The sequence below is a fragment of the Sinohyriopsis cumingii genome, chromosome 2 (genome assembly GCF_028554795.1).
Source record: "Sinohyriopsis cumingii isolate HCF-2022 chromosome 2, ASM2855479v2, whole genome shotgun sequence".
NCBI classification, from domain to species: Eukaryota; Metazoa; Mollusca; class Bivalvia; order Unionida; family Unionidae; genus Sinohyriopsis; species Sinohyriopsis cumingii.
This window is the reverse complement of record NC_142962.1, coordinates 10,951,442-11,023,530: the sequence shown is the minus strand read 5'-3', so window position 1 is coordinate 11,023,530 and position 72,089 is coordinate 10,951,442. Positions and strand designations below refer to the sequence as shown.

The following is a 72,089-nucleotide window of genomic DNA, read 5'->3' as shown; positions in this document are numbered from 1 at the left end:
CAGTGTACTCAGTAAGTATCCTGGTCATGTTGAAATCTACGGCCAGGGAGCTTAATTGGGTTTCTCATTACAAGGATTTGTGTCGTACAGCATTGTGTGACCCAAACTCAGTATTATGAAATAGCTAAGGACGAAAATGAACCACCCTCAGGTAATGCTGTCCGCGGTAAACAAAACCCGAGTACAGTTTCGTTCATATATAATGCGTTGACATTAGTGACTCATTTTTGTGACAACCTTATATGTCAACGACTGCAAATAATTTCTTGTACGGATCATCTAATTTTATAGAGAATGTTAATATTTGTTTATCTGACCTAATCGAAACGTATATTAAAGACACCACACGCTTTACATGGTGAATATTCAAAGTTTGATAGAAAAAGACATGGTGTTCTTAATGTTTAGTCACTGTATCCACGTAAATTTCTTATCTCTTGTTTGAGAAGCGCTTATACTACGTTGTGAGAACTTGTAGTCCGACCTCATGTTTCGTTAATATTTATGGTAATAAGATGCATTTAGACTAAACTATGGTTTCCAATTGTACCTATTGTTCAAAAACAACGTTTTTTATTCTGCTTCTTTATATGTCTGAAATAATTTTAAAGCAGTATGTTAAGATTGTTGCGGATAAAATTAATTTGTTTTACAGCTATACCGTTTATTCGTGAACATAAAAACTCTAAGCAAATTTAACTCGAGCATACTTTGCATTTTGATTTAGTAAATTCAAGTAGAAAATTTACAAACTGCTGTTACCATTCACACTGTCAAGTTTAGCTGACTTTGCCAAAATCTCATGTCACAAAGTGTTCTGTATCAGACAACAGTGACATCACTTTCACTTTCGAAAGTGCAATTATCAAGTGGTCAATGATTTAAAAGTTAAGCTTCAGCGTATTAAATTTAGATACCTGTTTAATGTCCGATTGTACGGCAGAGCATGTGCGTGGATAACCCGAAGAGTCAAACTTTGTAGCACAAATCTAAGGTGTCTTTAGTTTTCATCTTTGAATCTGAAGTTCATTATATAAGTTTAAAAGATAAATGTGAAGTTAGCTCTCCTTGTTCAGATACGTTGAACTTTATTTTAGATATCTTAAATTTAGGAGTTCCACCTGTATTAGATTTCCAGTCACCAAATAGGTTAAGCCATTTCTCGGATCTATGTTCTTCAGTGTTTGATTGAACCGTAGTCGTATCTGTGACGAGTGTTACGCAATTAAGTGTGATGAGTTTTTCTGAATCCATCAATTAGCTCAGATACAATGTCAACCCTTTTTCTATTTTAAATCTGAGTGCAGTACTGGGACAGTTCGATATGTGTATGTTAACCTTATCACTACGGATTATGTTTTGCCTAACAAAGTTCAAAAGTATACAATATTTTCTTTAACCATCAAATCTTAAACTTTACGTCGCAAAAGACTTTTTCCTCATTAATCTGCTTCTTTCTGGTCCTTGAAGGTTTTCATAAAGGAATCGGGTATTTCATCTCTTTTATTCAATCGTTACATCCACGAATACTTTGAATATAATGATATCACTGTCAAAAATGTATTTATATCCTTTATTTTATTTTTCACATGTTGCATGTCATCTAATGTCCGCACGCCACTAGTTATACATGTGACTAACATTGCCTATCTTCCGTTATGTTCCGCTTACTTGTGTAATTTTGTAGACAGATCGTTCAGTAAACCTTTCTATTTTCAATTTAGTGGTTTCTATTTTCTTCTTGTGGCGTTTAATTTGTTCCCACAGTTTATTTATATTTGTGTAGGCAACGGAACTTTCATAATTGTAGTCAAGATATCTTTAATACGGTTACATTAATTATTTACATGAAAATACATTTTTAATGGAATATCTTTTGCTTTATAAATTGTAAAGGTCTTACAAATAGTCAACAGGACGACAGTCTGTATACAAGAGATTATTTCATTTTTTGCAAGTAGAAACGTTTTCTTTTTCAATCCTTTCAAAGATATAAATTATTTTAGATCCGTGCATTTTGACATTGCTGTGGTTGGCTTTGTTATACTTCAGATACAGACTCAGCAGAACGGTTTTAAATCTTCTCAAACTCATCTCTGTTTTCGTCCAATCATTGTAGATTAACCTTATAAAATTTATCCAATGTTAAAGATATACTCTACAACATGTAGTCCAATACAATTTTTATATTTGCCAACATGACTACCTAGCTCATTCCCTCTTCACAATGTCACTATTTTAAATATTTGGCTCTTAAAGCTGTTGACAATTCTTTCAATGCAATCATGATTGAATGTGATTGGTAAAAGTACATTTTTACGTTAAACGTTGGAGTATATATTTCCTATGTTTTAGATCAACATATTGACACTTTTCTTCCCTAGGTTGTTGTTTCTCAGCACAACTCAATTTTATTACACTTTCTTCCCTAGGTTGTTGTTTCTCAGCACAGCTCAATTTTATTACACTTTCTTCCCTAGATTGTTGTTTCTCAGCAGAACTCAATTTTATTACACTTTCTACCCGTTCAAAATTTGTACACAATGCAAATAATATCGTGCTGGTCATTGTTGCTTTGATGTTGAAGTTATGACAAATGTATGTCGTCCCTAAACAAACTGTCCCATACAATACTATGCAGCTGTATGGTGGAACACTGTCATGTTATTGTTTTGTGTTCGATAATTGACTTCAGAATCTGATTTGCATAATCATTGTTTTATTTGTAAAGTAGTACCTTCAAGACTAAAGTAGTGAATGTAGTGACCGAATTTCAGTTAGAATTTACGTGTAGCTTCGTCCACCCACAAAAGCGTGTACTAGATAAAATTTCACTTTCGTTCATATTTGTCATTTTATTCGTTATTTTATCCCAAGACATTCGAACCAACGCATTAGATCTTTTCAAACAGTATTCCTAATATCGCTTCAAGTGTGCATTCTAGTAAGGCCTTACTAATACTAAAGTTATAGACAATTTCAAATGGGTAATAATTTAATCTAAAATTCCTAAAACGAGTTGCAATGTCCAGTGTTTGTGAGTCTTGTCATTGTTCAACGAGTTTCATAAATTTAATATTAAATCTTTATCTTTTTGAGAATCTTTTTATCTCAGTATTTTATTTTAATGGAAATAGTTCAGACCGAAAGAAGAATAAGAATTTTCTTTCATATTGGTTCAGGCGCTGCACCTTTCATTCGTTGCGCATAAAATATAGTCCCAGACGCTAGTTGAAATAATAATGCGCAGTTCTATAACCAGTACCATTTCAATTTTTTCAAATTATAATTGAAATAACAACTGTATTTCCAAATCAATGGACCATTTTAAACAGTCAGTGTCATCAGACAACATGGAAATTCCTGTTTCTACCTAAAGTGTCAACTCCATTACTAAGCATTCCAATTGTTGGATATTAATGTGAGGGGACGATTACTGGCTGAAATGTTTTTAGTTGTGACGGGATATTTACATTATTTGATTTGGAGCGGTAGAGTAGACATAAACAAATTTTATCACAAGAAACATTAACCCGTTGTAGCATTTATACCATGTAAAACTATGTCGTTGGATAAATTCTGTCAGTTGGAAGACTGACATATGTCCACGTTCTTTTCTAAACAGTTGAATTTGATTACTTACAGGTTAGCATTTAACCACGCTGGATATAGGGTAGGGTCTATGTTACAGGACCTACCCCCCCCCCCGCTCTCTATCCATTGAGCGATGGCTTTAGTTTTATTTATATCGAGACTGTGAATAAAACTGACCATATTCCGAATGACTTAACCGTCTCTTTCAATGTTCCTTGGGCAATCGATTCAAAACAATTCCACCAAAATGTTGATAGTGATAGAACATAAATTAAATAAACAGAAAGTTCCGGGAGGAAGCGTAATGAAAATTCCCACGGTCGCCATCAATCGGTAAAGAGAATACTGCGCAAGAATTTCCTTAGCGTGACCTATAAGAATCAAAAGGTGAAATGTTAACATGTCATATCAAAATTATTAAACTGCACACACTACATATAAAGTGTACCAACTATGTAATAAATTATTGCTCGAACGATCATGATGATTTTGAATCATTATGAACGAGAAGTTCAAGATATGGCAATAAAATACAGATTGTAAACGAAACTGGGAGGTCTGCATCTGTAGAACATTTATCCTTCTTAATACAGTTTTGAACATCGCTCCTACTGTAACAAATTGAACATAATACCGTTTCGAACAACACCCCTACTGTTATTATTTGAACCTAATACCGTTTTGAACACCGCCCCTGTAACAAATCAAACCTAATACCGTTTTGAACACCGCCCCCGTAACAAATCAAACCTAATACCGTTTTGAACACCGCCCCTGTAACAAATCAAACCTAATACCGTTTTGAACACCGCCCCTGTAACAAATCAAACCTAATACCGTTTTGAACACCGCCCCCGTAACAAATCAAACCTAATACCGTTTTGAACACCGCCCCTGTAACAAATCAAACCTAATACCGTTTTGATCACCACCTCTGCTGTTACAATGTGAATATAATACCGTTCTGAACACCAACCTTACTGTTACTTTTTTAATCTGATTCCGCTTTGAACTGTAACAATTTGACCCTCTTGACTAATTCCCCAAGGGCGAGGGCTACTGTTCGCTGCATATAGGTAGTTTGTGTTTTCATGATAATGGTACATTTACATGTACAAATTCCAATTGGTTTTATCAAGTGTTGAACAATACCAAGGTTATAAAGCTACAAAACCAAGGGCAACTGGAGGATACGAAAACCAATCGTACTGACTGACCACTGAGTGTCGGCTGCGGTGTTGTGTTCCTAGGAAGGTCACTTTACTTAACTTGCCTTATCACTAAATAAACTTCAATTGTTACTGTCTTGGAATTATGCAGGGAATAATCTCTGCTATATATCTGTACCACATAAAAATGATCCCTGATTTGAACAGTGATATGATCGTGTCTATTAACCTCATTTCACAGAAACTTCTGGTCAATGACGATTTAATTTAAGTGGGGCAATTATATTCCTGATTAGTGTCTGATACAAATTTATTATTTTTAGGAAACTAATATCCTTACCGATTTTCTTTCCTTTTGGAATAGTGGTCATTGTCTTGGTATATTTGTCATTTGTAAAAGTAAAGTAAAATTCATGAACTTATTGCATTGAAAACAAAATGTATATCTATGCAGGAAAAATATAATGATTTATCTTTTAGAACTATAAAATTCCGAAGATCCATTGCTAATATCATTTTTATACGTCTGATGATCCGTGTTTTAAGAATGTTAATATGCTTGATGATTAGTTTATTAAGATTCTTAATAATCCATTGATCCGTCTTAGTATTTGTAATATACTTGATGATAAGTTGTTAATATGTCTGACAATCCGTTTTTCAATACTGTTATTATGCCAATTATCCGTTTTTCAATACTGTTATTATGCCAATTATCCGTTTTTTAAGACTGAATATGCATGATGATTCATTTATAAGATTGTTAATATGCCTGATAATCCGATTTAAGACTACTAATATGCCTGATTATCCATTGTGAGGACTGTTAATAGGTCCGTGTTTAATATTTTTAATATACCTCGTAATCTGATGTATAAGACTGATGTATCCCTGATAATCCGTTTCGCAAGACATTATATCCCTGATAATCCGTTTTGCAAGACATTATATCCCTGATAATCCGTTTTGCAAGACATTATATCCCTGATAATCCGTTTTGCAAGACATTATATCCCTGATAATCCGTTTTGCAAGACATTATATCCCTGATAATCCGTTTCGCAAGACATTATATCCCTGATAATCCGTTTTGCAAGACATTATATCCCTGATAATCCGTTTTGCAAGACATTATTTGCCTGGTGATTCGTGTTTTAAGACTATTATTATACTTGATGATCCGTTAAAGTTATTATTATGCCGATGATCCAAATTTTAAGACTGTTAATATGCCTTACAATCCTTTTTGTAATATTTGTATTATATCTTATGATCCGTTTTAGTGAAGATGGTGAGCAAATTGAACTTTACATACATTATGATGAAGGTTATTTACAAATTGTATTGGAATTAATTATTGGTATTTCGATACGAGATTTTCAAACAGAAATAAAGGAAATAATGAATTGTAAATGCAGTGCCCCAGATAAAATATTTAATGAAATTTTCGTGTCTGTCGCAAGGATGTATTAGAACCATATGTACGCTTTATTTTTAATATTATTTTGGATACTGATTGTTTCCTTGACATTTGGTCTGGGGGAATAGTGACACCAAATTCACATAAAAAAGTTTTTGTATACATGACATAGAAAATTATTGAGGTATTATCCTTCTGAGTGCCACAAGTAAATAGTATTTTAAATAATATGCTCGTTAATAGGACAGAGTATCATAAAGTAATCGTCCGTGTCCATACTAGTTTAGGTAAAAGGAATAGGTTGACGTTTGTAGTATTTTTATGTTACATGGATTAATAACTCATTAGACTAACTCGGGCAACAAATGTTTTTATGCTTTGTTGGCTTATACTAAAACGTTTTATTTAACTGAATGGGATATTTAAGGTATAAATTAACTAAATTAGAAATAAGAGGTAACATGTTTAATGTTGTACATTCAGTGAATGAAAATGTCAAAAGCAGATGACAATTTATTACTTTTTGACTTTATACGCAGACGATCTAGATATATATTCTGAGTGAAAACATGTGTGAAGTGTCGAATTTTGAATTGGAGTGAACATTAAAGTTGAATGCACTAAGCATTACATTTTTATCGCATTTAAGCCAGAGAAGTCTTTGTGAAGGGTCACTTCGAAATTTTCTTCTTTCATCTCCCGTCTTGTCAGTGTACACTTCAAAGGGGCAGCATTCCAACTCAGTGAAATTGGCCGGGTATCTTAACACGGTCCTTAGAAAGTAAGGAATTGAGCTACCAACCCTAACCGCTTTGTAGGAAACTATGTCCACTTATAATTTTTTTTTCAAAGGGAAATTGTTACGCACAGTCGTTTACAGATTCCGAGCTGTCTAAACCTGATGAAAGGAATTGTTTCTTTGGGAAAAATTAGGGAACGCTGCCTACGATTGGGCAGAATAAATTAAGGCTTACACTATAGAAGCAATCAGACTTTAAAGTGACGACCTTCGTCGAAATTCTTTAGTCTGAAATTTCCTGAAAGAGGAAGTGTAGTCTCCACTCCGGAGGAGGCCTAAAGAGAACACTGTTTTCCTCGTTAAACAAGAAAGGGACCAGGTGTCCGTCTTGTAAAAGGAAAGACAGGTTTTAGTGCTAGGACAACAATAAGGAACAGCTTTCTGGGAGAGAGACGGGACAGTCTGAAGAATGAAGTTCGAGGAAAAGAAGGACGAGGTCAGAATAAAAGGACCAGGAAGTCCATGAAGGGGCAAAGCATAGAGCTTAGGAAGGATGACCTAGGAGGACGTTGATATACGATCAAAGGAAAGGAAGGTGGTGCAAATCAATGGTGGACATTGCGCTCTTTTCAGCTCTCGTTATAATGATGAAACAAATCCAAATTGGACACTCCTGTTAAATTCTATTGATATGATCTAACTTGAATTGGAATTGCCGTTATTAATTTGTTCTGATTATTTTTTTTTATTTTCTTGTCGAAGGGGGCTCGTATTTCTTTATTTCTTCCCAGTATTCTCGCTCAGTTTTCTGTTGAAATTCTATTCTTCTTTCACTCCCGCCAGTCTATAATATCGAGGGAGGTCAGCCAAATCCAATTAACGACCCCTCTTACTAAGAGGGCGACGTTACAACATGGTCTTCAAAAGGGATTAAAGGCTCTTTGTACACGTTGCGTCTAATGGCGCTTTAAAGTTTAAAAAAAGAAAACAAATGTTTGTAGATTTTTTCATAAGAAAGGAAGAATAGCAGATAATAATTTATTTTTGTATTAAGGTTTAGATTATGTTCAAATTCTTAAAATATCTAAACTGCATGAAATCAGCTGAAGTTAGAAATTTGGGACGTGGTATATAAAGGACACTACTTAAACGCATTAATACGACAAATACTATTTAAACTATCCCAGTTTAATTCTTCCATTAGTGTTTGTTTGTTCTTATATTAGCTGTTACTTTCTGTTCCATTACATTTTAATTTTTATATAAAACATTCGTTCTTACCTGCCATATTCCGTATTAGATATTCTCATTACACTACTTAATTTGCATTTTGAATATTGATTTTTTTACGGATCATTTCTTGTGTCTTCTCTCGAAACAGTCTGTATTTATAGATCTCTTGTACTGAGGGGCTTCAATTTTAATCATATACTCGATAAATGTCAGTTTGAAGGACATCGACTACTGAGAGAGAACAATGATCCTGAGAGCAAAACAAAAACAAGCACCCAAAAAATGCACAGAAACAAAAAGGAAAGAAATTACATGAAAGTAACAAAAAAACTTGTAAACAATGTATACAATAGTTTCGTTATGGTATCTACCTAAATGGTATGTGCCTAAATGGTGTGTACCTAAATGGTATGTACCTAAACGGTATGTGCCTAAATGGTATGTACCTAAATGGTATGTGTCTAAATGGTATGTACCTAAATGGTATGTGCCTAAATGGTATGTACCTAAATGGTATGTGCCTAAATGGTATGTACCTGAATGGTATGTGTTGTGGCGGACGAACATCTGGCTAAATGTGCAAGAACAAATTCTTCTAAAATGATATGCGTAGAAAACACGTCTCGACGACGATTCAACAATCCATGAAATGCCAGCACTTTGGTGATCCCTGCTGTTCCATAATGCATACTTGAAGAAACCATCTGTTAACTAATTGTTGTTTAATTATATAGTTTAGGCTTAGAACAGAATTTTGGCTTGAATAATCGCAGATACTATCTCCAGAGCCTAGAATGGTAGAGATCTAATAGAGCCACGCCAGATTCTGGTTCAACGAGACTAGATTTGCCGGAGCACACTGGGACGGCAGATCTGGGTCTGTGTTGTTTGTGATTGGGGTAACAGAAAGACAGTATTGATTATAATGTATACAGTAGTTTGAATTATACAAGAAAAACATTGACTATGCATTGATATTGAACGAGCAATCTAACTGCGAAGATGCACATTAGTGCAAGCTGATTGCGCGCCAGTGTAATGCAAATAACTAGGATGGGCTTTTCGATTCAATGAGGCAGACGCTGCTTTGATCAAATCACAGTGTCTTTCTTTATATCAATCAAAATGTGAATTTTGAACTATGAGATTGCCGAAATGACATTCTTTGGCCTGAATGATAACAATAAAAGACACAATTAGATTGTCCTTGGGTACAGACTGACAAGATACGACAAGGAGGGTCGATTAGTACCAACCAGTTCCAAAGACGATCAGAAATTTTGATTTACTGGAAACAGTAAGTGAATTTATGAATTGTGACGATTAAAAATTTGAGCGAATAGTTTGCACTTAAATATTACCTATTTCATGCTAATACAATCGAATGTCAAGGGTTGAAATTTCAAACAAAAATGATTGTGCGTAAAATTGGTATCCTGAGACAATTTGTTCTATATGTGTTAATATCACATATATTATGGTATAATTTAAAAACGAAATAAACTTAGGTTACAGTTCTATATCATAAATTGGTTTTGAAACTTGTGTTGATACATTAGTCTTTTGCATTTGGTTTGTTTTTAATTATTTTTATCGTATATGGTTGAGTCTCAATATCGTTTGTTTCTATAGCTGAAATAAGTCTTTGTCAGAACATCCACTTAGCAAGCTGTTTCACATATTAGAAAAGAAATAGGACACTTCTAGAAAATAACAGTTTTATTGAAACTAAAGGTTATTGATCGTCACGGAATAGGTGAAACGTTTCTAATTAAATTGAAATGTAGATGACACAGACACGATAAATAAATAAAAACCACATAAAACCATATATTTAAAAAAACAGACTTATTATGATTCTTTTGGATAGTCTTTCACGCGTTCAAGCAATTTTTAATGAAAATCAGATAGGTAAGATTAGATGAATACATATATATATATATATATATATATATATATATATATATATATATATATATATATATATATATATATATATATATATATATATATATATATATATAAGATAAGCTACGACAGTTTGTAATCGACGATAATCGATTATTGAAAATGAAAAGTGTTTATTGAACATCTAAATGTGGACTATTGTCGTAGTGGTTGGCAACGATACGAATCAAGTTCTTGTGATCCGATGGTTTCAGAAGTTTATTCAAAGGAAATACATACCAAACATCAAACAACCAAAGTTAAAGTCATAAAAGCGTTCAAATGCTTAAATGCGTTCATTGTTTAAAGGCAACATCAAGTGACATTTACAATAATGACATTTGTATATTTATTTAATTACATGAAATGCCAAAAGACAAAATATGCACAAAACTGTATACAAAAACCATGCCAGTGGTATATCTAAATACACAGACAACATAGCACAACAGTAACTGAAAAACGGGGCATTTATCACTTTACATGTACAAATTTTGATTGTGAGTAAACAAGCAAAATATACACATCAACTTTTAATAACCACCGTGCCCGGAGTTTTAAGAAGCATTATTATATATTGACTATACATCATCAAATCAGCCAACAATAAAAATACCTTTGTGTTCTTTATCGTGGCGCTCTAAAGATATTATTAATTTCTGAAAGAGTGGCGGGTGTACGGTAAAGTTGTTTACACTGACAGGATGGACAGTGGAGAGAATGTTGGTATACCTCTATTCTACTTTCATGCACTGTGGCTGAAATTTATTTTGATGTTGTACTTGTGGAAATACATGATCTAGTCACACAGCTAACTAAAATGACTGTTCCGTTGTGCTCAACAATTCATCCTGAACTAAAGTACACTACCTTTAGCAGATATTCAATTAAGGAAACGAATTTTGCCAGACTAGACAATAACAGCTCTGAAAGTGTAATGAATGAATTACCAAATAGATAAAATGAAACAAATTATCGGCTGCTTTTTTACGATATACCTCTGAAATCCAAGAAGTGAAAATGACTAAGCGCAGTTAATAGTGCTTTTGTAAAGATACACATCTGAAGTAAAGCCAAACTGTATATTCTAGAACCCATATTGCACGAATCAATCACACACAAATCTAAAAAGAAATTAAACGCCTTTTTATATATAAAAAATACCTGATACACATCGTTGTTTTTAAATAGCCGGTATAACCAGTGCGCAAAACCGGTGAAATTCTTAATCTTTAAAAACCTAACCCTACACAAACTAAGAAACGTTAGAGCGCCAATTTAAATATGCACAGTCATTCCGATATATGGGGTTTTTTTTGTATACGAACTTGAAATAAGTCCATATATAAACATGCACTCCCATATATGGGGTTCTTTTTTGTATACGCACTTGAAATAACTTTAAATATGCACATGCATTACCATATATGGAGTTCTATTTCAGAATACGAGCTTGAAATATCGTTATATGCGCACATGCATTCTCATCTATGGAGTTCCATTTTGGTGTAGAAACTTGAAATATCTGTATATATGCACATATATCCCATATATTGAGTTCGATTCTAGCGTACAAACCTGAAGAGAAAAAACTATTTATATTTACATGCCATCTCATATATAAAGTTGTATCGTACTATAAGAAATTGATTGAAACTCGATGTATAGACAAGCAGTCCCATATATGAAGTCATATTCCAATATATAGTATTATATTAAAATTTACAGAATTGTAAGGAAGTCTCTTAAAATATTTGAAAAGGAGTGCTGGAAAATCTATATATAGGCTTAATCGTATATACGATTGATCTTGCTGTATCATAGTAGGCCTATCAATAGAACTGCAATTTCTTATATCAAATAAATATTTTAATATGTTCATAAATATCCCAATAAGATGACCTTAAAGTAAGTTTTATTCAATTACATATATTGAGATAAAACTCCATATATTGTATCGCATATCCATATATAGAGTTTCATGCAACATCTATATGAAGATACAAATCCATATAGTTTATTGCATGTCCATATATAGTCTTAATCCATTTATATATTAAAACAGAATTCGGTATAAGGAATATATGACTCCATCATGGTGTTTTTCATGTTCTGATATATATCTGTATCGGGTGCTTAACTTTTATTCACGATAGCAGAGTGTAAAGATCATTAACTTTTGTCCATGACTGTTGATTCTACTTAAAATAATGATCATTTGTAAACAAAATGTTTACTTGGGTTTGAATTCATGACCATGGGTTTTTCCATTGTAACTTCTATGGTCTGCATGATTTTTTGGCCGGTTGTTTGCTACAGTTTAAGAAAACAGACCTGATCTTGATCACGAAATTAAATAACATGGCGTAAGTCCTGGCCACTGTGTTGTGTCACACGTCAGGTGACAGACTGTATATAAAGAAGAGCAAGTAAACAATTATTCATTCCTATTTTAATATCAGTCTCTGTCGAATCACTTTTACTTGTATTCATATGTAATTTCAAAAGAATTGTTTATATCAAGTATTTATTGGAATTACAACGCGCTCATTGTCATTTTGGACTAAAATACTATTTTGGTATTATTTGAATTCATTCAAAGACATTCTGGATTATGTCCTAGTGATACATCAAGACATTTGGTATAGCAGCCTATTCAAAACTATTGAGAAATCGGCACATTCAACACTTTATACTTTGGGACTTTTGTCAGAACTTTTAGGATTATTTGCGATTTACTTCACAACACTGTAAGTACCTCCTGAAGTTTCATTTTACATCTTAGAGAATTAAATTACTTGTTGAGTTTTTTTACATTCTTGGTTTTGTTACTTTGTTACTTTGTTACTTTGTTTATGACCATAGAGTTGTAACAAAGTAAAATACGGTTGAAATACTTTGTTTATGACCATAGAGTTGTAACAAAGTAAAATACGGTTCAAATGAACGCGATTACTACATAAATTCAGCAAGACATTGCTGGGTCTATTCATAGAATCTAACATTTAGTAAATGTTCATAAATTAGAAATTAATGCCTGACTATGTAGTGCCTGTTTTACTTACAAAGAACCTATCTCTGATTCTTTAGAAATGGGATTTTGTTAACTTATGTTAGGCAAGCTGCATCAGATGGAGTCGAGGGCATTTGTCTGCATAGCAGTTAACACATAAAGTTGCCAGAATAGAAGCTATTTGCCACATACAATACTAATAAGACGCAAAATGAGATTGTCTCTGACAGTTAATTAACAAAGAGACACTAGGATGTGCAAATTAATGTCATTCAGGCGGAATATTTTCAAATAATGATGTGCATGCAACAATAGATGGATTCTAATGACAACAAAGAAATTCTTATTAAATTCTAAAGACAAAAGATTAATGATGAATAGGTTCTCAAAGAATTTAAAAAATATAACACAGAAAAATAAATAGAAATATAATATTGAAATTTGTGAATATGTACATTCTTTGGAGAAATTTTATTTAATGGGGAAAAACTGTGATAAAAAAGGACCATGCAAAATTCATTAAATTCACCCAACATCGCGAAATTCAATCATCTGAAGACAGATCATTTGTGACCTTAAAAGCATGCCATACCATTGACGTTTACCTTTTCTTCTTAATGAAAAGCAAACGATATTATTACGCATTAATTTAATCTCAGGTGTTTGTTAGATGAAATACCTGTCCAATATCACTCTTGCATTAACCGCAAATTAGCTTAGCAACAGCTGCAAAGAGACATAGATGGATTCTGAGGGGAGAGAAAATAGGTTTACCACTCTTGTTACTTTTATGTTCACGGACTGGCAAAATTATTCTCTCATGAAGTATAGAGACAGTAAATGTCAAGCATAGAGCAAACTGGAAACAACAACACATTTTCACAATTATCCATTTTTTGCTTGTCCCCACACAGGTATTCTAATCATCCAAAAGTCAAAGAAACATGAAATAAATTACATGTCATTTTGAATACCATCATTGATATTGCTAATTTCAAGCGAAATTGTCAATATCTGGCTACAACGAAGTTCTGTTGTGTTATTTAATACATATTGTAATATTATTATTTTTTTAAAAAAACGTATAGACCGCTGTTCAACCCTTATCGATATAGCCTTCACAATTGTAATACAAATATTAACATCAAAATCTTACGTATTAGAATAAAAAAGACAACGTCAAAAACAAACGGATAGCATAGAAACCGCCAGCTAAATAACTGGCTGAAGAAGTTCTCTAATGCATCCCTTGAAGCAATGTTATGACAATTCAATAATCTGTAAGAATCGGTCATATTTATGCTTTGTAGAAACAAAGGATTGATAATAGTAGGAATACACAACGGTTTTTAATGGTTATTGTTTAATTCCTTAAATTCATCAGCGATAATATTATCAATTCTAGATTTAAATGGTAGGTCGAACCAAACAACATTTTTATATGGAAGTTAATTAATTATTCTGTTTACTCAAAGAATTTGAGGCAGATGATAATAATAGATTGATCAGTGCGTTGGAATAAGACATTTTGAGCATGCAAGAGTTTCTTAGTGCAGTTTACTGACCTGAAGAATTTACATAGGCAATGAATTTACGCGGTAAAAGAAGACAAAGAAATCGATGAGAACGGACGTTGAATTATCAACTAAAATACCCCACATCATCACATTGGTATAATCTTTACCAGAAGAAAAAAAAACATGCCTGCCGTATTTAATGTCTTTTATTTCTAGAATTGTATCAGTTTCTGTGTGTTAATTATCAAATAGAATATGAGAAATGTACTGCGGTATATTTGACTATATCTTTGCTTATGCTTGTGACCATGTCATGCCTGCAGTCATATGTTCAAATATCAGAAAGCTGATATCTGATATCGAAACAAGAGCCGTGTATCAAATATCACTTACCAAAGATGAAATTAAATAAATATAGAAGCCGTAATATAAGTGTAGATGACATAAACATTTCTTTACATTAACCTCTAAATATTTCCATATCAATTCGTTAATCCTGAAGTAATGGCTTACTCGAGTCGACCTTTTGTGTCTCATTTGATATTACGATGACATTTTCGTTATAGATGTTTTACAAAGCATTGAGGTCTTTATAATTATCTGGCTTATATATTCGTATACCACTGAAGCAAAGCGTCCTAGAGCCATCTTTTATTTCATCATCAGTTACCTAGGAAAAGATGTTAGTTATAGAAGGGCTATACAACATTTCATTTTGGTAATTGTACGAATAATTAATTATCATGCTAATCAAGGCAATACAAACACAGTGTTGAGATGGAGCCAAGGATCAAACTCAGGATTTGATAAACACAAACTAGATAAATCGCAAAAAATGTAAATTTTTAACTTTGAAAGATATTTTGAAATTAAAAAGCCAATTTTTGTACTTGACATAGATTAATTATATAAACCAATAACACTGCATTAATACAAGCAATGACCCTCAGTATAATTATTTCCAAATATTTTTTTTTCATTCTGCATTCATTTTAAGCGCACAGTTGGTTAATGTAATGACAATCATGTTTTGGATATAATTGCTCTACTTGATAGTCATACCACAAACAATCCAGTCTTAAAACCTAACATTCAAACTCGTCATATAGAACAGTATGTAGAATTACTTTTCATGTATGTAGAATTACTTTTCATATACCTTCCCGAACTAAACAGAACGGCCGACGATCAGCTTCACTTACAACCAGTTCGTCATAGCGTCAAAACTCAAGACAGAGAACAAAACGTTCGTCTAGTCAGAGCGTAATGAAATGAAAGAAACATCGTAACACGACATCCTTAACCTACCGGAGATGTCTTTGAAACTCAACGATTTATTGCACTTAAAGACTTCCTACGATCAAAGTTGATTCTTACCTTTGACATCAAAATGTGAACGAAACAAAATTGCATTGGGAATGTTCTTTCCGATAGGCGCTTTATCATATAAGTAGCCCGTCATCAAAAACACGTACGATTTCCAAGAACAAATTATTTCCTGTATTGCGGTTTTCCCAGCCGTAAATATATATATATATATATATATATATATATATATATATATATATATATATATATATATATATATATATATATATGTAAAGTTTGCTTTTCTATCCTAAATCGATAAGCACTTTACGTCATGATGAAAAAAATGAGTGACTTAACTAATTTAATTACCAGAATGACCAGGTTTTGTAGCAGGTGCGTTCTGATACATGTAATTACAAACTCAACCTAACTCTTTATCTAATGCATCTAGAACTGGTCACTGAATGTATCATGTCCGGGTCTTATACTGATCACTAAATGTACCATGTCCGGGTCTTACACTGATCGCTAAATGTACCATGTTCGGATCTTACACTGATCACTAAATGTACCATGTCCGAGTCTTACACTGATCACTAAATGTACCATATCTGGGCCTTACACTGATCACTAAATGTACCATGTCCGGGTCTTACACTGATCACTAAATGGGTCTTACAATGATCACTAAATGCACCATATCTGGGTCTTACACTGATCACTAAATGTACCATGTCTGGGTCTAACACTGATCACTAAATATACCATGTCTGGGTCAAACACTGATCACTAAATATACCATGTCTGGGTCTTACACTGATCACTAAATGTACCATGTCCGGGTCTTACACTGATCACTAAATGTACCATGTCTGGGTCTAACACTGATCACTAAATGTACTATGTCTGGGTCTTACACTGATCACTAAATGTACCATGTCTGGGTCTAACACTGATCACTAAATGTACCATGTCTGGGTTTTACACTGATCACTAAATGTACCATGTCTGGGTCTAACACTGATCACTAAATGTACCATGTCCGGGTCTTACACTGATAACTAAATGTACCATGTCTGGGTTTTACACTGATCACTAAATGTACCATGTCCGGGTCTTACACTGATCACTAAATGTACCATGTCTGGGTCTAACACTGATCACTAAATGTACCATGTCCGGGTCTTACACTGATCACTAAATGTACCATGTCTGGGTCTAACACTGATCACTAAATGTACCATGTCTGGGTCTAACACTGATCACTAAATGTACCATGTCCGGGTCTTACACTGATCACTAAATGTACCATGTCTGGGTCTAACACTGATCACTAAATGTACCATGTCCGGGTCTTACACTGATCACTAAATGTACCATGTCTGGGTTTTACACTGATCACTAAATGTACCATGTCCGGGTCTTACACTGATCAATAAATGTACCATATGTAGTTTAAATGAAGGCTGACGGTCCATTTTGCATGAATTATTTCTAACAAATTAACCATCAGTTTTGAAAAGGCATATGAGTAAACTTTCAGATGAATCGGTCTGAACCATTCAATGACTAAGATTTATTGAAACGCATAGCAATATCACAACACATACTGTCTGATTTGTTTACACCCCTGGATTCTCCACCCCCGCTGTCCTACCCCACCGCCAAAAAAATGTTGTCTTTTTTCAATACAAAATGGTGTTGGATGGTGTAGGAGAAAAGCGATAAATAAAGAAATAAATAATTAAATAAATAATTCCTTGTAGGAACATTGCACTAAAAATACGCATCTTATAAACAAGATCAATATCACACAACTTTGCCATAGTGTTAAATACATTATCTTAACAAAATCATTAAGTTAAGCACAACTGATGTTCATCTGATGTGAATATTTGACTCTATCCTAATTTATTATAATTAATTAGTAAAGCTAGCAAGTACACACATACTTAGCATTACCAAATACACAGATTTTGTCTCTAATGTTATCGACGTGTTCCTAGCGTAGCAAGTAACAGATAGCTATGGCATGAAAAAGGTATGATTAAACAGCGCGTGTTTTGAGATTTGAGCGTTATTGCATTTTCAGATTTCAATTTGTATATCAACAACGATACTACAATCTGAATTGAAAATGTTCTTGACATCACTCATTCATACGAAGATGAACATTATCAGCGCATACAACACAAATGTTATTACAAGTCAATGAAGAGTACAGTCTTTACAAGATATATGTTCTCCTTAAAATGAAGTGTCTCTGGTATCATCGTTTTTAGAGCTGCGCGGCGAAGGGCTTATATAAGTATCACTGTACAATAAAGGCTGCTCTACATTTTCGTCCAAGCTACTGAGGGATGGACTTCTAGTCAGACTGGATCTTCCCTTTGTTGTAATACTGCTACACAAACAACTAGATTCATAGCCACATAAAACAGAGACATTTTGGTCTGTCGTGGATAGCGAGTCACTTGTTTCGTTTTCGAAGTTCGCATCGGCTAAATAACTGTTATTTCCGGTATACTTCCCAATTAATGAATACTGTGAGCATGGGAATTGTTTGTCTGTGGTAGCATTTAATGATTGGAGTTCCTTACAATGGATTGCCTCAAAACTGTCTCTTTTTTCAATTTCATCTTTACGTTCGAACACCTTTGGCGAATCTATATTGTTTGACATATCACTTACTACCGTTATATCTGTGTAACCGCTGCTGAAACTAGTACTTGTATCGATACTGACTTGCTGTTTTGGAGCTCGTGTGTGTGACTCTACATCTCTTTTGTTATACAGTACCATGTACTCACTAACGCTCCGAATATACCTCGGGCTACTGCCATGTTTAGCACATTTATCAACATCGTCTCGAGCATACTCATTCGCCTGAACATTCTCAGCGTCAGAAGAATGGCTAGTTTCGGGAACGATGCTCAGCTTTCTGTCCAAGGATTGGTGGGAAGGGATCTTTGGGGTGCTTTGGGGTGTGATCCTCGGTGTACTATTCAATGAAGCCTTTGAACTATGTGAACTTCCTGTATAATTTGATGGATTACCATTTCCGTTTGCCTGGCACATGTGAGTAAGAGCTAGATCCTTAGTCCGTGAGTGGGAAAAAGATCTCGTTGTATAGTAAGTCCCTCTGTAGAGGTTTGCCTTTTCAGTACATATTCCATATTTACCTAGCAGTATAAAGACATCTTTCCTGAACTGTTTAGTAAGAATGGCATATAAAAATGGATTAGCGCATGAGTTGAAGGGATAAAAGAAGACCAAAAGAATTTTTGAGTTTGTAATGTCAATCAATGGAGCCCCAGCGGATGCGGTCAATCCAAAAAATGCAATTGGGGCCCAACAGACAAAATTGGTCAGTACTAATAAAGCCATTCGTTTTGCAATTGTTGTATCATTGTTACGAGCTATCGTATCACTCCCTTTCACTCGAAGAAACATGCTTATGTAGCAACCACATATTGCCAGAAAAGCGCAACCATTGAGCAGAAGAAGCGATATAACGTACCCAGCGTCTACGGCATTGTCCACTTTCATGGGTAAGCAGATGCTAACATTTCCGTAGCCACTTATTCCCATGAGCGGTAGTGTCGCTAGAACCACTGTAAAAACATATCCAGCTGCCATGATCCCCATGCTTTGTCTAAACCGAAGTCTTTTATTCAGGTCAATGGCATGACTGATAGCATACCATCGCTCCAATGTAATGATTGTCAACGTAAATATGGAGAGTTCACTGGAGAAGACGGTCAAGAATCCAGCAGCCTGGCACCCACCCTCGTTTTGCCACGATACAGCATACGTGAAATATTCTCCAAGTGTGTGCAAGTCGATAGCGGCAAGCATCAAAAGATATACCCCCATTAAAAAGTCAGCGAACGCTAGATTGCACATTAGAAATTTTGGTACAGAAAGCTTACCTCTGCCTGTCAGCAAAACCACTAAAACTGTTAGGTTTCCGAGAACAGTTGTCAAGACGACTACCCATACTACAACACGAAGCCACTCATATCCCATAACGTCTTCGCACGGATTAAATGCATCAGGTTCTGGGGTACATATGACTTTCCTGTAATACTCGGCCTTTGGGAGCTTACCACAAAAGACAGAAATTACATCTGACGTATTTTCGATTTCTTGCTGATGCCAAATGTTAAATGCTTTCCCAAAAAAGTCCCCATCCGGGGTCTTCTTCTTAACCGCTATTCCTCCTGATGTTTCATTTTCCAGTAATGCTTGAAAGATTTTTATTTTATTCTTTTCTAAAAAATTCTCTGGAAAGTTAAAAGCGGCTCTCCTTATGATTTTGTTGATGCTAAAATGAAAGTGTTCAGGTCCATTACGTGTAGGAGTAGATACCGATATTGGAGAAATGGTCGTAGCACAATCTGTATCGATGGCTTCTTGAAACTGTTTGTAGACTTTCCACTCGTGTGGATCTTGTTTCTCTGGGTTTTTGAAAGCACAGCAATGGTGTGGGTAATGCAGCTCAGCTCGAGTGATCCTGTTAAACCGAAGGACAGACGGAAATTGCTTTAGAGAACGTGTTCGTTGGAGAAACAACTCTTTCAGCTCTGACAGACCTTCGGTGGGGAGTTTTGTAATACTCGTCTGGGACAAGTCTCTGACAAATAAAATACACACTGTACTAACAAATTAGTAATCTTAAAAATGATATCTAAAGAAAAACATAAATTGGGAGTCATATTTAAATATGACACAACAACTAAAACAATATCAAATACAACTATATGAAGCACAACGTCACGCTCATTTAAGACAATCATTGATTTCAGTGACAAGTCAACAAAGAACAATTTGTGGCTGACCCGAAAAAGTTCCAATATTAGAGAAAGATATAAATGGATCAAGGAAAACGCTAAAAAGAGGTCATAGCGTTCTCGACAGGCTGTGAATTGTTTAAAGTTAAACCGCCTTCCTGAGAAGAATTAAAATGAAATCCATTGTGAGCGTGCATTAGAGCTGTTCGTACATGTGTATTCAATGCGTAATGTTCTAACAACATTTTCCAGTCCTCACACATAAGCATGAGAAGGTTCTGTATTTTTCGTTATTTTAAGTATGAAACGGTATAAAAGCAGCATCCACAGCATAAGCTTAGATTGTCGTACGTATTTTCTCATATTCTCCTCAGGCAGTACATTGTAATACGTAATATATTTGTAGGACGTGAAATAGGAAGCAAAATAGTATACTATTTTTACTTACAACATCTTCAAGCTTTTGATATCCGTATCTTTTTCAACAATTCTGGAAAAAATGTCATCATTGAGAACTGACAGCTCTGGATTGTTATTAATAAATCTGCAAATATACAATGGAATTTCTTAACGTTACCCAAAACAGAATTTGCCACACTACTTCTTGTTTAATACCAGATAATTATACGCAATGTTATTAAAGGTGAATAGTGAATTTATCATATCAATTATACATTTTCTCACAAAAGAAGCTTAATATTGCTACGATTCCAATTAGTACCATATTTATTGATGTCCCTAAGAAAACCAGTAGATCAGGACACTGGTTAGGATAATATTCCTCTGTTTTTCTTGTCACTTCATGTGGCTTCACGGCCATCACATTCCAGAAACAATATCCTGTATGCTCAATAAGACAGGATGTAAAAATAATCAGACGGTTTCAGTTATAATCTTTCGTTTGCTACCTGATGAGATCGGTGTCATTCTAGGAAGCGTCTGTCTCATTACAATATAGCTTTGAAAAACACTCTAAACAAGACGTGAAGAGTCGATGTAGCTTTTTCCGTTGTATAAACGCTAATTAATCTTTTTCGCATGTGTTTTTTTTAATAATTATTTTGCTCTGTTATACAATTGGGTGAATACTCCATATTTAAATTCTTTATTTAATTGTTATTTTAATGATTTGATGTCATCGTGTAGATTTTTACAAATACCTTGCAAATACGTTTTAAAGAAAGATATAAACAATTAATTTTTTTATTAATTATATCATCCTGGATATTATTATTATTATTATTATTATTATTATTATTATTATTATTATTAAGACAAGTAGTAGTAGTAGTGCCTAAAGTGGAAATAAAAGGTGAATATGGAAAAAACGAGTGGTTGTGTTTCGCAAATAACTCTCAACTGTTTTAGATCTTGTTGATCCCGTTATTAGGGATTCTTTTTTTATTCAATACTAATATCTCACGTGAAGTGAAGCTTTTGCATTATAAATGTGCTGCCATTATCTTTCATTAGTATCTGACCTTTCTACTTAATATACCATTGAAATGATAAAATAATAATCGGCGATATGGCGCCAGACAATTTTCTTTGCTCCTTAAGGTTGCTTGATGCCAGCAAAGAAATCTATTTTTCTTCGTCTTGTAGGCTGGCGAATTTCATTATAGATTAAACCAGACAAATGCAAGCCACGAAAATGACCACGAAATCTGACAGGGTAGTCAGAGAATCTTGAGTGTTAAGCAGACATAAGCAAGCCACGAAAATGACAACCAAATTTGACAAGGTAGTCAGTATCTTACGTGCTAACCAGGGTAGTGCAAGCCACGAAAAGGGCAACCAAATTCTACAGGATAGTCAGAGTGTCTTAAGTGTTAACCAGACAAATGCACGCCACGAAAAGGACAACCAAATTCGACATATTAGTCAGAGAGTCTTAAGTGTTAACCAGACAAATGCAAGCCACGAAAAGGACAACCAAATTCTACAGGATAGTCAGAGAGTCTTAAGTGTTAACCAGACAAATGCAAGCCACGAAAAGGACAACCAAATTCGACATATTAGTCAAGAGTCGTATGTATTAACCAGACAATTGTAAGCCACGAAAAGGACAACCAAATTCGACATAGTAGTCAAGAGTAGTATGTGTTTACTTCTAACAAAAGATACAGTGAAATATTGGAACGTTAACGTCATGCTCTATGACTGCCTGTAAACACCTCGGGATCTTAGCATTGTGGATCCCATAATACATGCCATGATGCATCAGTCTGTTTCTTTGTGGCTCTGTTGGTGGAATAAGAACTTAATGGCAACTAAAATACGACAATAATTTATGAAAATATTTCATAGATTTTTCAGATAGATTTTCTCGAAATAATTCAGCCATTATATATAATTTAAAAAAATGCGACATTTAGGCAACTCCGAGAAGATACCAAACATATAACTATATTATTTCTTAGTTACTTATTTACTTTTACACCCACCGACTTGACCAGAACAGATGACTTTTGTGATCATCAAGCGGTATTGCGTGTAAGCGATGTATACAAGATTTCTGACTCTTCCGTGTATTGTAAAAATGTACTTTTCTGACACCACTCCCTTCTCTGAGGTAAACAATACAGCCATTACAGATCAAAATAATTAACAAAGTTAAAGTTTGGGAAGAAATCAATTCGTATCCATCAATTTAAAAAAAATCTTGATAAAACCACTTTAAGTTTAGTATCGTATCGATGATTATAATTCATGATGTGGTATTGTAACTGATGATGATGATGGTGATGACATAGACGAACATGAATACATGTGGAAATCGTTAATTTACTACAGCGACACAGTATCAACAAAATAAATACAATTCAAATTCAATTTAACTTACAAATTAGTGATGTCAGCGTTTTTGAAAACAGTATCACCAAGACTCTTTATATCGTTGTTATTCAGACGCCTGAAAAAGATCATATTTCAGCCGATCTTATTATATGTTGTTCAGATAAATGTTCTCAATCACGTAAAAAGGTATCAACATATAAATAACGAATAACATATGAATCTAAAATTTAATGCAGCTAGGCACAGAACAGCACAATACATTTTACTGTATGACCTGTATTCCCATAGGCAAGATCTACAATTCCGGGCGGTATATGCTTTTACACTCTTTGCTGATTACAAACTGACACGGCGTATATCAAGTCTTGATCGTATCACAGAAGTATATACAAATGAAGATTAAATAGGTCTACCAGTGTTAAAGAGTGTGTACAGGATTATACACTTCACTTTCATAAAATATCCGACAATTTATCAAGTTACACAATACTTAAAAAGAAAACAATACAATACAGTCCGCACGTGTTTATTTGTATATTGTCTACTTCTTACAAACCGAACTAATAGTTTACAGAATTAGTTAGAAAGAAATATTTATTTAAAAAAGTACAACACAATGTGAATGCATTACGTTAAAATCATCAAAGGAGACTGTTCCTAATAACTTAATTTAAAAATGAATATATCGGGATATGTTATCAAACGAATGTTGGATTGCGGTTAGGCGAACTATTTAAATGAGTTCTAGGAGAAAGGTTAGAAATGGTATGGTCCCACCCGCCCGATTTAACGAATTATTTCAGAGAAAATACAACATTGATCAGTTTTATATTGTATCTTGTATCTTTCTATTTCTTTTTTGTGTGAATGTTTTCTTTCCCCGTTGGTGGTAGTCTCTTTCTTCTGGTTTGCCAATATCATGAAATTACACATTTATAAATTGTTTCGAATTAATTTGTGTTTATATGAATTGAACGATTGCTTGGTGCTCGCTTTCAGATCTGAGAGCTTGCCAAGTTTAGTTAACAGTAGGATAAGACCTGATTACACTTCGAAACAGTCATGTTATTACATCGTACCCTATATCGCCAAACAAGTAACAGCTTTACTTGTTATATTGTATGGTTTTATAAGTCATCTTTATATCTTTTGGAAGAGGCGATCTTGCAATCCTTTGTGCAATTCTTCATGTTTACATTGTTTTAACTTTATTTTTAATTGGTGCCGTACAGCCACTATCGTGGTGATGGGCCGTTAAACGTTACATACATAAACACATACATGCATGGATGCACCAAAAATGTACATCAGACTGGGTGTAGTATATATATTTAAACCTACTCCTGAAAACACTAGCCCAACTGTACCCAGACTGTGCACAATATGTGTATTTAAACATAATCCTGAAACACTAGCCAAGGTGTACATCGGGTTGTGTATAGTATATGTATTTAAACCTAATCTTGAAACTAGCCAAGGTGTACATCGGGTTGTGTACAGTATATGTATTTAAACCTAATCCTGAAAACACAAGCCAAGATGTACATCGGATTGTTTACAGTATGCGTATTTAGTAGTTATGTCTTGTAATTATGATATAAAATTAACAAGGAACGTAAGACATTTTCAGTTAATGGTTGGTCATCTTTGATGTAGTCTCTATATTTTCCTTTTATATCCTCGTGCTGGAAATTGTGTATGTTCCTGGAAAATTTCCTTAATGATGAGCCTAATCGAATGTGATGTAGCAACTTTTGCATCATTATCTGTAGAAAACGTTCCTAGAGCATTACCATGCAACAGTGCAATACGTTAAATGAACCATGTCTTACATGTTTGCATTTTTATTGGTGTTCTGGCATGTCATTGCGTGTCATAGATGTCAAGCGTTCCTTATAAATCGGCGTGCAACAACCAATTATCGAATAATGTTTTCTCCACATTGCTTATAAAACAAAGTACTAACAGTCACCCATATTTGATTTCTACGTTACTTGAAATATCATTATATTTTGATGCAACAAGATCATTCGTATTCGAGTAAAGTTAGAAAGATTTAAGCTATTGAAGAACACATTTTCAAGAACAACTAAAGAAGAAAAACTTAGAATCCAATTTACTTTAAAGACGGCAACAGTAATCTTTATTCAACACTTACAATGTTGCGATCTTCGAATTACAGAATGCACACGACTGTATTTCCTTGATGTGGTTGTCATTCAATTCTCTGAAAAGACAGATAGAAAGGTTACTATGACAAATATTTTATATTAATACCAAGATCAAATTTTATGTCTGATTGTTCAAAATCTCATATGCAGTTTCACACTTGATTATTACTGCAATAATTTCTTGTATGGTGTAGGAAGTCTTGATAAATGGATTGGACTAATCAATTGCAGCGCAAAATTTGTGTATTCCATGTTATAACACAGTGGTTTATATAGAATTTATTTTTTTTTTTTGCATTAAATTTAAACAAAATAATTTTATCATTCAGCACAGCAAATAATAATTTGCTCTCAGGGATAAAATTCAAATTGGGAACAACAAAACCAAAAATGTATCAAGTATTGTTTGAGAAATTAGAAGCTCTAAACTCATATAAATTTACCAATAAATGCGACAATGTATATATAAATTACATGTTAATCTAACGCTTCATATTCGTAGAGTGAATACGAATCTAATTAGCAGCAACAAATATAAATATGGCCGCGATTTGTTTCCAACATCGACACACATCTGATTTGTAACATTCTTCGTAGACCCTTTTCACTTTGATTATAGTCTCTAATGCATGAGAAACTAATGACATTTGTTTGACTAAACATCAACCTGATCTTGATATCATAACAGTGACTGAAAATATTTGATTTGTTGTATCTGACTCAGTGGAAATCCAGATGATCATTTTTGGTGACTTCTTACGTTTAACTGTAATTCTTTACTTAGGGCTGATCTATGATAAAGCCTACTCTGGAATTTAATGGTTTATACGTCATTGTTTCCTAACATCCCATATGTCTTTCAAACCTCTTATCAGTTTGCCCGTAATTGGTTTGTAAATCATTATTGACAGAGATTAACATTAATGGCATCCTTCGTGGTCATCTTTAAAGGCAATCTTGTTAATTGTCTCTTCTGTTTAACTTTGCTGCACATAACAATGTTACTCTGACTTACACTGTAACGGCTTGGAGGTCACTGAACGCATTTGACTCTATGGTATCCACAACGTTATCATACAGGCGTCTGAAGAATATAACGAAAATTGACACAAAGGATATTAAAGTTTAGAAATTGTACAGGACAACACGTGTGACTTTCGTTCATCAACAGTCGTTAAATAATAAAGAACAACTTTATTTCTTCGTATGATAAATGAATCTGTTTATGATCAATATGTGTGCTTATGATATAACTTATAAATTGAATCATTCTGCAAATTATATGAGGTAAATATTATTCTTTTACGTCAGACATTCTCTAACATTTTCAACATACGCACCGATAGTGTCTTGTTATGAGTTCCGACTGTTTAAAACCTTACTGAGCAAATAATTATAACTTTAGAATTTTAATAATTGTTCACAATATAGCTCAAATATTTTCTTAAACAAAATGAAATATATTTGATATGAAATATGTTCTGAGTAAATGTTTAAATAACAAAGCACAACAATGTTGACAAAACTCAAAATTTCATACTGGTGTAGGCCTACATTGTAAGAAGTAAAAAATAAGCGAGCTCAAGTTTTGAATAATGTTATTGTCACGAATCTTTTAATTAGTTTTAACATGCATGGTAAAGGAATTAATATTTTAAATAAGTAATAGGACAAATTAATATATGCAAAAATCATGCATTTCGTATGATTTCAAATTTTGTTTTGAAAATTCTCAGTAAATTTAGAAGTGAACGAAGTTTTCAATAAAGATGCAATAAAGCAAAAATATAACTGAGTAAAGGATCAAATATCTAATGAAGAGAATATATTATTTTGGCCATAATATTATATAATGTGAGATTTCTTGACCACTTGATATAGCTTATAATTTTTATTTAAATATTTATACAATCGTACTACACAGCTTCCGTGCTTCCCGCCCCTCCCGTTGCATCGTTCCGCAATATGCATCTGAGGTTCCACTCCGCAGTTTCATATTTTGCACAGGGAAGAATTACGAAAAATTGAACAAAAAGGATCGAACGTTTATTAAGGTAGACGCCAGGAAAGCTTATCTTGGTGTGAATCAGTTCTGCTTAAACATTCATTATGTACCAGATATTGCAGATATGTAGCTAAGTAGGGGTTCGAATAAACACTATGCACTCATGTCAAATGGACAGTTTTGAAAAACAGCAATGTGTAACAAATATTTTAAAAGAAATTAAAGCAATTTAGATGGTCAGATAGTCTTCAAATCAGGTACTCGTAATTTGCATATGAGTAGAAGCCACAAAAAAACCTCGTTTGTTAGAATAAGAACAGAGCAAAAATACCGAAATCTGGTTATTTTGGAAGACTTTTTGCAAGTTCACAAGCTGGATTAGAATGGGTGAGGAACAATTCTGACTGAGATATAATATAACAGCATGATGTAGACACGTACATTTTTATTTTGATTGTAAGAAATGAAAAAGGTCCCATTCTTGCAAAGTTTTCAAACATTTATGCAGAGGACTCCACGTGTGAGGAAGTGAAATTTTGTAAAAACTGCGGAGCATTACCTTAAGCACCTAAGGCCAATGAAAACTAATTTTTGTTTATAACCTTACGTCGCCGTGTTTTCTATGGTTTTGTTAGTTAGGGTAAATAAAATAAAATTAATTGCCAAAAATAACACTATTTGCTAAGAAAACAAAATTGTAACAAGGATTTATTTGTCAATCCACTCCAACAACCCACCAAGCCCTCGTATTATCATTGTGTGTGGCTGCCAGAATGCCGCATATTGCTCTTTCGTTTCTCTTCACAGAAATGTTACAATCACTTACATATCATTATATCAAGTGTTCCAATTACTATCATAATACAAGTGGTCCATAAACCGATATGTTTTGTAAACCATGAAAAAGTGATCTGGAAACTCCTTCATGTAGCATCTAAAGTAAACTCAAAGTGTCGCAACTTAAATTAATCACATATAATATTATTAAACTACCTAACTACAATCGTTCATAGAAATAAAAGAGCAATAAACAAACTTATTAAACAGATGCAAATGTTTCATTTGTTAATATTTATCTTCTTGTTCTGCTTATTGAATTACATGTCGTAGTGTCTTTTTTACACTGCCTCATGCTAGTCGGTTCTTTTTTTTATTTCTTTGCTAAATGATATGTTTGCCTTTTCTGCAATGTGTTGTTTAACTGCTCTGATTATTTTTATTTGTTGGTTGGTTAGCACAGATCCTTCTCAAGGTGTTCCACGTCCTCCACCAAGTTTAACAGTACATCATCTAAGCCTTGGCATCCGCGCTATCAGAACCTGGTCAGTATTATATAATCTCACTCATTTATTTTACTTGAAAGAATACAATAATGTCCTCGTTTCAAGAGAACAATATACATTACTTGATTTTCATCTCACTGCTTTCTGTCTCTTCATGTAATCTAACTATGTTTGATTAATAATTGGATTTAAGATCTCGGATTTATAACTTATTAAACAAATACCACAGTGTTTACGCATCCAACATGATACAATATTTGTGAACACCAGAGAATGCAGTTAGTTTAAAATGTTCCATGAAATCTGAAACACAACATTAATAGTTGTCTTCAGATATATTCTATCTGTTGAACGACAAGTGGAAAATGTATATCTATGAAATAAATATTGCATTAAACCCTTCAATCCTACCTATATAGTCTGTGGAGTACACGTCTTTGTTCCATTATTTAAACTGTAGATTTTAAGCTGATTCATTGTCTCTGTAAATATTTTGTCACTTAAAGTCTTCACTAATGTTTCCATATAGTTTCTACAAATCAATTCCATGTGTTGTTTGGAATCATGACTACCTCTTGATCAAGACGTTGTCTAATTATATTGATAAATGAGTGTCTGACATCACCAGACATGTTATGAATGAGAAGTTTAATGAATTTTGGATATCTGAAATTTAAATTGCATTCAGTTTAAGAAGGATCTATGTACTTACCATTTAAGCTATCGATATCACTAACTTTGCGAACTCAAGCTTCTTTGCCATGCACGTTGTTGTTTTAATTATCATTTTATCATATATATGGCATGTATTTATTGAGTTAAAGTGTTCTCATCTTCACCAGTAAATACCACAAGTTTTTGCAATGTGTTTTAATTCTTCCTACACTAGTTTTGCAATCTAACCAAACGCATGATAGAATACCTCTGTGCATTTTTGTATTTTCTAAAACAACCTGCTTTTTTTATTGTTCGCTGCCATGTGATAAATACAAAATTCAGATGGAAAGAGCTAATTTCTGTGTGTCCATCTTTATTGAGGGTTTTTTCGTCCATAACATTTCTTTTGTTCTTTAAAGATTTCACCGTTTTGGTTAAAAAATCACAAATCACAATCACTAACAAAAGAAACCATTAATTGATGTTGATTGTTGTTGTCTTTTACAACTGAACTGTTTTCTCGCAAAATGTATATCGTGTTACCTACGTTATGGCATAATACTTTGTGTTCGGTTAATTCTTGTTTGAATTGAAATCTCAAAAGCATTTTTCACAAAATTATTGATGTGCGTTGCGATTCTATTATCTGACTAGAAATCATTCTCGAACGATCTGTTAATTTCAACACGAGAGAGATTTTGAATAGCATGGTTTATCGTGATTTCAGTATTTGCACAGTAAAAACTCATGTCAGGGCAAGTTTAATTAAAATGGCTTTAACAATAGTTACATTGGGACACCAATAAAATGATTATATCAATATTCTGATCTGAAATCGAGGAAATAACCAATCGATAATTCCCATGTATGAAAATAAAATTTAGATTTAAAAGTAAATGTTCACCTGAAACAAATGTGCCCAACGAAAGGTAATAGAAATGTAAAACTTCAAAATATGTGCACTTAAAAAGCGATTTTTTTTAATCAACGTGAAACTTTTGTTTGGAAAATTGATTTACTTACAGAGAGTCGACTTTGATTCCCGCTAATGCACGTGATGTTATTCTTGTGATCTTGTTGCTGTGTAAATCTCTGAAAATAAATCGATACAAAGATCAGAGAAATATACATTTATATGATTAAAAATAGATCGTCATCCATCAGCATAACGACTTGAGCTGTAGCAGTTTAGTTATGATCCTTTGGTATTAATTGCATGTTATTTAGTTATGATCCTTTGGTATTAATTGTATGTTATTTAGTTATGATCCTCTGGTATTAATTGTATGTTATTTAGTTATGATCCTTTGGTATTAATTGCATGTTATTTAGTTATGATCCTTTGGTATTAATTGTATGTTATTTAGTTATGATCCTCTGGTATTAATTGTATGTTATTTAGTTATGCCCCTGTGCAGAATAGTGCTGACAGTGGTAACTTGAAGGGATATTATTAGAGACATTTTAAAATAGCGTTTTTGATTATCTTGGTAAACGATTGACAAAATTGGAAAGGAATTAGATCTGGTGTTTTCCTTTGCCAATTCCTGTCTAACTAGCTGTGTAATTTTGTATTCCTTCGTTCATTTTTAATTCCTGGTATTATTATTATTATTAGTAGTAGTAGTAGTAGTAGTAGTAGTAGTAGTAGTTGTTGTTGTTGTTGTTGTTTAAAACATTCATCTCTAATACATTTATAACCATATCTGGTTGACCTCTGTATTCATTATACATTCCTTTTTAGTACGTAAATCTTTTTAATACAAAGAGAAACGGATTTCATGGAATATTTGTGTAAGTAAATGAGTCTGGGTCTCAAATTAAGTATTACGTAAGTTTTTTCTGCAACAATGACAGGAGGTAACAATCAATTTAATTACATCACCTACGCTGTTCAATAAATTTCACCATGTAAATTAACAAACCCATTTTATCTATATCTAATGAATAAACTATGTGAAGGGAAATATATGTAAAATATTTTGCCAAATCCACTTGGTGGTTTTAAAGATATAGTCAGGTGATAAATGCTAAACATAACGGTAGTTAGTCTGGGCTACGAAAGTCGCCATGATGTATATATTTTGTGGCGTCAATAAGTTACATCTGGTATGTAACTGATGAACTGGTCTACCGATTTGCTGTCAGTCAGTTTTGGAACTGTTTTAATTTATAATTACAAAGTACAACTACGTAAATGAAGATAAAGTTAGATTATGGAGATAGACGAGGAACCAGCCTATAACTATGTTAGTTATTTACAACCTACTTCAATAACATACCACACTCCAGTACACAACGATTTCTTATAAACCATTCGTTATGTAATCTCGAAGTTTCATCAAGACAATCCGAAATACTGATAAAACGTGTACTTTTTAATCTGAAAGCAGATTATATCCAAATTAAATCCAAACTTTCCGATAACCATCTAAATTTCAATTGGCTTTAAGGAGGCTGTCATCTTGTGGCATAACTGGACTAAATAACGTTATAAGCATGGACAATTACTGCTTTCAGAGATGAAGAGCTTACAACGATAGCGACATACAATGTATCGATAAAGATTCCGCCATACAAATATTAAATACATCGAAAAGAATGAAAGTATACGGTGAAGTGGCGTGCATTCGCATCTAGATCAGTGAAGACAATGTTGACATACCTCTTCTGCTACCTTCATGGACTATGACTAAAATATCTTTATATTTGGTATTAGGGAAATATCGCTCTGATTAAAACGGACAGGTGAATGTGCTCGAGGAATGAATATGGACTAGTCCAAAGAATACTAACGTAGTAAAATAAGAATAATGAAGTTTGTCTGAAAAGGCAATGCTAACTACTGGAGGAGCAATACATACAATATAAAATATTTAACAACAAAAGCTTTTTTTATATTGATCTTTGGAGTCCATGAAGTTAAAAAATAACCAAGCAGAGTTATCAGCCATGTGAGAAATGAACATTTGAATCAAAGGCTCGGCTGTATACTATATAGTCCGAATTACAACCATCAATCTGACACCAGAATGAAGGGAATTGAAAGTTACATTGTTAATAAATAAGACAAACCAGGATAGCGAGTGAGGAACACTTGGAAAATGATAATTCTTTAAAAGGCAAAACCTTTCAAAAGTTGAAAAATCTAGAGCGTAACCAATGTCGTCTATTACAACAGTGAAATAAACAAATAGTCCGTTACTAAGGTGCTGAAAGCAAAACGTCGGTAAATAGCTAGTTTATATTTTTAAAAATCAGTTGGTCACAACTAGTTGATTTTCCTTAAATGCATTTTGTCGTCCCTTTAGTTGTGATAACAACAGTACCAGCACAAACTATGAGATAATCGTCCACCATCGATTCAGAAAACTGTGTTCAGACTTACATATCCGTCATCATCCCATTGAAGTCCTTATTAACGGTGTGGAAGGATGTCAGATTGGGAACGGAAACCAGGCCGCCGCGAAAAATATGTCTGCAAACATTAAAATGAAATTAAACTCTAGTATAAAAAAGCAGTGTAGAATTTTTCAAGTTTGTTTATTTTTTGTTCTTTTCTTTGCGGGGAGGGGGTTCACGACATATATAATTATTGCTTGATTTATAAAGCAACCCGATGCTGACACAAAAGTATTTTAGCTCCCATATCTTAACGTTACTTTTGCTGTCCAATGACGATTGATTGATTGATTGGTTTGACTGATTGATTGGTTGTTTGTTAACTGAATCACTCTTGAATGAAGACATTTAATGAATTGTACATTTTCTTATAAATAAATATAATTTCATTATATCATACGTTAAATAAGAGATATTAAAAAAGTGGTAAATATACAACTAAAAAAGACTGCAATATCTTGCACTTGTAATAATGGATATTATATCCATATTTGGGATACTAGTGTTTTCAAGCTGAAAGTATATGGAGATTCCGTGTCAAGCCTTGATAAAGTGGTTTTCTTGATAACACGCGGTGTCAGAAAGACAAGTGTTTGTTTTCAGAAAACCTAGTGAAGAAGTATAAATATAATTTTAAATTTTTAATAAATACCAGGATTTAAAGTAAGACATTTAAATATTTTATTTGGAAGATTAAATAATAGTATTAATAAACTAGTGTGACATAAATCTCTCACCTTCCTTCCAAACATATGGACAATTTCGACAACTGCTGTTGTTGAAGTCAATGATAATGTGATGTAATTATTTATTTGTAAAATCTCCTTCTTAATTAGAACTGTAATAATTCATATGGTGACTCGTCCTCTTAATACCAACCAGATGGTTTCATTTGAAAAGAACGTTGTTCTATGACCATTTGACATAGTCATGATTATTGTTAGTGACAGGAGGATTTTTTTTATGACTATTATAAATGATGGCTGCATTCAAGAACAAATAATAAAGATTGTGCGCAAAAAGATAATTTTCTCGAAAACAACATAATGCGACAGACTGTTTTAATCAAATGAGTTGCCGAAGAACATGTTTGTGACATTCACTTTATATTCCTTATGGAAGCGTGCCAAAATCAATATGTAGTAACTATGTGGACATTCATGGTCCGTCTAGAAGCATTAGGTTCTTTCAGTATTAATTTGTTGAGATCAACTTCAAATTTTCGTGATAATATCTGCGCTGAAGCATAGATAAATTACATCTACTTCTATCATGAGAAACGTAAATGCATTCTTACAAGACTACTTTATCGATCTTAATGTAAACCATCGGTTCTGACAATGTGTAGGTTTTATTTGTATTTGTTAGAAAAATAAGATGATTGCAGAATCTGCAAATGGTTACTTACAGCGTGTACAACTTTTCAAACTTTCCAAGAACACCTGTATCGATTGTTCTTAATCTTTCACATCCTATAATTCCCCTGAAATAGATCAATCATATTAAATAATATAGCTACATTCGTATGATTAGAAGAATAACGTTATATTGTTTTGGTATAAATCTGATCTTCTGTGCGGAAGAGTTTTATATAACACGTCTACTCGTCTTTCGTGAACAATACCATTTTCAGTTCAAACCTGAAAGTCACTTTCTTATATTAAAACACAACATTACAAATTTACCTTCGCACTCTTGCAGATATATTGTTATTGTTCATATATGTTCGTGAGGCCGTGCGGCAGGTGCATTCCGTGCATCCATATGCACGTCAGGCTCTCAGTTCACCTTGTAATGTGAACTCCTTCTACATTGACTGGGAGGGTAATCCTACTTGGTATTACGTTTCATGAGGATGAGTATATGACAAAGAACGTTTCTAATCCCGGGCATGGGTTTGGCTGGAGAAGTGGGGATTGAAAACAAACATGACCTGATGTTTGAGATCACTTCCATCTCTTCCTTTTTACTGTTACCCTCCTTCGCTTTATTTTTCAGAGTGTACATGAAAGCAAAAGGGGTGGGGTGGATTTCTGATACAATAAAGGTCTCCTCAGCCAACATATTGCCACTGTTGCATGACCTCTTGACGGTCATCGCCTTTCTGCCTCCTACAGTTTGAATTTGACGTGGTTTTTTTTAGCGTTCATCCTAGTATTTCTCAATGTGCGATTTTCCTCCATAACAAACGAATGACTGAACATGGTTACAAATCACAATGTTATAGGAATTATGAATATTCGATTAGACTTGGAAACAAATGTATTCATTGTTTTGGGGAATGCAGCATTCAGATTGATTCAAGGTTCGCCACTTATGTTCACAAGAATGTACTTTTGTGGTGCTTGTAATACATATACTATGATAAAAGATAGCCATGTTCTTTCTTTCCTTTCCAAGGCAAAATTTATATGAAAAGGTTAAAAGTCAATTACAATCACACGTCGATAACATTTTCGATTAAACATCATTTCCATTGGCTATTTTATCCTGTTTTAATGTAAATCTAGTTATTTGATGGAAGTGAAAATGAACATAGAAAAGGCAAGACAATATTGTTATACTATGAAATGTTCGATACAATTCCATGTTTGTTTGTTTTTTTTGTGTGTGTTTTTTTAAACTTCCCTCTTACCGTCGCGCCCATTTTAGTGGGAAACGAAACATAGCAATCAACTTTCCTGATAATTTCTCATTAAGTTTGGCATGGATCATTACGAAGCTAAGAAATTCACTCCACTATAAGCTCGTTGTCCCATATGACCTTGACATTAAGTTTGGCATGGATCATTACGAAGCTAAGAAATTCACTCCACTATAAGCTCGTTGTCCCATATGACCTTGACATTAAGTTTGGCTTGGATCATTATGAAGCTAAGACAATTCACTCCACTAAAAGCTCGTTGTCCCATATGACCTTGATATTCAGATCAAAGTGAATGAAATGTTCGTTAAGGTTTTGATTATGACTATCTGATTTGCTTATTATTCTGAAACCCATTCATGGATTTTCTGCATGCTTTTTTTTATTCACTAAGAATTCAGAGAACCCATTCTGCTAAATATTCACTCAGTTACTCATAGTAATACGTTTTAGCTTTGATTCTGATCTGGAGGCCATGGCCTTCCTGCTTGTTGCAATATATCCCACATCGGAATTTTCAGATAACGTTGAGATATGCTGATTAAAATAAGACTGCTCCTACTGAAAGCAAACAAAAATGCCCCCAGCCACCATCCAAGACTTTTTTTAAAAAAAAGGTGCGTTCAGGGGCACTTGAAGATAACAAGATTCGCTTGTCAAGAAGACACGGTTGTTAGGTACCGATACCAGAGAGAAGATCATCGTAAATAGGTCAAATAACAACGTTGTGGATTATTTAGGGCATTAGTCCATGTCTCTAGTAATTGTTACATGATATGGAATTTGAAGAATAATTACAAATCAAACGTTTAGTGGACTTCACGATTCTGCGCATATAGTTGTAAGTCGGCTTATTTTTTTGTTTTTGTTTTAAATAGGACTTAGAAGTTAGAATAATTCAGTTATATTAGTTGTTCGAATACTATTTATGAGACATTTTACATAATCGTTCGGCCGATTTATTTTGATGTTTTCTTATTGCACTTTGTCAGGAAGTTGCTTTATCATGAAAGTAATTTAAAATGGCAAGGAATCTTTAATAAACGGATTTTAAGGAAATCCCAGTCTTTCCAGTTCCGGTGTGTCACACCATAGAAAGTAATATCATCTACCTATCACTTTCCATAATGTGACGCACCGGAAATGGATAGGCTGCGATTTCCTCAAATTCCGTTTTTGCACAGAAGTGAAATAAATCACTAATGATAAAACTTGACAGTTTTGAAGAAAGCTTTCGACATAGTCCAAATTTATTATGCAATCTCGTTTTTGTGAATAAAGTGTTTATTTATGTGCCGTACAAGAAATACTTTATGTGTGAGAATGATAAATAGAACCTCATTGTCATCGAAAGTTAAATCTTAAATTCTTTAATGCTTCCAAATCCTGAACTATATTGCCTTCAATCTGGAAAACATGTTTCGGCAGCCGGCAATCCCTTCAAAGTTATTTGTGTTTCATACATTTCTTTTATCACTGAAAAATGTTATGGATTTTGAGATAAAATAAACTTAAAACTACTATCTGAAACGAATGCATCAGTGGCATTGAAATATTATCTGAAACGAATGCATGAGTGGTATTGATACCAGACATTATTTTGGGTTGCGATCGTCCAGATGCTGAATACAGTATATTTTTAGTGTATACTTTATCATTATTATCGTATAACATCATAAAGAAATACAGCATATCTTCAGTGTATACTTTATCATTATTATTGTATAACATCATAAAGAAATACAGTATATTTTCAGTGTATATTTTATCATTATTATTGTATAACATCATAAAGAAATACAGCATATTTTCAGTGTATACTTTATCATTATTATTGTATAACATCATAAAGAAATACAGCATATATTTTCAGTGTATACTTTATCATTATTATTGTATAACATCATAAAGAAATACAGTATATTTTCAGTGTATATATTATCATTATTATTGTATAACATCATAAAGAAATACAGTATATTTTCAGTGTATACTTTATCATTATTATTGTATAACATCATAAAGAAATACAGCATATATTTTCAGTGTATACTTTATCGTTATTATTGTATAACATCATAAAGAAATACTTCTGACTATCGCTTTTGCCATTTTTAAATAAAACTGTTTGACATTAACATTAACGTTATATAAAATTCATGCCATGTTCTCATTCTCGCGTTGTATTAGTAAGTCTCGCCTCGAGGATTTAGCTCTAATTTATTTAATGGAAAGAAGTCCTGCTCGGATTGAACCATCCGTAGATTAATCTTACATCCTATATTAGCAAACATCAAAACGTGATTCCCCGTGGGTAGGAATTTTACTGATTATCTTCTCCAAATCAATGTCAGATGATTTTGCTAAACTTTTCTAATCTAACGGATGCTTGTAAATCTGTAATGTTTATAAACCTGTTATCTGAGACCCGTGAGATATATACGAGCCGTAATAACTATCTTTTAAGAAGTGATTTTCTTTGTTATTGATATTTATGTCTGGAAAATTTTACGGATCAACATTACAGATTAAAGTGGAAGCTTGGATAGTGCTTGTTTTGTTTTCTTCTTCTCGCGTCAAAGAAATAAATGGAAGAATGTAGTTTTTTCATTCCTTTCTTACGAGAATTATAATTAATTCAGAACCCCCAAAAGATGAGTTTGTAATGTTAATCGTTCTTGTCTGTATTATACCAATACACAAAATGACCTCTTGAAGAACTATTTGGTCCTTCGAATTTGCTTGGAACTAATTTCTGTCTTTTAAATCTAGCTGTGATTCTTTCTTGGCATTCGAAACTTACAACACTTTTGAACAATACACATACAATTGCTTATGCAGTAAATTGTAGGACAACATGTGCTTGACGTGTGAATTTATAAGACTTTTAACAATCAGCAGGCCAATTATTGTTACGTTTATAACCGAATCGTCGTTCTGAAACGTTTAAACTAGAATTATATCGACACATTTCGACTCTATGGAATTTTCTACAATGTTAGGTCAACCCTATTGTTTGCACAATATTGTTCAATTTAGGCTTGATTTAGTTATTGGATATCGTTATTTTATTTATTTATATATAGTACAGCGGACCTAAGGGATTGAACACAAAACAGAACTGTTTGTGAAGATCACTCTCTATGTTGACAATATACATAAAATGCAAGGTTTTAACGTTCATTTGTGTCAACTTAATGCAAGAAAAAGAGAGACAAATGAAGCAAACAACGCTGTAATATTTACGTATACTATTGAAATATGAACATTTTATATTTTGAACAATTTAGATTTTGCACGGATATCATGACTTCTGTAAACAAAATGAAGATAGACAACTCTTGGTCTATAAGGTTCATTAAAAGGCATCATCAGTCGACGCCATGTGTTTCTCTTGAAATTTGGCTAGTTACTTCCAAATCACCTCTGAAAAGGTTTCCAGTTAACGGTATCTTGGTCATTTAAAGGCTGAACAAGATGACTTGTGTAAATTCCTTAATAAATCGTCATGAGGTCATTTTGTATATTGGCATTGCATAAAGATAGCTATTACTGATCGGGAAGACTCGTGTGAATTGACTATTTTTACTGCGACGATGATCAAAAATTACTTCCTAGCGTTAAATATTCCAATTTAAATCATTCATGCTGGCAAATGTCTGCATTAGGGAGGGACAAAGGACTCCACACGCTCATAGTGTGCCCTTGAATCACTGGGAGTGATACCAGCCTTTGCTATGGTCTAGATTTTTAAATGAATAGTGAAAAGGAAAAATTTAATCATAACACTCCGTAAAATTAATTAGTATAAGCAATATTTACATTTTTCATCAGACAACGAAGCAGGATCAATGAAATTCTGTTGCAGAACCGATTTTCTTTTTCCCCAAGTTGAGCCTTCAGCTTCGGAACGCATTTAGGTCACTTCTTGTTTCATTGGTAATTTTATTTTCTGACTCGCATTTACTTCCCTAAACTACTGATGTCTTGAGTAGGAACATAACTCAACCGTTTCAGAATAGAGCTGAAAAATGTGTGTGTGTGTGCATTTGTGAGTGTGTTGGTAAAAGAATACTCGGTTGATGACTTAAAATAATAACTGGAAGAAGACAATGAGGCGAGGCAGCTAAACTATAAGAATTATAAATATTTGTACAAATCAAAAAACAAAAAATCGATCGATCTTTACACACACACATATATATTCCAGTATGGAAAATTTGACAAAGGTATACATCAAACTTAAAAAGCGCGTGGAATCTTAATATAAACGCCAATGCGTTCAATTAAAATATTTACATTCATTGCAATTTCTTGGAATGATTCACGTTGTGAAGTCATTTTGTTTATAAAATTAATCTCTTAGGAACCAAAAGTATTTATTAAGGTAAACACAGATTCGAATTCAGTCTGAAGACGGAATAAACACAGATTCGAATTCAGTCTGAAGACGGAATAAAGCCAAACTGACGACATATTTTATGTTTGTGTTTCTTATTTTGAATATTTTTGTAAACATCGGAAACAACTTTCTAATAATTTTAAAGTGTACTGCTTTATCTTTTTATCTCGGAACCAAAGTTACGGAGCATCCAGAAATGCTCTTAACAAAGGCATGCGGACAGAGAATGATTGGTAAAGGCAACATTTACGGTTGTGCAAATACGGATGCGGACAGAGAATGCCTGGTAAAGGCACCATCTGCGGTTGTGCAAATACAATGCGGATAGAGAATGACCGGTAGAGGCAACGTTAGCGTTTTAATTCCATGGAAGCCGTTTGTTTTATTAGTTGCATGATCGTATCTTTCACTATGATAAAGTGGCTATTGCTAGGCGATATGATTTAAATGGAAAATAAGACTTACATACGAGATATCCAATAACAAATTATAAACCATATACACGGTTTCATACAAGTCAATCGACGACAATGTCTCAACATTTTTATACAAAAACTCAAAACAAAAGTACAAGAGAGATAAATATCAAATTAGCTTATGAAAAGGTAGTTTCCACCAACCCCCAAAACAAAACAAAACCTATACTCACAATATTTTCAGCTCAGTGAGTCCATCAAACACTCCAGGCTCAAGTTTCTCTAGAATACATGGGTCGGAAGTTGTGTCACGGAAAAACCTTGGTCAGGAAATTGGACACGAAATGTTGTCAATGTATGCAAGAAGCAAAACGTTTTAACTAAAACATTTAAATGCAGAGAACTGAAATCATATTTGCATATAATGACATCAATATAAAACACCAATTATCATACAATGGACTTTACAGCGTAAAGTTTGGTTTACAAGAACAATAAGATGTAAGTGTTTTATTTATGTCCATTTACCAAATAGTGTACAAGTTATAGTTTAAATTAATGTACCACCGTATAAATCGGTAAAACAGTGATGGGAAATCACTTTCAAGTTTATACAAAATCATTCGAAAGTATATGTTACATAATTACATATATTTTGTTGAACATTTCTATGGCAAGATTTTATGTATAAAAATACATACATACATACATACATACATACATACATACATACATACATACATACATACATACATACATACATGGATACTCTTTCACTATAAAGAAATCTTTCATCTCTCAAATACATTCACACCAATCTCAGTATGTAATGTCAAATAAACAATTTAAACATTTGAATTTATTCATTTTGTCTGTTTACAGACTAAGAAATATATCTGAGAGAGTCAAAATCGTCATCTTATCAACACAGAGAGAGACAAAATCGTCATCTTAGCAACATGCAATAATCAGGTCAACGTACAGACATTAAAATATTCTGAAAGCCTCCAAGTAATGCATTCAGTTTATAAGCAGGTCAACAGGAACTCAGAGTAGTTTTTTCATATTATCGAATTACATCCTTATATTCCGTTTTCTTACAAATCAATTATAAAAATAAAGGCATGTACTATCTATAAAAGATTTCCTTCTGGAAATTGATAGTACATCTTTAAACTTACAATTCCTGGAGTTGCCTGAACCGTGAGAATGTTCCATTTTGTACCGACATTATTGATACTCCACTGAAGTACCTGAAACAAAGAAGACGTCCTGGTAACATTAGGATCCCAACGTTTTCCTCTGCAAGTTATCGTCTCATTTACGTCATGGAATATATTCGAAAATATCACGTACTGCGTTGGTCATAAAATAAGAAAAAAGGTAAATTCAAGAACAATCTCGGTCAATTTCTGTGCAGAATATCTGCACTTAACAATAAAGGAAACAAACCACTGATTATATATATATATATATATATATATATATATATATATATATATATATATATATATATATATATATATATATATATATATATATATATATATATATAGAAATATATATATATATATATATATATATATATATATATATATATATATATATATATATATATATATATATATATATATGTATGTATGTATGTATCTATATCTATATATATCTATCTATATCTATATCTATATATATATATATCTATATATATATATATCTATATCTATCTATATCTATATCTATCTATATATATATATATATATATATATATATATATATATATATATATATATATATATATATATATATATATATATATATATATATATATATATATATATATATATATATATATATATATATATATATATATATATATATATACAGAGAGAGAGAGAGAAATGGCGTTAAACCCAAATCAACAAATCTCTCTCTCTCTCTGTTTTCCACGAGTGCAATAATTAATCACACAAAAGACGATGTAGAACTTACTAGAAGATAACTTTTAACATAATATTTGCATATAACTCCAAGCCGAATTTAGAATGTAATTAACTTGATATCTGGTAAAATAAGTCGCGAACTTTTAACGTTTTCATGGAAATGTCGGGGGAATGTTGATTGTATTATCGCTTAAAATTTCATGGCAATGTCTGTAGGAATGTTGATTGTATTATCGCTTAAAATTTCATGGCAATGTCTGTAGGAATGTTGATTGTATTATTGTTTAAGGTTTTATGGCAATATATGTAGGAATGGCTACGGCATTATTGCTTAAAGTTTTCAATGCAATGTCTTTGGGAATGGTTACGGCATTATTGCTTAAAGTTTTCATGGCAATGTCTGTGGGAATGGTTATAGTTTTATTGTTTAATCTAAAAGAGGCCTACTGAGGCAAAAGATAGTACGATCTGCTGCATTTTTTATTGGACAGCATTGCACAGATTTCTTTCCCGCATTCAGACGGCCGTTTATTCGGTTACAGAAGCCATATTGCTTCAGTACTCTGTATGAGAGGGATCTATCTTTTAGCCATCGCCTTGCAAAGGTTTCCCAATACCAGAGTTCAAGAGACTTTCATTGAGTTGTATATTAACGAACAATTATACTGTATTCTCTGAAATGAATGCTGACACTTTGACTTGATAAATGGATCTCAGACTACAACACTGAGAAATAAGCATTATTTCTAGATCTCTTCAATGGAATTGTTTCTCTATTGAAATCCATTTTAAGATTTCTACAATTGAATTACATTATTTCAACGGAATATTGAAGACCCGTTTATTAATGGAGACTATAACCCTATAATTGAAAACCATTTACGAGTGCAGTGCTAAGCAATTTTGTCTCTCACCTACCATGAAAGATCATTAATTTCTTACATTTCTTTCTGCAATAAACTGCTGACTTTACATCCATTTGAAGCACACTAGTCTTTGTGCAAACGGAATACTTGAATCACGTTCCTGTTTATACAATTCACTTCTTAACGATCGAACACTTTCACAATGATCACCCAAAAATTATGCATCAGTCCATCTTTGTTCTTATTGACGGGATGTATGGGGTGTCCTGGGAGGAGTAGCACCTCTGATTGGGGGAAGCAGTCGTACTCTTTCTGGGGTAGCTCGCCAACCTTTGGTCTCCACTTGACACTCAGCTCTCACCTGTGGTTCCAAGAAGCTGTGGCATGCGCAGCGGCCACATCCCGAAAAACGGACTCCACTGTCCTGCTAAACGAGGCTGAGGGTAGCCGACGGGTCTTAAACCCTCCGTGAGTTAGGCTTTGTCTACCTAGCATGTGAAGACTGGATTCGGCATCCTGCGCGGAGGAACAACGGGTTGGTCAACGGGCAGAAAGACGATTCCCAGTAAAGCGTCATTGTCAGGAAGAGGGACAGGAACGATCTGCGTGTGACCAAGTCCTCGTGCGGCGTCGACTGCTGAAAAGACCACCGTCTCATCGTCACCAAGCTCAACATCCTCATTCAGCCCATAAGACGCCCGCAGGGAAGGAAGGCTCCTAAACGACTAAACATCACCAAGCTGAAAAGTACCAGTACCAGACAGTCCCTCTTAAGAACATACTAATTGCTGACAAAGAGAAGATTATCCCACGATGAGATGAACACTTTGACAGCGTCCTGAATCGCCATTCGTCTATCAATCGTCTCCCCCAATTACCCATCAACGAAGCACTGGATGACCCTCCAACTTTGCTGGAGACACAGAAAGCAATACGTATGCTCTCCAGTGGCAACGCCCCTGGTTCAGACTCCATCCCCGCTGAAGGCTACAAGGAAGGGGAAACAGTCCTGATAGAAACGCTCTACCAACTGTTTTTACTGATATGGCACCAAGAGACGATCCCCCAGGAATTCAAAGACGCTTCCATAATCCACCTGTAAAAGCGCAAAAGGAACCGCCAGGCATGTGGCAACCAACGGGGTATATCCTTGCTCTCAATCGCAAGAAAGATACTCGCCATAATCCTACTGAACCATCTCATTATGCACCTTCACCAGGGATTCCTACCAGAAAGCCAGTGTGGATTGCTGAAAGAATGTATGACGATCAGTATGGTATTTGCTGAGAGGCAGCTACAAGAGAAATGTCAAGAGGAAAACGCCGACATTTTCTCCATCTAGGTCGATTTAACAAAGGCCTTCTTTGATAATGTCAGTGGAGAAGGCTTGTGGAAGGTAATGGCCAAGCACGGATACCTGAGAAAATGTATATCCATGGTGCAGCATTTCCAAGACGGCATTCAGTCATGCGTCCATGATAATTGAGAGATATCTGAGCCATTCCTAGTAACCAATGGCATCAAGCAGGGTTGTGTTCTGGCACCAACACTGTTCAGTCTATTGTTCTCCGCCATGCTGACTAATGATTTCATAGACGGAGATGTTGGAGTCGGCATCAGGTACCATACAGATGGAAAACTATTCAACCCCAGGAGGCTTCAAGCGAAAACCAAGGTTATGACAGACACCATCAGGGAATTATTATATGATGATGATAGCATCTCAACGTTGGCTCAGAAGCCGACCTGCAACGCAACGTTGAAAAGTTCTCCAGCTCCTGCACAAGCTTCGGTCTCACGATCAGTACCAAGAAGGCTGAAGTCCTGCATCAGCCTTCCCTTGAAAGCCCTATGTTGAGCTCAACATCACCTTCAACGGACAAAAACTCAACGTAGTGAACCGCTTCACCTACCTAGGCAGCACACTGTCACAGAGCGTCACTACTGACGACGAGATGAACATCCGCATTGCCAGAGCCAGCGCAACTTTCGGCAGAGTTTATGCCAACGTCTGGAATAGAAGAATCATCAGCATCCAGACCAAACTAAAGGTCTACAAGGCAGTTGTGCTCCCCACACTATTTTACGCGTACGAAAAATCTAGTCAGTCTAGTAAAGAAGCAGCAGAGGGGCTGTACAGACCGAAACTTTTTGCACAATAAACCCCTCCAGGAAACTATTCCTCGATAGAGGGCTTATTTCGACGAAATAAACCCTTCTATTCAGAATACAGGACAAAAAAAAATGTCCCCCGAAAACTCGAAGAGTTTCCAGGGACAAACTCGTTGAGTTTGCACTGACAACTTGGGTTACTTCAATAAATCTGAAACAGTTTCCGTGGCGGGGTCGTTATTGAAAAATCCATGGGTCGGGTCCATCCCCTCTGCTGCTCTGGGAAATGAGTTTCCAAGGAAAAACATTTTTATGTTAGCGGAATTAAATCATTGACAAATAAATAATGGCAAATATTGGAGAAGCACATACGACTAGATTAGCTCGAGAACGTCTCGAAGCAATTCAGAAATTTCTTCCTGTCCGTGATAGTGTCAGACAAAAATTACAACTAAGACAGCAAGCACGGGAAGGCTTTGCAGAGACTACGGAGGAATTATTTAAACCCGTGACCAAAGCTACTGAAAAATCCGCAGCTGTTACCAAAGAGGCTTTAATAGAGCAAAGGAAAATTTTACAGGATATTTCAGCTGGACTTAAACCCCCGCCTCCACCCGATGAAGTTGTTGTGTCAGTACCTGCTGGTAAGCGAGTAACAGGGAGAATTACTGACCCCGCCAAAAGATTTACGCCGGATTATATTGAACTTCTTAAAAATGTACCAGAAGAGAAATTACCTGAGACAATACTGTTAGGATTGATTAGAAGAGATGTGTCTTTAAACCCAGAACACGGTTCTATGACAGATGATAATTTTATCAAATATTCGTATCGTATACGTGAAAATAAAAAACAAATCAGCAGGGACGATACAAAATACGATAGACTTGTAGATGCTATACGTAAACTTGAAATTCCACCATCGCAACCTCAAGAAGAAAAATCACCGTTGCAACACACAGAACGACAACAATATCCTTCACGGCGAAGAGCAATAGATCCTGACCTAACTCCGTTAAGTGAATACGAGGCTGCATCTGAAGGAAGTCCGCGGGGCCAAAAATTCAAACAAACTAGGTCGCCGATAATTAGCTTAACAACATCTTCTGAAAGTTTGCCTCAAGACATTTTATCCCCAAGAATTGTACCATCAACAGGGGAGGGTTTAGGATCCGGTTTTATTGCCTGCCCTAATAATATCATCGATGATGTATCACGGTTGGAAGTTCTCATCGGAGGAAGACGTGCCGGAAACAATTCTCCGGAAATTATAAATGAAGCCGCAGATATCTGTCAGAGACTATTTCAGCGTGGCATCATGGATATCAGCATCTACCGGGGGCTCATTGATGAACTCGCAGACGGTTACCACAGCGACTAATAATTAAATTTGCTAGCAAATTCAGTTAGATAAACAATAATTAAATAAAATGATACTACACGATTCTTTTCGCAGACCAAGAAGTGTCAGAGTAGTAAACTCACGATTACCAGTATACGAGGTTGTTTACGGAGATGGAGTCGGTGATGTTGTTAGGGATTTAGTCACAAGAATCGCTCCGAAAGCTGGACCGTTAGCAAAACAATTCGCGATGAAAGCCGCTGATGTTGTCAAGGATAAAGCCATTGGCACTGTTGGTAGTCTTGCCGGGAAAGCATTTCAATCAATCAAGGATCGACTAGCACAGCTGATACGAAAAAAAACCCAGTCGAGAGGTTGGTGCCAGTAAAACTACCATCCACTGAAGCTATGCCGGCAAATGTTAGTAGCGTAGTAAATAAGGCCGTAAATCAGAAATTAGCTGAGATCGCAACAACAGGAATTACCTCCAAAGCGTTGCAAGATAGTGTAACTGCTAATTTGATAGCTGGTAGTGGTTTCCGGTGACGATAACATTTTAATTAGATCATCACAAATAATAATAATGTTTGCACGAAAATCCAATGACGCGTTTGATATGTCCAAACCAGTACTTAAAGATGATTCTGTACGTGATTTTCAATATTATTCTTATGAAGCACGTGATCCTAACCAACGCGGAAGAATTGAACTACAGGTCCAGGATACAAGTAGATACTTCTTGCCCGCTGAGGCCTTCATCGAAGTTGAAGGTAGGCTTTTAAAGAATGATAACACTAACTACGGAATCGGCGACCGAGTTGGATTTGTTAACAACGGCATCATGGCGTTATTTAAATCCGCTATTTACATGATAGATGGAAAAGAAATTGAAACAATTCATGATAACGTCGACGTTGCCACAACAATTCTCGGGTTGGCGAGATACTCGGATGATTACACCAGATCAGCCGGACCATCAATGATGTTTGCAAAGGATATAACCGACAGCCCCGAGAACAGGAATGTAACAATGAATAATGCCGGTGACGCAGTTGCATCGATGAACGAAAATTTTAATTTGGGTTTTGCAACACGTAGATCGATGTTAAGTGGAGATGAAGAGTTCTCAGGTGTGATTCCATTGTCTCACATCTTTGGATTCTGCAGAGATGTCCACAAGGTCATATTCGGTGCCAAACACACAGTTGTACTTGTGCGAAAACCTGATGATAATGACGCTATCTGGCGAGATGCTGCTGTTGCCCCTGGTCAGGTAATACTAACTAAACTGTGGTTGTGGATGCCAGTGTTGTCTCCGTCAATCACCGAAGAACAACGACTGTTGTCTTTCATGGACACGGGCGGTAAATCACTGCTATCCTGGAAAACAACAACCACAGACGTTATTCAGGGTGATAATGGTGGGTTGTTTACATGGCATATATCATCGCAACAAGGAGTATCAGCACCACGACATATTTTCATTGCATTTCAATACCGTGCTAGAACAGATAGCCAGGAAAGAAATCCAATGGTATTTGATACACTTGGAGTTTCTGAAGTTTCGTTGAGAATAAATGGGCATCAGGAGCCATCTGAGGATATATTAATAGATTTCGAACATCATCGTGTCGCACGCGCGTATCATCGTCTGATGTCATTTATGGGGCGCGACCTTAATGTAGACACTGGCCTGCAAATATCACAGCGAGACTTTATGAGTTTATATCCGATTTATTACTTTTCGCTGGAACATCTTGATCTGGTTAAACAATCTGTTGTCGACCTACATTTCCGAGCTCGTGTAGGTGTTCCTGCTGGTGGTTACAGAGCGATTGCTGTCATACTCTCCGATAAAGCAATGCTGCTTGAAGGTGTTGGCGGACGAATGAGGGTCATCGACGCTCCAATCGAGAATATGTAACGCAATTAAAATCAAACTTAGGATATAATGTCATACAGTCATGTTAATGTCACCTTGACTTCCGGTCAAACGAAGAAATTGCAATCAAAGAACGCAAGCACGTGCGGGACATCAATAACACTAAAACGAGATCAGATTACTGGTGGTCCAAACAAATTGTCGTTGACTAATACTCAGCTTAAACATTTTAATAAGGCACTAACAGCAAAAACCGGTGTCCGACTTGATTTCTCTGCTGCAGCTATCAAGGACATGACTAAAACCGGTGGAATATTTCCTCTTCTCGCAGCAATACCGGCGTTGATTGCCGCGGCAGCACCAGCCGTAGCAAAAGCCGCAGCACTCGGTGCAGTTGGAACTGCAGCTGGAATGGCACTAAAAAAGGCAACGGGAAAAGGATACAAGAAAAAAAAGGGACGCGGTCTAAGACTACCAGGAACTCCACCATCATGGTATCCAAAAAAATTCTAACGCCGTTGAGCAATTTTGATTTACTCGATGCTGTTAAAAAATTGCGTGTAAAACATTTCAGAGGCGTATTTATGCGAGATCAATTACCGCAACGACCGAATAATCCAGAAACTGGCATTATCAATCTCGACAACAAAGATGGTCCGGGAACTCACTGGGTTGCTTACGCGATCGATCCACGTGGAATTATCTATTTTGATTCGTACGGTTTAGCACCGCCAGTTGAGTTTCTCAAGTATGTCAGCAGATTTTCTAATGTTCCAGTGTGGCAGTCGACGTTACCAACACAAACATTAATTGATCCGCCCATTTGTGGGAGGGAGGTTTTAAATGTTCTTGATGCAATCTCAAGAAATCCAGCAACTCCTCCTCATAAAGTAGTGTATGAATATACCGCATCGAGAAATGCTAGCATTTGAAAAACAGCAATAAGAATAATGGTGGATATTTACGGAAGACCTTTCACACGAGGAGGTAAACCAAGCACAGATGCTGATCTCTCAAAATATGCGACCAAAGATGAAGTCGATAATCTTTTGAATATAGCTGGAGTTGACCCAGATGAAGTTGCTATTTTCCAAGACAGGCAAGGAAAACTAAGAACGAGCAACATTAAGTGGAATGATATAATTCGCAGAGTTCTTGGAGCTACCAAGGATAACTTCGTTGCATTTAGTGATGGCGGCCGGATCAAGGACTCGAATATATCAATCGCAAGCATCAAAGACAGTATTGATAAAGGTGTTGATAAATGTGTGAAAAAAGCCGGTGACACGATGACAGGCGAACTCAGCATGAGCGGCAACAAAATAACCGCGTTAGCGAATCCCGAATCCGACCAGGATGCGTCAAACAAACAATACGTGGACATCGTCAACGGTAAACTAAATACGCTGCGTGCAGAGCATGATGTTCACGTGGGCGCGTTTACAAGATTTCGAAGAAACTTCGTAAAAACTGATGAGGTCGTGGATAAGTTCTTTGGGACTCCTCCAGTCGTCGATGTAAAACTCGCTGATGTAAAGACCGACATTAACACGATCAAACAAACACAGCAGGATATCGTATCGGGTATTCCTGATATCGTTAACAAAACCAGTTTGATTAAAGTTCCCACTGGAGTTACTCCGGGGCATATCACCAACATCGTATTCACGGTATCATCGGGATTCGCAACATGGTCACGACAAAATAACACTATCAAATATACAGCAACAGCCACCGGTGTTTACAGGTTGTCTGTGTTTTCAGCCGCTAAATTTGAAATCTTCACAACATATCCTTGGAGACATTCCACCGATAAGTATTCCGGGGTTTGCACTGTAATACTAAACAGCGGAACCGAGGAAACATTTATGCTTGAAGCCGAGGACGATAGTTTAACAGCAACATCTTACTGGTTTTGTTTGGAATTCGTCGCTGCAACGCCTCAATTGGTTACCGCGTAATTGAATAATGTCAACGACGCCAGATGCTCAACAATATCGATACAATCAAGTCCGTGAGTGGCAATCTGAGTTAAAAACTGTCATCGAAGTAACTAGTCAAAAAGTAAAAAAATACAAGCGCCGCATAACAGTGCTGGATATTATGGTTTATTCAGTATCTGCCGTTGTTGCATCTGCCGGAGCAATACTATCAGCGGTCACTCCGGTAACTGCAGCAGTCGCCGCCACGATCTGTGTTTCCGCGGCCACAACAACAGCTGAAGTTTTCGGCATCATAGCAAAAAAAATATCATCATGTGCTAACACAAAATTACACGATTACACGACAAAATTAAATACAGCCACGACCGCATATCAGAAATTATCATCGCTGATATCATCATCGTTAGACGTGCAAAGTAGCGACGCTACGATATCAGATTCTGAATTCAAACTAATGTCAGATGCGTACAATGACTATTTGAAAACTAAACAAATAAATAATGTCAATAGAACTGCTTCAACAAATAGTCACAAACACAACACCGGTAAGGACCACAATGATCTCAGTGTCCTCGACGACACCAGAATTCGGTATTAATTTTCGAACTCCAATTCCAGTGAGTGAAATCGCGTTAGCAAAGCTCAGTGTGTATCACAGCTGGCCCAATGTTAGGTCGGCATCATTTGGTGGTCTGCAGCCAAATAATTCATTCGTGTTCGGGAAAAGCAAAGCCGACTCCGGCGAACAGGGTGAACTTGACTGGAATACAATTACACTTCCCACTGGGAGTTATCAGATCGAAGAAATCAATAATGAGATACAACGCCAAATAAAACGAATCACCGGCAAGGAAGCCAAAATATCTATAACAGCTCATGAACCAACGCTGTCTGCGGTCATTGAAATCTCAACGCCAGGATACGCCGTGGATATTTATAACAGCTCAATCCGAACATTATTAGGATGGCCAAAGGCCCCCGAGGTTAAACCTCGTCCACCAAAACCTGAAAAATCGGATTTTATGACCTATAAAGAAGCACTACACGACCTAGAGTACAATTATTATTTACTCCTTGCAGATCAATTACTAGCAAGAAAAAGTACTTTAATGCCCGATACTTGGAGTATAGAAGCTCCACGTGTTAAGGGGGGGCAGGAGCTCCGTGTTTACCGTCTAGATGATATAGAATCTGAATTATTTATTCCGATCAATCTAGTACATAAACAACAGCTACAACTCCTGCGAGTATATTTCCAAGATTATATTTCTGATTTAACTAGTCCGCGTGATAATATTATCACAACCATAGAAAAACTAAACAAACTCGCATCGGCCATGGAAACTATAAATCTAAGAATAATTCAGGCTTTACTGGATCTTAAAGACTATATCGATGATAATTATAGACAGATAGCCAGAGCAGATTTTGCAATTAAATATGGTATTCAAGTGAATGATATTTCAGATTTTAAATTTCCTGGATATAACGTGCCCGAGCTGAGAAAATCAGTCTCTGATCTCATCGATCAATCTTTCGAAGATATTCTTGCCGCGTACGAACGAATAAAACCACAACCTGTTATTCTCAAGCACGACAACAGTACAGCATCCGATGGCAGACACATCTCACCCGGGATCGTAAATATCACAGATGTTATTGCGGTCAATCTTGTATGTGACGTCATCGATGGCAGTTACAGCGCATCAGATACTACGACGGCACAACAGGGGTTTATCCTGTATACGTTCACACCAAGAGACCCCCCTGGTTTTCTGATTGTGCAAGAACCAATCAATCCGGTCTATCTACGGTGTCATAACCCGTGGTTGTCAACGATAAATTTCAAACTCACCGACCAGAGGGGGAATTTGTTGGACCTGCGTGACGAGACTGTTAGTATAAACTTACTGGTGAAGTCCTAAGTCAAGGGATCCATAATATTTATAATAGTTTTTTTTTCTGCACTGATCCATTTTCGTCATTTTATCGTGCAAATACCCTATCAAAACCAGCATAAGTTATCGTTGAAAGTGCTAGCACGCATTTAAAAAAAAACGGTTGTGTATAATGTATCAACCCGAGTACATTCATGCACGAGTTCATATTCATGATAAGCAAATTCTTTACGAGGCAATAAAAACCGCATTTCAAATACAGACATTCCCAGAACAGTATTTCCCCGTTAAAATAATCGTTGACGTGTATGGTGACGAAGACTTCTTGTTAACTCCGTCACAATTAACACAGCTACAGCAAAATCATATGATCATAGTTTGGTGTCAACGAGAACAGATTATGAACTATTCTCATTCCTGTATTGATGTTGAAACGCTTAAGCAAATCCTGAAAATCTGAAAGCGCCCTTGAGAAGTCCTTTGGACTTCCAGAGAAATGCTTTGAGTTTCCAAGGGCAAAAAAAATAATACACTTTTTTTTTTACCCGTGGAAATGTGCTTTACACTCCAAGCGGGGGGGGGGGGGGGGCGCTAGCGTTTCTCAGGTTCTACTTTCACTTTGTGCTGTGAGTCACACGCTATGCGGTTTATACTTCCTTGTCGGCCTCGTAGTCAGAAACACTAGTATTTTCGTCAGAAATGCAAGGCATTTCCGTGTCTAGATTCTTTATATAACCTTTTAACCGTCTCACCCTGGTGCTAATTAATTTTCGAGTCTCATACTCTTGTGACAATCCAAGACGAATCTTCTCAACTGCACGGCACAGTGGAATAAATTCAGATACCTGATTTTCAGTTATCCCGGCAAGTGATCTGTAAATGCGATCTTGCAAACCCTTAATGAACCTATATCTGGCAGGGAGATTGTTCTTCCCCAACCGTGATAGCTCATTCAAGGATTCAAAATCTGACATAATTGTTTCAGTGTCTAGTAAAATATTAAAACCTCGCTGTTGTAATTCTTTAATTTCAACAAGTATGGTATTTATATTTTCGTGATTCATATTATTATATATTTTTATATTTTTAATAGAAACACTTTGCATGAGAAACGCTAGCTTTCCAAAACAAAACGAGACAGTCGGAAACATTTATCCCCTGCAAGGGCCTAGATCGTCAAATAACGTTCTAGAACCCCACGAGGACTGCTTCCGACATGACAATACAACATGTAACACGAAACACTTTATCCCCTGCAAGAGCCTCTAGATATCTATAGGCTCAAGAGGACGTGTTTAGTGAATTGACAAGGACAAACATATAACACGTAACTTATCCTAAGGACGGACCCCTCTGACTGCCAAGTGACTCAGAGGCACATTTATTTACAAGACGAGACAGCCCTGGCTTCTAGGATCGAGTTCTCTAGCAGGCCCGGCAAACATTTATTTGACAACACAAACAACCTTTACCTCTGATTCGAGTATCACAGCAAGCAAAGGTACAATGAACATGTAATCTTATCCTAAGAGACGGTACAGAACAGACAACCTTTACCTCTGATTCGAGTATGACAGCAAGTAAAGGCACAATGAACATGTAATCTTATCCTAACTTATCCTAAGACCTTATCCTATGACGACACAAACATACACAGGTGGGTCATTTTCTACGGTCAGCAGCAGAGCAAAACCATCCATTGAATCGACCATTGGATGGTGCACAAAAGACACCCGCCATTGGCGGATTAAATTTATGGTTTTGCTTGCGCGTGCTGACTTTCGATCGACCCAAAGGTCTTAGGGAGCGATTTCGTATATAACCCAACTGTTACTTGCGAGTTGGAAATTCGCTCTAGCAGTGGGCGGGACTTGTTTAAAATATTTTAATTGTATGTTTTCTTAAGCGCGGTCATATAACAAGCACAGAAGAGCAAAACAGTCGGATATATTCAGTAAAACGAGGATATTGTTTGTAAAAAAATATATATTCTACGGTAAATAAATGATTACATGTTATGAACTCGATAAAATATTTTATCAAGGTGGCTTTCTTAGGGGGAGCAAATCCTCTGACCAGCAACGACAACTCTGCAAAGCGTTACACACTCTCGGAGGAGTTATCGTCGTTTGTGTCAACGATAAGAGTTATATAACAGAATGAAATCTTCTGTTTGAGCTTCTTTGAAAATGCTGTTTTGTAGATCCCATCTGCGACATGCTGTACAGAAGGTGGACAAATACCGAAATACCTACCGGCGGCGTTTATTGACTGGAATACAATTTCTTCACCTGTAATTGCGTTTATAGATTTAATAGCTCTTCTTGCAACTGTTTTACAACGCCCTGTGTTACCCAGTAGGCAGTTCTTGCTCTGAGTGACCACGCGAAGATTGTTTATAGAGTTATCAAGTATGTTACCGTTAATGTGATCAATGACAAAACCCTTAGGGATCACTCCAAAGAAACATTCGTAAATAAAACGATGACATAAATACCTCTTTCCGCACGTGGCAGTAAATCTTGAATAACCACCATTATCAACTCCACCAACTGGTCGTCTTCGCGTGCAGTGTCGTACTATGCCATCTCGGTTTGCCTCATAATTTGGAATAGTTGGATGTCGGACGAATTCCTGATTCATTATACTATAAGCAAATCATTTGTCTAATTCATAATTTGTCTGAAAACTTATTTATGTAATCACGCTCCGAGAGAGCGTTATCACAGTCTGGATTTTTTTTATCATAATACCGTTTTAGTTCTCGATAGCGTTTTCCCCCACACGCTGAACATAATTGCGTTTTTCCTCGTACTCCAATGCCGCATCTGATACACGGTATCGGTCCTAGACTCCCACCGCGGACCTGTTGAGCATGTTGTCCACAGTATTCGCCTCTGCAGGGTTTGCTACACGGCGCTGATGAATTTAGTTTGATCCACTTGCATGAGAAACTCTTTGAGTTTCCGTTCATTATATATAATATTTTTGTCTATTTAAATATTTGTCTTAATTATAATAATGGGTTTTGAAAGACTATCCAGAATAAAACCCGTATCAGGTTCTCGATTCGATCTTGACCGGTTAACCGCTGATCCACGACGAAGAGAGTTAGCAACGGTAATTGGTGTTATCAAGAACGCCAAAGAAGAGTTTCGTCGTGATGGTGCCGGACATGTGTTCTCTACGTATAAAATTATCCCCGACGCGAGCATTATCATTGATGCTACCATGAACGATACAATCGCGCGTAACATAATTGGGTATCTCGACGATAGAAGATATTTCATACAGATAAAATTTATTGTTAGAGTCGACGACGGAAAGTGGATTATCAGAGACAAACTAGACCCTGTTCTTGATGCCAAGGGGGTTCGTGGAAAAACCGTTCTGTTAAGTAAAGACTCAAAACCGGGAGTACTTGTTGGGATTGATATACCATATTATGCCAGAGCGTATCCTGTGACCGCAGTCATTTATGGAATTTATCCGATGAAGAAACCAAGCGTTGATAAACTCAAACCGATGAAGGTGTCGCCGTTGACAGAGTCAAGGATGAATTGTGTAGCTGAGCGAGTAATGGAACATTTTAAAAATGCAATGCGAGGAAACGGCCTAACACCGCTAAGACAAACTAAAATAACAGCGTGGGCGACACGAGTAGCGGATAAAGGAGCGTCAATAAATGATGTTGCTGAGCTAGAGCGATTACTAAAATTTCCTATAACGGTTTCATCGTTAACCGGTGAGGTATTGTATGAGTGTAAATACAATTCCCGTGGAACACCAATAACTATTATCGATCATAACAGTCACGCCTGGACTGACTCGGTTAGGATATTCCCGCGAGACCGTGTTGTGAAGTATTATCCGGAATTGCAAAGCAATTCTGGGAGCATGTTTGATTTTATTTATCAGATAAGTAAAACCGATCCGGTGTCTGTGTGGTTATTCAGAAGTAGTGAAGATGGAGAATATGATCAGTTTGTGAGACCCGACGGGGAAATATATAGAACAACGGCGTTACAGCAGGAAATGAAAAAACTCGCAGAAAAATATCATGCGGGCAACACTGATACATTACTGACACACTGTTTTACTGTCCCGGGTGTTGCCGCACATGTAGCCCGGGAACGAAATTCATGGAGACCAACTCCGAAAAGTTTTCTTGCGGATATCCAACAGAGCTGTGTTGAATACGGACACGGCGGTTTGTGGAATACTCGATATGATCACCGCGGTATGATATCCGTCGACATGACGGCGTGTTATCCAGGAAGTTTCCTTGGGCGTGGAGAATGCAGCGAATATTTTAAACGATTTGGCCACGTTACAAACTCGATGACAAGAGTTGCTGTAAACGGACCATTGCCTGATTTTGACTTGACCGGATTTGCTTGTGTGTCGTCGTTTAAATTCGCTAAGGATTTACATCCTGTGTGTTATGTTTGGTTTGGCAGACATTTCGTTGAGAAGCGATGGGCACCGATAGTGTTATTGCGATACATGCTTGACAGTCGAATACTGTTGTCGCTGACGGTCAGCGAAGCGATTATATGTTATTGTCGTCAAACCGAAGTTTGGTTGCCAACTCCAACGCCGGTTACGTTAGAAGAAGTCATCGAAGATTGGTCACGAGAATATCCAGAAACTTCTATCGACGCTATCATCAAGAAAGCTCCTGAAGTACTTAAAAACAAACTCAGAAATGACGAAAGCACAGCAAAAGATCTAGGACGAAGAATAATAGGGAAATTCACTCAAGGTGGAGCGTATGATCATAAACAACATCACAGTCGATTAATCATGGACAAGACTGAATTGGATCTTGTTGTCGCTGATGCAGCCACGAACAACATGTTCTGTAACCGCGAAGATGTGTTTCTGTCAAACGGGGAAAAACTAGGGACTGTTTTTAGTTATATCGACGGAGAATCATCTCAGTACACACATTTGAGATCTTCGATGCTAGCTTATGTATCCATAAATTTGTTGTCGATGATTAATAGATTCCCTGTTGTCGCAGTGAGAGTTGCAACGGATTCATTTTATATTAATAAAAAATACTCAGCGCTGTTGGATAATGTTATATCGGATGATCCATCGTGGGGCTCGTGGAGAATAAAGAATGAAATGTTACAAGGATATTGTGAATCAGCTGACGTTGAAATCGTGGATGAGTATCGCAGCGCAGAAATGTCTTCGACGGTTTCGTTGTCTCCGCCGGTGCACGATCCTGTTACAAGACACAAAACAGTTTATCTAAACGGCCCTGGTGGTTCTGGTAAGACAACTCGGGCGATTGAATTATTTCGCGGTTCTGACTTGGTCGTGCTGACTCCCACACACAGACTTGCCAGGGAGATGAGACAACGGGATGTTAACGCGTGCACGTATCACAGTTTTTTCAAATACAGCGGCGGCACGTGGACACCTGAACGAATGGGAACGAAATATATTCCCGAGAAAATAATCTGGGATGAGATAGACACTGTGCCGTTAGATATATTAAAACAGTTTCTGGATTGGTTGCTAAAGAAAAATACCGCAGTGGTGATGTGCGGCGATCATGGTCAACCACCGCCATTTACAGGTGAATCTCCACACGAGTGGCTGCAAACTTTTGTAGATTATTATGAGGAAATAACTAACGATCACAGAGCACTCGATGAAACGCTGAAAGAGTTTAAGACACTGATCAGGCTACAAACCAATAAAGTCCAGTGTGAGATAATGCGTGAAATAATTCCAGAGACTTCGCTGAGCGACTTTTGGGAAACGTGGAAACCAGGTGATTTAATTGTGGCAAGTAGAAAGATAGTCAGGGACACACTTCAGCAGCGGTTATTTCAGTTACATCAGAAGAAATTTCCCATGTTGCCAGTGCCGTTGTGTTATAGACCAGCTGATACGCGATTGCAGAATATTGATGTTGATATTCCAGGACGCCTGACTGCGTCAGGGACGGAAAAACAAAATTTAGTATTAAATGATATTGTTATCGTTGATGTTGATGCTGTCGAACAGGCACTGAAAATGAGCAAATCCCCGTGGACGCTAGGATACGCTATGACCATCCACAGTTCGCAAGGACTAACTATTTCAGATACAACAGTTTGGATTGTTGATGATCGCATCGAGTGGTCAAATTTAGTTTATTTAGCCGTGTCAAGAGTAAGAAGGATAGCTCAGTTACAAAGAATTGTATTAGATGATGTTATCAACGACAGCATCAACAGATCAATCGCTGATGATACAATAAGAAAGAAATTAGCCGGTTACAAACAGAGCGACAAAAAAAATGGTAGAGAGTTTGATCCCAAACAAAGTTTGGATGTTGAATTTGTAATACAATTACAACAACAGCAGAATAATCACTGTGCGAGTTGTAATTGTTTATTGCTGTGGCAGTATTCGAAAAACGACCCAAGGCAATTCACCGTAGATAGAATAGATAGCAGTCGCGGTCATACACGTGAAAATGTGATGTTGACCTGTCTTGAGTGTAACCGACGCAGAGGTGTTGCTGCAGTTATTTAAATGATTGAATCACTTCAGTGCGGATCACTTTAGTGATCGGGGTGGTAATTGTGTATCCTCGGGAATCACCTGAAGTTGCTCGCGTTTAAATCCGCGTTGAGGAGCAGTCGAATCTAATCTGTAGATTGCGTTTCTCCCAGTTGATCTGGTTATGCTGGATATCTTATGTGTAGTAACACTCCATGTGGGATCGGTTGCTCTTTTTTTTCCTCCTTCTAGTTCGCCTGGTTCGTATAAATACCTAACGGTGACATTACCCAGCAGTGGGGACGCTAGCGTCCCTGGCTGCGTTGAAACATTTTGTTGCTGTTGTCCGCGTTCACTGACGCGGGGTATATATTTTTTTGTGATTGCATTTACAGGTCTCATGTTTGTTGTTCTGGTAATTTCATTATTCAGTGCGGCTATCACGTTTGGCAGTCTTGCAACCCATTCACGAGATCTCGTATCGTAAATGAATTCCCTCGCGTACTGGTATCCGAATAATCTCTCAGCGAGTGTTCTATTAAATCGCTCAACAATTGCCTGATCCCGATGAATTTCAGTATGTCCTCGTCGTATGGTAACGTTATGCTGCTTTGTCAGTGATGACACCGCGCCCTGAAATTCCTTGCCAGGATCAACTTGTAATAATCGTGGCCAGTTTAGAGGTCCTCGTTGATAAATTCGTTTAAACGCAGAGGCGACTTCGGACGCTGTTTTAGTCGCTAACGGTTCTGCTTCTTTGTATCTACTGGCAACATCAACTACTGTTAGCGCGTATTTGTATATTTTTCTACGGACAGTATCATGAGGCAGGAATAGTATGTCAGCCTGATGAACTTCATTGGGCACACTAACATCAAAATGTGCAAAGTTGATTTGTCGAGGTGGTGGTAAGTAGATTTGCCATATTGCTTGTTTTGATAGCCAATTTTTGGCAACCTCGCGTGTTACTGATGCCGCGTTGGCGAGTTTATTAATTGCTGAGTTACCTCTCCAGTATCCGATTGGGGAATAATAAATCGCTTGCATTTTTATTTAATTATCCAGCGCCTAATACTAATTTAGATTTCATCGCTGATCTTACTAACCAATTAGCGAGTGACTCCTTAAATGATTTATTTTTTATGGCGCTTAGTGCATGAATTAATTTCACATCCGCGATATGCCTGTCTTGTAGATCTTTACTTCGATAAGCAACATCATGTATGTGACACGCTGCGTCGATAGCGTTTATCGGATACTCTCCCGGTTTTGGTTTAGATTGTTCATCAAGTCTGATATCTAGTCGGGTCCCTGGACCGCAGTAATTGTATCCTGGGAGATGTTTTTCTCCGGGATACTTTGCCCAGGGAGTTCCGGGGAGCTTTCCAAGTTTGGCTGCAATGTCACCTCCGCTAAATTCTCGCTTTTTTTTTGAAATCTAAATTTTTTTGTGCCACATCGCGTACACTTACCAGAAAGTGCTTGTCTGTTATTTTTTGTTGTAATGGTTGTTAGATCATTCGTAGGGGTTCGTGCCTTACACTTCACACAATATAGATCCATAATTATTATTCTTTATATACAAATGGAAATTACAGATTTTTCTGCGACAAAAAAGAAAGAGCCAGTTAAGCATAATTCAGTGCTACCAAACTCTATCCGCGCGATTATAATTGGGCCATCCGGTTCAGGTAAAACACAGCTGTTGCTGAACTTGATAATGAAGTGGATGAAATGGGATAAACTGTATTTGATAGCTCCATCTGTAGATGATCAACGATGCTATAACGTTATAAAAGATTTTAATGAGAGTGCAAGCGCGCTGAGTAAAGACGGTGAGGATGTTGTTGAATTTATCACTGATATCGAAGAAGCCCCCAGCGTCGAGGATCTTGATGAATCAATTAACAACCTAGTAGTGTATGATGATGTTATGTTGGACAAGCAAAAAAATCCCGCAAGAATATTTTCCCGGGGACGTCACAAAAACACTGATGTGATTTATGTTACTCAGCGTTATACACAAATTCCTAAAGTAATCAGGGATAATTGTAATCTTCTTGCGATATTCAATGGAGTTGATACACATACACTGAGAAATATTCATCAAACCTGGTGTGGTGGCGATATGGATTTAAATAAATTTAAAAATTTCTTCAGTCATGCTCAAAGAAAACCTCACGGATTTGTGACAATAAATTTACACGATCCCAGAACAAGATACCGTATTGGACTTGATACACTATTTGCAACATAAAAATGTTTTTCCTTGGAAACTCATTTCCCAGAGCAGCAGAGGGGATGGACCCGACCCATGGATTTTTCAATAACGACCCCGCCACGGAAACTGTTTCAGATTTATTGAAGTAACCCAAGTTGTCAGTGCAAACTCAACGAGTTTGTCCCTGGAAACTCTTCGAGTTTTCGGGGGACATTTTTTTTTGTCCTGTATTCTGAATAGAAGGGTTTATTTCGTCGAAATAAGCCCTCTATCGAGGAATAGTTTCCTGGAGGGGTTTATTGTGCAAAAAGTTTCGGTCTGTACAGCCCCTCTGCTGCTAAAGATGAGGAAAAAATGTACGATCACAGGAAATGGCAAAAATGGCTAATATAACAAGAAATAATCTTAATATGTGTCGATATTTTTTTCTACTTAGCATATATGTATGTTTTTGTTAAAGCTTCTTGGTCATAACGATGCATTTTTCTACAATTCTGAAATCATGCGAACGGCATGTGATGCATTTATGACAGGATTCGAAACGTTTAACACTGTTTTATTTCCAAAAATACGTAAATGTTAATGTACCAAAATATAAATATTTCTCTTTTAAAAAATATCTTGATTTCAATATATTACATTCCTTTTTTCTTTCAACAATACTGGAAATAAGGTAAGAACGAACACAAAAAATGTCCTTAAATTCAGCAGCGAAACTGATAATTATTTACTTAAAGGGCTTCAATAGGGAAAACAAAATGCGAAGTGGACAGAGTTAAGAAGTAACGTGATTTTATTCATTAGACATTTGACAACAAACAAATTCCATCAAGGGATTCAATTCATTGACATTATCGAAAAATGAAGGTATTTTAAACGGGTACAAAATTGTATTAAGTAAATTGACGACTTTTGGCAATGGCTATGCATAATGTGTATATTTACGGGATTTAGACAAACGGGAAGCATTTTCTTAACTTATAGTAAAGCGTGACAGAACTGTCAATGCATCTTCTGAAAGTCGCGTCATTGGTTAAATTTTATCACGTGAAATAAAAAAATGGCCGCTCCGAAACACACACACACACACACACACACACATAGAGATATTTAGACATTGGGAATTATTAGTTCATAACACAAAAAAGAAGCTACTTATATAGGCATACACCCTTCGTATTGGCTTGAACAATATTTGTAAACAATGTTTAAAATGTAGTGTATATATATATATATATATATATATATATATATATATATATATATATATATATATATATATATAGTGTGTGTGTGTGTGTGTGTAATTATAAGAAAGTACTTCATCTTGTACGAGATTCATGAAGTCACGAATCTTGAAAACGGATTACGCATTATGCATAAACAGCCAAATTATCACTCCGGCCATTCATACAGTGTGTAATTAATTGAACAGACTACTCGTGACTACAGCCATTCATTTAGTGTGTTATTAACTGAACAGTGTACACATCACTACAACCACCCATGCAGTGGTGTGTATTTGACTAAACGGCCTACGCGTCGATATAGAAAATAATACAGCGCGTAATTGACTGAACAGAATACACATCACTAAAACCACTCATGCATTGTATATTTGACAGAACAACCTTCACATCACTACAACCGTTCATACAGTGGGTAATTGACTGCCGAGCCTAAACATCACTACAGCCATGCATACAGTGTATAATTGATGGACAAGCCGACACATCACTACAGCCATGCATACAGTGTATAATTGATGGACAAGCCGACACATCACTACAGCCATGCATGCAGTGTATAATTGATGGTCAAACCGACACATCACTACAGCCATGCATACAGTGTATAATTGATTGACAAGCTTAAACTTCGCTATAGCCACTTATATAGCGTATAAATGACTGACAAGCCTACACATTCATGCAGCCATTCATATAGTGTATAATTGATTGACAAGCCGACATATCACTACAGCCATACATACAGTGTATAATTGATTGACAAGCTTAAACTTCGCTATAGCCACTCATATAGCGTATAAATGATTGACAAGCCTACACATTCATGCAGCCATTCATATAGTGTATAATTGATTGATAAGCCTACACATCACTTCAGTCATTCATACAAAGTATAACTGACTGACAAGCCTACACGTCACTAGTCATTCATTCAGTGTATAACTGATTGACAAGCCTACATACCACTACAGTCATTGATACAAAGTATAACTGATTGACATACCTACGCATCACTACAGTCATTCATACAAATTATAACTGACTGACAAGCTGACAAGCCTACACATTGCTACAGTCATTCATACAAAGTATAACAGATTGACAAACCTACACATCACTACAGTCATTCATAGAAGTATAACAGATTGACATACCTACGCATCACTACAGTCATTCATACAAATTATAACTGACTGACAAGCCTACACATCACTATAGTCATTCATACTGTGTATAACCGATTGACAAGCCTACACATCATTACAGTCATTCATACAAATTATAACTGATTGACAAGGCAACACATCACTAAAGTCATTCACACAGTGTATAACTCATTGACAAACCTACAAATCACTGCAATCATTCATACAAATTATAACTGACTGACAAGCCTACACATCACTACAGTCATTCATACAAATTATAACTGACTGACAAGCCTACACATCACTATAGTCATTCATACTGTGTATAACCGATTGACAAGCCTACACATCATTACAGTCATTCATACAAAGTATAACTGATTGACAAGGCAACACATCACTAAAGTCATTCATACAGTGTATAACTCATTGACAAACCTACAAATCACTGCAATCATTCATACAAATTATAACTGACTGACAAGCCTACACATCACTACAGTCATTCATACAAAGTATAACTGCTTGACAAGCCTACACATAACTATAGTCATTCAAACTGTGTATAACCGATTGACTAGCCTACACATTGCTACAGCCATTCATACAAAGTATAACAGATTGACAAGCCTACACTTCACTACAGTCATTCATATAAATTATAACTGATTGACAAGCCTACACATCACTACAGTCATTCATACAAAGTATAACTGCTTGACAAGCCAACACATCACTACAGCCAGTCATACAAAGTATAACTGATTGACAAGGTAACACATTGCTACAGTCATTCATACAGTGTATAACTGATTGACAAGCCAACTGATCACTACAGTCATTCATACTGTGTATAACCGATTGACTAGCCTACACATTGCTAAAGTCATTCATACAGTGTATAACTGATTGACAAGCCTACACATCACTACAGTCATTCATGTAGTGTGTAATTGATTGTTAAGCTTCATTTATGCATTAATCCTACATCGAAAACTAAACAAACGTTTTTGTGATGGAATGTGTACATTGTGAAACCCACTTGGAGACTGTAGAATTACATTGCGGAAACGAGCAAAGAATCTGATAGCACTAAAAGACTTTATTTATCCTAGATGAAACGTTTCGGAATAGGTTTTGAAGACGCCCTTTAAGTTTTGCACCGAAACCTAAATTTTGTTCCCTCTAAAATATTCATGACTATTTCAAGATCTTGTGTACATAATCAATGGTTGGTAAATGTCGATCACTTTAAAAATATCAACCCTGTATATAAATTAAGACAGAACGAGAAAATAATTTATCAGTAATTTTCAAAACTAAAAACAAACACAACCTCTTAAAATCTGGTTGTTCATACACTCCTTCACGCTGACTCCTTCATTGTCTTTTATTTGGAGTCTAGTAGAAACTATTACATTTTTAATGATACTGAATTAATATAGTGTCTTGTAGAAAGTATTACAGTTTATCATACTGGATTGATTAGTGTCTTGTAGAAAGCATTACATTTTATGACAGTGGATTGATTAGTTCATGGAGAAACTATTACATTTAATGATACTGGATTCATTGATGTCTCCTAGAAAGTATTACATTTTATCATACTGGAGTCATTAAATGTCTTATAGAAAGTATTACATTTCATTATGCTGAATTAATGTTCAGCTTTTCTCTGACTCTGAATGAATTAATTTATCTTCAAGGGTAAAATGGATTTTGATGCCTAATCTGATGGACTGTGGAAGAGGTTTGTGCCCAAGGATCATTAATCTGATGGACTGTGGAAGAGGATTGTGTCCACGGATCATTCTTCATTGGATCTTTAAATGCATGGTTTATTGCAACTACAAAACCCTCGATAAGTGGTACTCCTTGATATTTGGAGCCCATTATAGAACATAACGGTCTTCTACATTTCTTTGGAACTATAAAGAACATGTCTTTCAAATTTCTCCCTAGAGATAAATGTAAGTTGAAACTCGATCTTTTCTGGAAGTCCCTTGATGGGAAATTATTTTGTAGCCATCGTACCAAGTTAAATGATTGCCACGATGAACTGTTTTTCTTCCTGTCTTACCGTATCAGTTGTCCTGTTTTCATGGAATGAAACTGTTTCATGCAATCGAAATATCCACCGAGAATACTTCAATAGTTCAGACAGTGTAGCATTAAAACTAATACTAAATAACGAGCCCCTGTTGTTGACAATTTCTAGATGAGTACAACTTGCAGAAGTAAATCATCCCACAAATAAATAAATAAATAAATCAATCAATAAAGAAAGAAATAAATATATAACAAAACATGGGCGAAAAATAACAAATCTCTCCCAAATGCCTAATGTTTTTGTGACATTTAAAGATTTTCATTTGAACTTTTCCAATAACAACTAGTTGACGATTGACTATACCGGTGATTGTGTAGAGAGGGACATTTTTCAGAAAGAAAATGCATATAGTACTCATCTTAGTTCATTGGGTAATGTAAGAAAATTTACACGTGTAGTCATTTCAGATTGCGAATGCTACTTATAAAGGTGTTATTATACTAATTAACTGACATTCGTTTCTAAATTAATCAGAGTGTTTCCATTTTTTGAAGGTCATATCGTGATTCAACAGGCGTTTCAAATACTAAAAATGTCATGCGAAGATATCTAGATCCGGGATCATAAACTTTCTTGGTAAGTAACAATACAAGTCAGCCTATACTGTTTGTAAAATTAAATTCTATCTGCCTAAATATACTGGTTAGTACGAATGACTTTCATATTACAAAGGATTTTCATGCTTTTCACCGTTGCAAATATAAATGAATCGGCGGTATCTGTTCAACCAACATAAACTTAGTATTGCTTCTCCTTTATGATCCCCACATAATTACATTTGTAGCTGGAATAACTCGAATATTGATTTACTTCACAACAATGTATCTTTTAATCGTCATCGTTTTGTATAATTTATCAAAACATTTACGTCCCTACCGACGGAGAAGATATGGAGGACTTTGGTAGAATAAATGGCGTAATGTTGCCATGGCAGTTCACTTGTTTGTGTTTAGATGAAATTAATGGTAAATTGAAATTAATGGTAAGTTGAAGTTTCATTACATTTCATATTCGGTCCAGGTGTGCGTGCGTGAGTGTGTGTGCTTAGATGTAATTAATGGTAAACGAGGTTTGATGGCATTTCAGATACAGTGTGTGTGCGTGTATATTCGTGGTTGGATGAAATTAAAGGTAAAACGAGCTTTCGTGGTTTAAGTGTGCGTGCTTGAGTGTGTTTAGATGAAATTAATGGTAAATGTGTTCCCATGGCATTCAGATACCGTGTTTGTGTGTATGTGTGTTTATGTGTATTTGTGCTTAGATGAAATTAATTGCAAAATGAGTTTACATGCCATTTCATACACGTTGTTTGCTTGCGTGTGTGTGTATGCGTGTATGTTTGTGTTTTGATGAAATAAATGGTAAAATGAGTTTCATATACATTATGTACGTGCGTGTTTGTGTGTGTATGAGAGAGAGAGAGAGCGAGAGAGATTGAGAGAGCGTTAGAGTTAATGGTGTTGATTTTAATGTTTCCGTTATTATTCTAATATCGTGCCTTGTTTGTGGAATTGCTAACAGGTACCAGAATAATTACCTTGTAATTACTATTTACGTTCTAACCATTTGTCTGAACTCTTGCATAATTAAACTGGCTTATATGATTTGCAACCACCCTGGAAACATCTGCCTTATTTGCACTGGGTCTATTTACAGGCTATCGATTAAGCAAGACAACTGACTGAGGACTGAACTTAAGTGAAATATAGTCCCTTGAATCTCCTGTAGATGGCGGCATTTAAGCCTGGAGTGTTGTATTATTAAAACTTAAATATCTCCGTATCGAGCCAGTCTAGACACCGGATATCCTCTGCCCAATGTCTGACTATCCTGCGAATCATGATTTCAAACTGGTCATAATAGACAAGTGTAAATGTTTACCAAACTGACAAATGGATATATATATATATATATGGGTTTACAAATATAAGCGACTATTTAAACGACCCATATTTTGATTTTTATTTCGAACAATAGTATGATCTGAAAACAGTCACTGATAAACAGTCATTTGAAAGAGTCTGACAAGTTGTAAATCGTCCGTAAACTGTTTTGAATCTGAAAATATGAGAATTTAAATTGTATTTCTTTCTCATTTCCTTTTTGTGTTATAAATTGTCTTTTATCTGATTCAATAGACGTCTTCCTAATTGGACATATTTTGAATCGAAAATTTAATTTTAGATTCCAAATTCGTCTGCTGTAACAGGAGAGGTCAAACAAGTGAAAATAATTTGTTTTTCTATTTCGTTTTAAATTTTGAAGTTTTAAATTAGGTTCAATCGCACTGCTTCAGATTTCAGCATCATTTCTTATTCTTGTCATTTAATGCACATAATTTACAAATGAATATGCGATACTGCCCTTTGGCCTGCTAAACTAAAATTCGGCTATCGTGTTGACACAGAAACGACATTTCTGAGCAATAATGTTCCTGGTACGTTCGTTTGTACATATTCTATCTTTGTCAACTGCTATAGCAGAGGTTGAAAACCATTTGCGTTAATCAGGACTCAGACCAAATACATGCACGTTTGAACAAATGCATTCTCAAAGACAAATTTTTGACAGTTAATAACGGTCCCTAGTACTATCACGGTTTTACAGATAAGGTCGGAAATTGGTTTTCTTTAAAGTAAATAACGTTCGATTCGGACCATCGCAAAGTAAAACTTACTACACATTGCAATCAAGGAAAACGGTGTCAAGATTACACACTAGTATTTGGCCTTCGTACAGTGTACTTACTATCAATTGCAATCAAGGAAAACGGTGTCAAGATTACACACTATTATTTGGCCTTCTTTCATTGTACTTACTATCAATTGCAAACAAGGAAAACGGTGTCAAGATTACACACTATTATTTGGCCTTCGTACAGTGTACTTACTATCAATTGCAATCAAGGAAAACGGTGTCAAGATTACACACTATTATTCGGCCTTCGTACAGTGTACTTACTATCAATTGCAATCAAGGGTGTCAAGATTACACACTATTATTTGGCCTTCTTACAGTGTACTTACTATCAATTGCAATCAAGGAAAACGGTGTCAAGATTACACATTATTATTTGGCCTTCGTACAGTGTACTTACTATCAATTGCAATCAAGGAAAACGGTGTCAAGATTACACACTATTATTTGGCCTTCGTACAGTGTACTTACTATCAATTGCAATCAAGGGTGTCAAGATTACACACTATTATTTGGCCTTCGTACAGTGTACTTACTATCAATTGCAATCAAGGAAAACGGTGTCAAGATTACACATTATTATTTGGCCTTCGTACAGTGTACTTACTATTAATTGCAATCAAGGAAAACGGTGTCAAGATTACACACTATTATTTGGCCTTCGTACAGTGTACTTACTATCAATTTTAATCAAGGGTGTCAAGATTACACACTATTATTTGGCCTTCGTACAGTGTACTTACTATCAATTGCAAACAAGGAAAACGGTGTCAAGAACACACGCCATCATTTGACCTTCGTACAGTGAACAGACTGACTATATATTGCAAACTAGGAAAACAGTATTATAACTGCACACTGTGTATATCTGTCTATCCACCGTAGTCATAGAAAACAGTGTCAAGAATACACACCATCATTTGACCTTCGTACAGTGTACAATTGAAAAAATTGTAATCAAGGAAACAAGTGTCAAATATGCACACCATCAGTTGACCTTTGCATATTGTAAAACTGCCTACTTACCGCAGTCATGAAAAATAGTGTCAAGATTAAACACCAACATTTGACCGTTTGAGAGTGAACAAAGTTACTAATTATTGCATTCAAGGAAAACAGTGTCACGAAAGCACAACATTGTTTAACCTTTGTAAAGTGTACAACTGGCTATTTGTTCCAATCAAAGAAAAAACAGTGTCAAGAATACACACCATCCTTTGACCATCGTATAGTGCACAATTGACTAATTTTTGCAATCAAGGAAAATAGTGTCAAAATGAACACCTTCGTATAAATGTAAATTGAGAGGTGATAATGTGTTGACAGTGACGTACTATGAACGAGAAAGCGTTCCCCAAAAATGGCATCTTGCCATGACACTGAATTCCCTTTGTTATACCAAGAATGAGGGAAATTGCATTGGGATCACATTTTCTCCCAGTGAACAAGGTAGCTTTCAGTCTTTGGTAAGTACGAAATTATATACTATCAAGAATATACTATCAAGAGTTAACATTTAGTGAAACAAACAGAAGCACCAATAGATGGAGATATATGTCCTAAGCGAATGAGCTCGATTTTTTAAGTTTTGTCCTCAGCATTTGGTTACGGTGTTTTTAAAGATAATACAGTCTATAAATAAATGACTAGTTTAATAACTTCGTTTGTTTTTGTTTACAAAAGGCTATATGTACCTAAGTTGGTCCAACAACCGGGTCCATATTTTCTTGCCAAATATCACCAATCATTTTTTTTTTCATTTTATTATTGAACCATACATAGCAATGCATCCAGAAAAGACATACTCGTATTGACATGTACAGGAATGCCACATTAAAGCGTCCAGACATACTAGTATTGACATGTACATGAACGCCACATGGAAGCGTCCAGACATACTAGTATTGACATGTACAGGAATGCCACATGGAAGAGTCCAGACATACTCGTATTGGCATGTACGGGAATGCCACATGGAAGAGTCCAGACATACTCGTATTGACATGTACAGGAATGCCACATGGAAGAGTCCAGACATACTAGTACTGACATGTACAGGAATGCCACGTGGAAGAGTCCAGACATACTCGTATTGACATGTACAGGAATGCCACATTAAAGCGTCCAGACATACTAGTATTGACATGTACAAGAACGCCACGTGGAAGCGTCCAGACATACTAGTATTGACATGTACAGGAATGCCACATGGAAGAGTCCAGACATACTCGTATTGACATGTACAGGAATGCCACATGGAAGAGTCCAGACATACTAGTACTGACATGTACAGGAATGCCACGTGGAAGAGTCCAGACATACTCGTATTGACATGTACAGGAATGCCACATGGAAAGAGTCCAGACATACTAGTATTGACATGTACAGGAATGCCACATGGAAGAGTCCAGACATACTCGTATTGACATGTACAGGAATGCCACATGGAAGAGTCCAGACATACTCGTATTGACATGTACAGGAATGCCACATGGAAGCGCCCAGACATACTAGTACTGACATGTACAGGAATGCTACATTGAAGCGTCTAGACATATTCGTATTGGTAGGACCAGGAATGCCACATTGAAGCGTCCATACTTCAAATAATAAATAGAAATTTCGTGGTTTATGTATGACTGCACACATGCACTGATTAATTTTAGACCATTCACAGCGCCTGTAAGCCCAAGTGCGAGATTTCGGTGCATTACAGATGTAGCTTCCTTTCTTCTTCTACAATTCTGGGAGATAAAATCCTGACTTGGCTGAAAATGACTGAAATGTCCAGCTGTCAGTTATATAGTAATAAAAATTACAAGTCTATGAGTCAGTGATGCTCCTAGGAGGACGATGTGAAGACGATGCTACTGCTGATGCTTCTTCTTCTTTTTCTTCTTCTTCTTCTTCTTCTTCAGAAGATGATGATGATGATGATGATGATGATGATGATGACTACGACGACGATGACGATGATTATAATTATGATCATGATTATCATCATAAAAGGACACTAAGCAGCAAAGCATATTATAATGGAAATGACTGCTTTATTTTATCGATATTTGCTATAATTTAGTTTCTAACCGATTTTGAGAATGAAGCTAACATAAACGTTTTAAAAATTGCATTTGACAAGCACTACATGTTTTGAGGATTCCATTCCTAGACTATGTTTTGTATCAAGTGGAAATATGTATCTTCATATTGTACATTACATAAAGCATGTGTGTGAAAATGCTGTGTTGTGTAAGCCGGTGTGTGAAAATGCTGTGTTGTGTAAGCAGGTGTGTGAAAATGCTGTGCTGTGTAAGCCGGTGTGTGAAAATTCTGTGTTGTGTAAGCAGGTGTGTGAAAATGCTGTGTTGTGTAAGCATTTTAGTCCTCATATAATGTTATCTATATTCAAACTTAATGACACTGGTCTGTGTTCTCCAAAGCTTGTATTAAAAAAAATACATGAACAATATCTTCACTTCCGTTCTTATTTTATCAAAACTTTCATAAATGATCAAGTTTTGATAAGAAATTGTAATGACACTGACAAGGTATAAGTATTTGTTGGAGAGTAGAAATTGTGCTCTCTTATAAAAGTATTTTCTCTGGCAGTTACTTGGTTTGGACCGCTACGGTGGCTTAGTGGTTAGAGCGTCCGCCT

General features: G+C 35.7%; 1 protein-coding gene across 1 annotated transcript; it reads right to left on the bottom strand.

Annotated features, from left to right (window-relative positions):
* Positions 1–17,070: 17,070 nt before the first annotated feature.
* Positions 17,071–44,296, bottom strand: LOC149804336 (thyrotropin receptor-like). Its single transcript, XM_089932225.1, has 10 exons — positions 44,148–44,296; positions 41,697–41,768; positions 40,749–40,835; positions 34,462–34,536; positions 33,040–33,129; positions 30,675–30,743; positions 26,722–26,790; positions 25,694–25,762; positions 21,185–21,280; positions 17,071–20,579 (listed from the first exon to the last, which is right to left on the bottom strand). Exons 1-10 carry the CDS (start codon positions 44,294–44,296, stop codon positions 18,191–18,193), a joined length of 3,165 nt encoding a protein of 1,054 aa, XP_089788351.1. The 3' UTR covers positions 17,071–18,190.
* Positions 44,297–72,089: the final 27,793 nt, after the last annotated feature.

Coding starts and splice junctions, on each gene's coding strand:
- LOC149804336 (XM_089932225.1), bottom strand. CDS start 44,296: ATGGAGTCTGAACCAGGGGCGTTGCCACTGGAGAGCATACGTATTGCT. Junction 40,836..41,696: donor TTCAGGCAACTCCAGGAATT/GTAAGTTTAAAG, acceptor TTCCTGACCAAG/GTTTTTCCGTGACACAACTT. Junction 21,281..25,693: donor AATTCGAAGATCGCAACATT/GTAAGTGTTGAA, acceptor GTATATTTGCAG/ATTTATTAATAACAATCCAG.